General features: G+C 35.0%; 3 protein-coding genes across 4 annotated transcripts in view; 1 reads left to right on the top strand and 2 right to left on the bottom strand.

The window, feature by feature from the left end:
• LOC123536625 (PIN2/TERF1-interacting telomerase inhibitor 1-like) overlaps positions 1–3,900 on the bottom strand; it is a 13,824-nt gene extending 9,924 nt beyond the window's left edge. For both annotated transcript variants that reach the window (XM_045319947.2, XM_045319948.2), the window contains exon 1: positions 3,754–3,900. In XM_045319947.2, the coding sequence (XP_045175882.2) occupies positions 3,754–3,826 (73 nt within the window). In that variant the 5' untranslated portion in view covers positions 3,827–3,900. The remainder of the gene's footprint in view (positions 1–3,753) is intronic.
• Positions 3,901–11,978: 8,078 nt separating this feature from the next.
• Positions 11,979–37,591, top strand: LOC123536396 (serine/threonine-protein kinase PLK1-like). The gene is made up of 13 exons (XM_045319558.2): positions 11,979–12,230; positions 22,272–22,379; positions 22,945–23,061; positions 23,354–23,571; positions 23,939–24,034; positions 24,357–24,556; positions 25,360–25,476; positions 26,290–26,397; positions 26,810–26,908; positions 28,308–28,461; positions 32,913–33,042; positions 34,924–35,040; positions 35,509–37,591. The coding sequence occupies exons 1-13, from the start codon at positions 12,120–12,122 to the stop codon at positions 35,737–35,739; spliced, it is 1,806 nt and encodes a 601-aa protein (XP_045175493.2). The 5' UTR covers positions 11,979–12,119; the 3' UTR covers positions 35,740–37,591.
• A 5,352-nt stretch (positions 37,592–42,943) lies between these two features.
• LOC128549982 (uncharacterized) lies at positions 42,944–43,447 on the bottom strand. The gene has a single exon (XM_053527796.1). It carries the CDS (start codon positions 43,445–43,447, stop codon positions 42,944–42,946), a length of 504 nt encoding a protein of 167 aa, XP_053383771.1.
• Positions 43,448–72,089: the final 28,642 nt, after the last annotated feature.

The following is a 72,089-nucleotide window of genomic DNA, read 5'->3' on the forward strand; positions in this document are numbered from 1 at the left end:
GTGTTCCTATGATTTTGTCAACTTACTTATGGTAAAAAGTAAACTTTTAACAAGCCAATAATAAAATGAAATACCAGTAAGTAATAGTGCAGATAATACACTTTTGCTTGTATCAAAATGTCACAATAGAAGCATTTCTGTAATACAGAACACCAGGTAGGATTAGTAAAGGTGCAATTATATTGATCTCTATTTCCTATGCCTAAGTTATGAGCATCACAAACAAAAAATCAACTATTTTGGCTATTTCAAAGGCCATAACTCTGTAATAAGCACAAGATTCTCAAGAAGAATGCCAAGTGTGAAAGGTCACATCATAATAAAGACTCTAGCAAGGTTTCATGAATTTACATTAAATACTTTTTGAGCTAGGCACATAAATAGGTGAAAATGTGCATTTTTTTACTATTTCAGTGGCCGAACTTTAAAAATAGGGGGTGGACTCAGCCAAAAAATAGAAGGTGTGCAAGTTTATATCATGATAAAGACTTATGCAAGTTTTCAACCATTTATATTATATACTTTTTGAGCTAGGTGCGCCAAAAGGTGAAAACGTGCATTTTTGACTATTTCAGGGGCCATAACTCTGAAAATAGGGGGTGGAGCCAGACAAAAAATAGGAGGTGTGCAGGTTCATATCATGACAAAGACATGTACAAGGTTTAATCAATTTATATAAAATACTTTTTGAGCTAGGTACGTCACAAGGTGAAAATGTGCATTTTTGACTATTTAAGGGGCCATAACTCTGAAAATAGGTGGCAGAGCCAGACAAAAAATAGGAGGTGCACAAGTTCATATCATGATAAAGACTCATACAAGATTAAATCAATTTATATGAAATACTTTTTGAGCTAGGCGCGTCACAAGGTGAAAATTGGCATTTTTGCCTATTTCAGGGGCCATAACTCTAAAAATAGGGGGCAGACCAAAATGAAAAAGAGGAGGTGCACAAGTTCATATCATGATTGAGACTCATGCAAGGTTTCATGAATCTTTATCAAATACTTTTTGAGCTAGGCATGTCACAAGGTGAAAATGTGCATTTTTGACTATTTCAGGGGCCATAACTCTAAAAAAAGGGGCGGAGCCAGACGAAAAATAGGAGGTGCGCAAGTTCATATTATGATAAAGACTCATGCAAGGTTTCATCAATTTATAGGGGATGAAAATCCCCGAGACGGTAACGTCTGTATATAGTTATTCGTCTTTGTTGTCTGCATATACTGAGACAATTTTTTCGATGTTTTCCGGTTCCGGTTTATGTACAAAATGCAGACTGGTTGTCTACAAGAACATCCGAGCACACCGAATCAGTCACAGAAATTCGTAAACCGCGCCAACATGATTCTTTTTCGTAATGAAAACTGTACATGCAACTTAAAATCACTTTCAAACAGTGAGAAAGTGTAAAGGCCGCCAAGTTTCTGCGTGGAGTGCAAAAAAAATCCAAAAAAAATCCTAAAGCAAGAGCGAGAACGCGGTGAATGACGTCACCGTCACGGCTTCCCATAAATTTTGCAAAGTATGATATTTGCTGTAAAACGTATGATGACACTAACTGTAAACTTCACGGTTTAGAGCGAAGTTTCACTTTCTTTTGAGTGTTGAATATTTCTTCGTAAGTAGATATATAAAAGATAAATCCCCATGCTAGGCAGTGCCTTAAGGCATCGCCTACAGTGGCAGCCATTTGACTCAAAATTTTACATGCAAATTTTCATAAAAATAAAAGATGACTAAGTGGTAACTATAAAGTCAATAAATTTGTCATAATTATGTTTTAAATATCTATGTGAACATATGCAAGTAGAACGATGTGCATTTCACTACCTGTATCATGCCTTTATTCGATATTTTTTATGACAAAATTTTGCAATTTTATCTGCAGTCAAACTCAATATATATTCAATACATTTCAAAGATAATTACAGCCAATTGTAAAGCAGACCGTGAAGAATAAAGTCTTCAGAAATTATTTTGAAATTTTACCTGATTACTGAATTATACACAAAAATCCCAACACCATCAATTTATCCAATTTGTGTTATCTGTTCACACATAATTTACATGTATATAAACAGGTGATATTATAGGATTATGTATAGGTTTACCTGGCTACCTGTGGTCAGTAAATGCATGTACAAACAACATTTTAAATTAGATTTACATGGGGTTGTCTTTTTGTGTCTAATGCAATAACCAGGAACAATTTCGGCAAAAATCCATAAGAGTTTGCAGTATACATATTGTACTATGAAATTAACTAAATTTTGTCCTTGTAATATTTTTTATATTGGAGTTCTACTGCACATAAAATTTCAATATTTTGGGGTAAATTTTCGGTCTAAACGAGACTCAAATATTTTACAAGCGGCATATGTACTATAAATCATCATATGCTTCTTATGTTGATGATAATTTGACCAGCTGTTAAGGCTTTAGTGCAATTTTCAAGAGAAAAATACTCGGCCTGAAAATATGAACTGATACAGCGAACTGGCCTTTTCCGAACCAGTTTTTAATTTTTTATCGTTTTACTTCGTCAAGTTGATATTTTAAATATAAATTTCATTTTAAATGCTGTACAAATATGTCACGATTAAAATAATGTGAAAAGAAATTCGAAACAATACATTGTTTGTAACAGATTTCTGTAATTGATCAGACTGGTACTGTGCGTAATCCGGGTCATACTCGCCTATTCCGAATCACCACAAATGACCTGAAATGGTTTTCTTACTACTAGCCACAACAACATAAAACTACCATCTTGAATCGAAAACTGAAATTATTTTATGTCAGGAATAGAAATAATCGCATTTAAGGCTAATTAAATGACTAAAACGATAGGCATGACATCCTTCTTTGGCATTATTGAAATATTCTGTTTTAAAACAGTCATGTGGGCGGTCTTGTCCTTTATGTGAATTAAATAGTCACATTGTATAATAATACCTCCGCCTTTTTCTTTAACATCTGGCCATGGGTAAAAACAATAACATAAATTAATATTTTGGACACATTGAATCGATATTTTTTCTGCAATCTTTAAACAACGTGCAGCAGAACAGAACTGAAAATGTGTGATTCGGAATAGGCACAATGTATGCCATCAATATTTCCTCTTTAGGCATCTCAATGGTCAAATTGTTTTTAATGTGGGATATATGACTGGAAAGAGCATAAACTTTCCTTCTTTTCAATCTCCCTTCCGTTTCATTTCATTAAAAAGCTAGAACGCAAGCGCTCTTTGAATCTGACATTTTTGTTTACATTCGTCAAATTTCCACATAAGAAAAAATATAGCATTTGGACAATGTTGCAAATATGTATTATGTAAGAATAACTTGAACATTTACCAGCAATTAATTATTAGTTTAATGTATTAGATATAAAACCAAAACATAGCTTACGGTTTTTCTTGACGTATGCGTGACGGCTGCTTAAAAACTTGGAAATGAGTCAATTCACAGACTGGTTCGGAATAGGCAAGTTCACTGTTCTGAGTTGTGACTGTGGCGATGCCTTAATTCATATTATCAAATACTATATCTATATGCCCCCCACCACTCATGGGGGGCACAATAACCATGAATATATCTTTAAACCACCACAAATGGATGAACACGTGTTTTTGTTGCGAAAATATATTACATTGCATTGTTTTCCTTTTCCCTGACCTCTCATAATTTTAGCATAGAAAAGATAGCTCTTGGATAAATATTGCTTTTGAAAGATACTGTTACTTACCATTACTCCAGTTTGTATTTCTTGGATCGAAAGAAAATTTTTGTTTTCTTTTCGGCTCTGCCAGCATCGCCATTTTGTCCGCCACGTGACTTGATAGTGTTTTTCGAACACTTGCATTAGAAACGGAATGTTATTTCTTCTTGTGTACTCTACTGTAGCGCTTTAAGTAGTGACGTCACGCTCTATGTATAGAATGTACAATCTTACACATGTAGTGAATTTTAAAAGTAGCTAGACATCGATGTCAAAATGTTTCTTTTAAAATGTTAAAATGTCGTTTGAAAAAGCGGTTTGTACAAAGTTGAGTGGTAGATCTACAGTTCAAAGCATTTCTAATCTTGATTTTTAGATTAAATTTAAGACTGAAATTAAATATGAAATTTATATAACTTGACACTATTGAGAATAGATAATTGAGAAAACTCTTTACATCATTAGACTATTGCCATGTGTCATTGTAGTTGAATCTGGGAGATATGTAGGAATATACTGAGTATAGAAGAAATAGAATGTGTTATAGCGTTGTCGAGTCTGAACATCACTTTTTAACTTATACAAAGTATTCCCATATTTGCACTAAATTGACACCGTGTATCTTGTGGCCAAATTTTTTATTTTAAAGGTGATTAATCAGATTACTGCTTACCCATATGGGTGACTCCAACAGAGGATTATTAGTATTTTTTAAGGATAGTGCAAGAAGTAAAAGACACTCCAGGTCCGATTCCAGAAGGTCGGGCCCGTGCACACCAAACCCTCCCCCTTCCACCTGACCACATTAATCGACCGAGAAATTACCTGTACTAATTACGTTCAGACCAAAATATGCACGAAAGACAACCATTTCATACCTATACTTCACAAATTTCCTGAACCTCTCACCCTTTACAGGATGGGATGTAGTGGATGGCACACTCTCCAGACGTTGAACTAAAGTGACGTCTTCAGTGAGGTCGTTTTATGCCTCGGTCTACTCTAGCGTTCATATTTATGATATTTATTTGGGTTCTCAGAATTTAAACTCAGATGACACTATTTTACACCTATATTTCTATAATTTCTATGGGACCCCTGATCCTTCCCCTCTCTCAACTTATGGAGTGTGAGTACCCTCTCTTATACCTATGCCCAGGGGTTGAACAGCATAGAGGGTTCTACCAAAATAATGTCTGCAGTGAGGTCGTTGTATGCCTCAGTCTCTTTCTTGTTTTCGAATTAATGTTACTTTGATACTCAGAATTCAGACTCAGAAATGCACTAGAAGAAATTATTTTATTCCTATATTTCTTATTATTCCAGGGGAGAACTCCAACGACCTTCCACGGTGCCCCACAGAGTTTTAATGTGGCAATTTTAAAGCACCCATAGCATACACAGGACTCTTCTCGAAATGTAGTTATTTTAGTTGAGTGGGCAAGGTTGGACATTTCAGCTCGTGGCATTTCGGTCCCAAAATTCAAAATCGTGTCCTGTAGCATTAAGCAAAGGTGAATTTGAAATAATCCATGACAAACATGAACCTGGCGGAAACAATAAGGACGCATAAGACATGTAATCCTAACAAGGGTATGGAGATATATTACGGAAGTTGTGCAGAGACCAAAATATTGTAAGCAGGATCGGGTATGTTCACTTCAGTGACACGTTTCTGCTTATGAACCCCGTTGTTCTATTAATATTGAAGATAGATCTTTAAAATTGTTCCTTCCTAGATATTTTGCATTTGGGCTAAAGGGATCCTCCATGAAGAGTCTTTTGGGTCACACCAACGACAAAATTATAGGTCATACGTCGACTTTTCAGCTATTCGTGGTGCATGGAGATCCCATATGCCCATCCGGGAATTTTTTCATCACGGGTGAGCACCTTAGCAGAACCACTTACCTTCCGTAAGCCACCTGGATGGTTTTCTCATGTGAAAAAATCTGCACCCCGTGAGAAGTTTCGAACCTACAGCGATGAGAGACAATTGATTTGAAATAAGTGACCTTAACCACCTCCTTTTATGAAGTGTAAGTTTAAAAGTTAAGGAAGGTCACCGATGTAGTGCAGACAATAAGGCCAAGTACTGAGCTTTGTGGTACCCCAGATGTTATCAGAACTTCATCAGAGAAAACCATCGATGGCAACAGTTTGAGAACGATCGATAGGTATTTATTTAACCCAGTTATCTATTTGGGGAGAGTCTTAAAGTATGTATAGAGCGTACAGATTATTGTCGTCTAGTAACTTCAGTCAATAGGGCATCCGAATCAGTACATTTTGTTTATGCACGCGCTTTGTTTGCACTGGCAGAAGTATGCATTGGTTCGGTTAGCTTATAAACTACATCAAGGTTTTCAGACTTTGTAAATTGTGTCTTGTGACAAAGTAGCGATGACTTTAAATACCCATTTGTTAATTTTAATAAACTTATAACATTTCAATAATGTCATAAACTTCCCTCCAGTTTCTCCATTTTTCAACCAACCGAAATAATTATTTATAGGACATAGTTTCATCTTCTGCTGGATAAATAATTATACATTCAAATGATCTGGATTACACAGCATTAATGTAGAGAGTTTTCCGAAAGATGTATCTTCTTATACATCTCTCTTGTAAAATATTATGAGGTTATTTAACGAGGCGAATGCCGAGTCCAAATGTGGATTTTTACTGAAGTGTAAGTCCAGTTGAATTTAGTAGTGCAAACAACACTGTTTAATTACTTCTTTATTTCATACCATAATAAAAAAAAATGACGGGGAAAAAACTTACTTTTTAATTGACGACTGGAAACAGAACGTTGTATTTATATTCATGTTATTCTGTGATAATAACTACTTTTCATAAAACTTTGACCCAAAACCATGATCATCAAATAGGAATCTGCTAACTACGAATTTGAGTGCTCACATTAACATGTTTCGTTCGGAAGTAAAAAAGTTATCGCATTTTTTCTAATTTACCTGCTGCCAGGAGACGAAACGCCAAATACAAGGAAAGTAATTTCAAATGACTCTTTTTAAGGAATCGAAACAATTGTCCCGTCCAGTAGGAAAAATATGAATTCTAATACGAAAAAAAATATGGAGATTTTTGGACTGTAGCTTTCGGGTGTTGCTTTATAATTAAGAAACTCTGAGTGCATTTTACATCGCACAGTACAAAAATACTACAATACTGGTTTCTATTGTTTCATCACGTGATAGAAAGAAAAGCTTTTAATTGGTTAAAACTTTATAGACGTGAAATAAAATAGGGTTATTATAATGGTAGCTAGATCTGGGATGTTGTATTCTACTTGAATAGATTTCTAGACTCTTTCACGCGTTTATACTATATATTAACGACTCTGTATTGCTAGACAGATCAGTGGAACAGACTAGTGGATTTCGAGGTGCGCAAAATCTACCAGAGCCGATACAACATTCCAGATTTAGCTACTGTTATAAAGACTCTTCTGTTACATACCTCCATCTTTTTGTTTGTTGTTAAAATAGAACTTAGAGGGTTGTGTGTGTATGTGGGTGCGTGCGTGTGTGTGTTCTATTTATAGAGCTGTATAAGGTCATGAATATTTATAAATGAAAGTAGTCCAGCAACATGCACAATACAGGATTTACAGAACAATACGGATTTGTTTTCTGCTTGTTCTTATTTATTTTGAAATACAAGCCATAACTTGATATAATTTGAATAAAGATACGTAACAGCGCGATTTACCTTCATTTAATATATGGATGTAAAATATTCTTGTCTCCATGGTAGAACTGAGATGATTTTACCATCACATTCATCTCCACAGCATCTCGCACAAGATTTCAGTAACTTCTTTATTGGAAACCACCAGAAACAATATAACATCGCAAACACAATCTTTATCTGATTTAGATGACATAGAAACTGAATACACCAGTGTCAATTAAGTTGAGTTTACTCAAACCTCAGAAGACGAAGTGAAATCAATTATTAAACAAGAGGGCCAAGATGGCCCTAGGCCGCTCACCTGAGAAACATACCATAACAGTGTAAACATGTTTGACCTAGTGATTTCATAGAAACAAATATTTTGACCAATTTTCATTAAGATTGGACCAAAAATGTGGTCTCTTATGTGTAAACAAGTATTTTCTTCCATTTGACCTAGTGACCTAGTTTTTGAGCAAAGATGACCTACATTCAAACCTGACCTAGATTTGATCAAGGCAATCCTTCTGACCAAATCTCATGAACCTCAATTGAAAAATACAGCCTCTATCACATACAAAACATTTTTCTTTGCTTTGTCCTAGCGGCCTAGTTTTTGACCCCAGATGACCAATATTCGAATTTGACCTTAATCTTACCAGGGCTATCATTCTGACCAAATTTCATGAAATTCAATTGAAAAATACAGTCTCTATCGCATACACAAGGTGTTTCTTTGATTTGACCGAGTGACCTACTTTTTGTTTTTGACCACAGATAACCCATATTACAACTTGACCTAGAATTCATCAAGGCAATCATTCTGACTAAATTTTATGAATATCCAGTGTAAAATACAGCCCCTATTGCGCACACAAGGTTGTTCTTTAATTTGACCTGGTGACCTTGTTTTTTACCCCAGATGACCAATATTCAAATTCAACCTAGCTTTCATTAAGACAAACATTCTGATTTGATCTAGTGACCTACTTTTTAACCACAAATAACCCATATTATAACTTGACCTAGAATTCATCAAGGCAATCATTCTTACCAAATTTCATGAAGATCAGTTGAAAAATATAGCCTCTATCGCATACACAAGGTTTTTCTTTGATTTGACCTAGTGACCTAGTTTTTTACCCCAGATGACCCATATTCAAACTTGACCTAGATTTAATCAAGGCAATCATTCTGACCTAAATTCATGAAGATCAATTGAAAAATACAGCCTCTATCGCATACACAAGGTTTTTCTTGGATTTGACCTTGTGACCTAGCTGTTGAACCCAGATGACCCATTTTCATTCTTTGCTTAGATTTCATCAAGATTATCATTCTGACCAAATTTCATGAAGTTCAATTGAAAAATACAGACTCTATCGCATACACATGGGTTTTCTTTGATTTGACCTAGTGACCTAGTTTTTGACCACAGATAATCTATTTTCAAACTTATCCTAGATTTCATCAAGATAATCATTCTGACTAAAATCCATGAAGATCAAATGGAAAAAAACAGCCTCTATCGCATACACACGGTTTTTCTTTGATTTGACCTAGTGACCTAGTTTTTGATCCCAGATGACCCATTTTCGAACTTGGCCTAGAATTCATCAAGGTCATTATTCTGATCAAAATTTCATGAAGATCAGTTGAAAAATGCAGCCTCTATTGCATACACAAGCTAAATGTTGACAGACTACAGACAACAGACAGACGACGGACGCCGAACATCGAGCGATCACAAAAAATCAGCGAACAAATCTTGTGAACTAGATCCTATCCCACCATGGTTATTAAAAAAATGTCTTGACGAACTAACACCAGTGATAACAAAAATTATAAATGCATCTCTAGATGCTGCGTATGTGCCCAAAGCATTCAAACATTCACGTATAAGACCTCTTCTAAAAAAAGCCAAGCCTAGATTCTAACGTCATAAAAAACTATAGACCTGTGTCAAACCTGTCCTTTCTGTCTAAAATCTTAGAAGAAGTCGTAGAAGTTCGAATTGAAAATGATCTAAGGAACAATGAAGTCCATGAAGTCAACCAATCGGCTTATAAGAAATTCCACTCAACCGAAACCGCCCTATTAAAAGTCCAAAATGGCATTCTTCAATCGTTGGATAAGAACAATGTGACTATTCTTGTGATGCTCGATCTCTCTGCAGCATTTGACACTATCGACCACGGAACTTTGATTCATCGCCTTGAGCGTCACTTTGGTATTACAGGCAAGCCACTCGCATGGATGATGTCATACCTTAGTGACCGCTACCAGTCCGTATGCATAGATGGTGAGCTATCACAACCAGTGCTCATGAAGTACAGTGTACCCCAAGGGTCTGTCCTGGGGCCAAAGAACTACACAATGTACACAGTCGGAGCTATCTGCAGAAAGCACGGACTGAACAATCATTTCTATGCGGACGATTCGCAGTTATATCAGTCCTTCAAACCAATAAACAAAATGTCTATTGAAGAGACCATTCATCGCGTTGAAAGTTGTTTAAAGGATACAATAAGTTGGATGAATACCAACATGTTGAAACTCAATGCTGAAAAAAACAGCAGTAATCATATTTTTATCTGAACACAAAACACTATCTGTTTCAAACATATCTGTGAAAATGCACGGCTCTGAAATCAAACAATCAGGCAGTGTCAGGAACCTCGGTGCTTTCCTGTACTCGAACATGAGGATAGAGCAACATGTGAATAGTGTGTGTAGGAATTCCTATGCACAGTTGCAGCAAATTAGTCGCATCAGACAATATAGCCGCAAACGCAACCAAATCTCTAATCAACTCTCTTCTTACATCACGTTTGGATTATTGCAACTCTCTTCTATATGGGATTCCAAAACAGGCAATGAACAAACTGCAATATGTCCAAAATACGGCAGCTAGAATCGTAACCAGAACATCAAGATACGACCATTTAACACCTGTGCTGCGTGAACTCCATTGGCTTCCTGTGCAGTGTAGGGTAGAATACAAAATTCTAACACATACATATAAGGCACTCGAAGTTCAATCACCAGCTTATGTAGTGAACATGTTAGAAATATATACACCATCAAGAATCTGAGATCGCAGAGTAATGCATTAAAACTAGTGGTGCCCAAATGTCGAACAGTGCGATTTGGTGACAGGAGCTTTCAGACAGCAGCTGCGAGGCTATTGAATGCCCTCCCATCTGGCATAAGAGAGTGCAAGACCTTGCAAAGTTTCAAAAAAGCACTAAAGACGCATTATTTCATACAATTCTTTAGAAACTAATCTCACTAATTTCCTGGTTAATAATGTAGGTACTTTGCCGGCCAATCAATTACTTTAATTAAGAACTCTAGTGTGAGAGAATAATGTAGCCAGTGTTTTTTCTGTGGGATGTATCATGGATGTTCTTCGGACCGTTTAGGTGGGGACTGACCCAATCATCCGGGACGGTTTGCGTGCTGTGATGCATTTCACAAGCATCATACTGGTTAATTCTGTCTGTTCAAAATGTAAGATACCTTCTGTTCTATTCTGCTCTAACCTGTGTCTTTGATAGGTCAGTTAATGTTTTACGATATTGTATTTTGTTTCATGTTTTGATAGATCTGCTTACCTCTGCTAAGCTAAAGTCCGAGTAAAGCGTAACCATTACGGAAGTGAAATTAGTAGTATTTCGCAATGTTCTGGACATGTTAAAATTATGAATGAATAATTCCATCAAATATGATTTCAGTCAATTGACCCAATGTAGTTAACTGCCAATACCTTATACTGCTAAGTATAAAGGGCGGTCAGACTCCTTGGTGGATTTACTGCCTGTGTCATAATTAACCTCATAACATATACTATTCATGACCTTGCCTCATTTCACAAAAAAATATCAGAGAAAAAAAAACTGTTTATATATTAATTGAATCGCATTAAATTTATTTCGTGTTCCATTTATGGGCATAATTCTACATTTGAGTATCATTTAATAAATTTTTCGAACACTGTTTCTGGTATACTGCTCACGGGTTCTTGTTGTTAAAGGTTCTGACCAAAGAAGTATAAAATATCTATTTTTATAGTTCTTTGCTCTGACGTAAAAATGAAAGCAGAATTTAAGTAATTTGGATCTCTTAAGAATGGATCCAAATGTGATTACTGTAATAAGTTCACTTGCTTACATTCACCCGAGTTTGGATAAATGTACAAAAGATGAAGCTAAAAGGATTAATTAAGATCAGTTCGTTTGCCTCCCGTAGACTCCTATTTCAGCTGTCTGTAAGACAAGGGAAGTTAAACAGTCTAGTTTTTCCGCAGCAATGAACTTCTCGTGCTTAAATTATTTTTCGCTTCTTCGACTGATATGACCGTGTGGAGTAAAATTGATACGAAATATTGCATTGGCTATGATTTTTTCGAATATCCAATGACAAGTTATTACACATCCCAGTGTTATACGTCATACTACGGTAACAAACTTGCACGCTAGGTGGCGGCATGTTTAACCAATCAAAATGTTTTGTGGTTTGAATGCACCAATCGAATTATTGTTTACATGCAGCTTCAGAGATTTCCAAAATTTGAAATATCGCGACATTGAAGATGGCCGATCAATGACGAGAGAATAATATTTGTTTTGAAAAATAGTTTGATACTTTTAAATACATAATTTCGATATATAAAGTAAAAATAAAGGAACAAGATGACCTCAAGTGCAAGCCGAAGAGATGAAGTGAAAAAGGAACATATTCCTGACATGATTACTGACCCGACAACGAGAAAACGATATTTGAAAGGTCGATTTTTAGGAAAGGTATAGGATCTGCGGCTGAATAGATTCTATTTTATTTGCGTAGGAATTTATTCAGGCTCTATAAAACTGTTATATACATTTGGATTTCTGTGTATTGTACCGTGTTAATGCAGAATATTTTGAATTATATTTCTTGCGGCGTGTTCGGACACGTTTTTCAAACATGGCGACAAATAATGATTGTAAATATCAACTAAAGAATTTCTGTACAGGGAGGACAGTCAGGGGTGTAAAAAAAATTTTCATACCACTCGCCCTGCAGGACTAGTAGCCAGTAATATCTACTCGCCCTTAGTGAACAGCCACTCGCCCTAATAATTGACACTTTTAATACTGTCACTTTTATGAAAGGAGTATTATGTGCAATAGTATTATTTTCCGAAAAATATTTATTTTGAAAAGTGTCTAAAAAATTTGGACACAATAATCATCGTCCATCCACCCGTGTTGAAAGAGAGGGGAAAAAACGTTAAAAGATTAATCGGTAATTATTCAATTAATAAACTAAGTAATTGACCTTGTTTTCATGATCAATTTACACCCCCTCAAAGAGCTAAAAGATGAGTCAGTATCTTGACATCTGAAGTGGAGATCAAAGCGGTATTTTTGCTCGGGATTGTCATGACATTACGTCATGTTTTCGCGCCATGTAACACATCACTGTCTGATCGTACCGCATCGGTTCTTAAAATTGCTGAGAAATAGAAATCAATAAAAAGTTTCTTCTTTAATTTGTTATCAAAAGCGAATGTGCTATATCCCGTATAAAACGTAAATGTCTCAAACGATAGTTACTATAGTGGATATCCTACCTCTGTGACCTGTTTGCCATCAAGGAATTTACATTATTGTTTGACAAAAAAAAACTTAAATTGTTGTCAAAAAATACATGTACAAAGATTCATTTAAAACTTATTAAAAACCGCAATGACATCACATTGCTTGATTTTAAAATCGCGTTTCTATTTACGTTCACGAGGTCACGTAACCTATTCTGCCGCACTAACAGAAATCTGTTTACGAAAAATCGTTTTACTCCATGTATTGTAATTACTGCCGCTTTTTCATTATTTAAGATTTTTTTATTCTGTTTTTTGTTCTTTATGGTCAAAAGTCTGAATTTTACGCCCAGAGTATTCATCATTTATTTACTTTTAGAAAGAAATAAGTAACTGAGATCGCGCTGTTTGAATTTTTACAAATGATTATATGAAAATTCGACCGTTTTTATAGAATTTTGCCTACATTTCTGTCGATATCTTATTAAAATCATTATAGAATTCAAATAGTATTATTTCTCAAGAGGTGTTGAAAACTTGAAGCGAAAATGTTAAAAAATGAATGCACTACGCACGGTTTTTGTGTACCTGTCGACGTAAATTAGATATTTAATACGATAGGTCGCACGTGCTTGTGGAATGGAAAATTACCGGCATGACGTTTTGATATCTTTACGATTCGCGGGTAAATTCCAGTCAATCCAGGTAGCGGCTGAACCATCTCAAGTTTGTTGACGTTTTGGAGTTGTAATTTCTGAATTTTGGTAATGTAAGGACGTAAAAAACCACTCGCCCGATCGGTCGAGTATACAGCGAGGTCCACTCGTCCTACTCAGACTTTAACTCGCCAATGCGGGCGGGCGAGTGGAATTTTACACCCCTGACAGTAGCAAATAGATTTGCTATATGTTCTGAAAAAAAATAAACATGAAAACTGTCACACATAGCCTTACCCATTTAAAAAGGTTATTATCAATGACTTAACAAAAAATCCCTTTTTTCACACAAATGTAATTTGTTATAATTTTGTCAAATGAAAAAGGAAGACCAAGTGTCTAGACATCCGGTAATCGGATGCCTAGCCTGTGTTCTAGCCATCCGGTAATCAATTTCTTATTGAATAAGTACTGATTTAATTTAATTTTACCTGTTTTTACTTAAGATATCAATACTTACCTGCAAGCAAAATTTTATGTGCATACACTGTACCAATGTATATAATTTTAATCGTCTCTAATAGATGGATGTTAGTCAAAACGTCCCCTAGTCAAAACGTCCCCAAGTCAAAACACCCCCCATTTTGGTCAAAACGTCCCCCTTTTCTGGTCAAAACACCCCCCTTCCAAAAATTACCAGGTCAAAACACCCCCCTTAAAAATTACATATGTAAATACATATTAATTAAGTTAATTTGGTAAATATTAAATGTTCATTATACTGTTTTACATGCATAGTTTTTAATCAGAATGTTGTAAACCATTAGTTTTAGAATGTTATAGCATTGTTGTGAAATTATATCTGATGTTTATATAGTGAAAAAGTGATGTTTCTGTTATTTAATAATAAAATTAAATGAAATTATAATGTTGTTATGTTATAAATGAAATTGTTACAACTGCATGAGGACAAAGGGATAATGGATCATAAAACAAGATGTTTGTAAACAATTATTTTTTAAGTATCTAAAGTTTAATTGCACAATAATTAAATAATGTGGAAAAAGTTATAACTATTATATTCAACCACTAATTTTCTTAGTATCCTAGTGTATGTATACTGTCTGTCTCTGTGAATAGTGTGTTGGATTGTTATTTGTTTAAATATCAGTGCTTTTATAAGATAACGTATTTATGGAGTATCCTTGCATTAAGTGTAGAAACGAAGTCAGACCGCGTCAACATGCCATTGCCTGCGACTCGTATGGCAGCTGGCAACACAGAACCTGTGACACAGGTAAGTTATATTTATGTTATTATTATTATTATTATTGATTTCTTGAATTACTAGACTTCAGTAAACAATATCTTTTGCGGAATACTTATCATATTCCGAATTGTCTAACTACTTTTTTGGCAAATATGTAATTTTCTGGCTGAACTATACATCATATAAAATTATACATTATTTAGATATATACATTATTTAAGGAACAAAAAGGCCCATTACATAGAGTTATACAGTTTGTATGTTTACATTCCATAAGCTGACCAAAATCTGATTAACTACTTTTTACCATTTAATAATATTTTTATTTTATTTAATAAAATATTGTAAAATCTGGTCAGAAAGAAATAAACAATATACAGATCATAATCACATTATGAAAGCAAACAAATTCAAATATACAAGTAATCAATGCATTGTCAAGTTAATCCAATCAGAGGAGATAATGTGTTATCAGTAGGTGTTAATTCAGTCAAGAGATACTGTATATTGAATGGAATGAGAAATAAATAAAAAAATATTTATTTTAAAGTACCAGAATTAAGAAGAAATAATGGGTCGTTCCATGAGGAAACCTGTATTAGTGACCAAAAAAATCAAAATTAAGATAACAAAATATTCATTAAGAACATTTTTTTATCTTTAAAATCTTAAAATTTGAAGTAATTATCTTAAAGTATAGGTCCATGCATTGGCCAGAGTATTCGCAACTTTGGACAGGTGATTATGTTCATGCTATTAGTATTTCACTGCCTTGATAAAAAAAATTTATGAATTTTATAAGACTCTTCTCTTCCAGCAACAGCATGATAAGAGATTTTTTTTCAGAAAATTATTTATAGTTTGTGTAAAAAGGTATTATTATTTATAGTTTGTGTAAAAATGTATTAACATTCTTTTCAGTAATATCATTCTCTTACTATATTTTTTCAGTTACTTATGCATAATTTGTCATTTCTATCTCCTATAAATGTTTCTTATGTCTTTTACAGCTACCGTGCAGGGCCCCGGGGGTATGTCTGCAAGTTCCTTGCTAAAAAAGATGAGCACCATTTACAAACCCAGGCTCACTACAACAGTTCACGAGGAGGAATAATTGTGATAAAAACGTTAACTAGCTTAGGAGTGGATTTGACTTCTTGATATTGTGTAGCTGGAACACTTTGAATTATTATATTGTGAATTTGACTTCTTGGTGTAGAACAGTGAATGAATAGTGCGATATGTGATTTTTATTTAATAACTATGCAGTTGTGACTGTTCTGATGTTTTATTAATGTTTTATAAATAAAGTTATAACTCTGATCAGGATTTTTGTTCATTCTACACAAATTTAGATTGTATAGAAGAAAAAGTGTTCCCTTCATAAATGTTCACACCTTATTACTGGTGATTAATGGGTTTATAACACCTACTAATATTAAGCCCTCAGCACAATTAATGCACAACCATGTATAGTTGATAGGTGTTGATTGCATTAATTTAGGTGCTAATAAATCATAAAATTTTGTGTATTATCAAAACATAATCCATAAGTTTCAAACCCTTTAAAAGATATGAATTAATTAAAAAGAATTAATAGATCTAATACAAAAAAAATTAGGGGGACGTTTTGACCAAATTCTTAACTGAATGGGGGACGTTTTGACCAAAATGGGGGGTGTTTTGACCAGGGGGCGTTTTGACTAGGGGACGTTTTGACTTGATACCCTAATAGATTACTCCATTTTCAGCCGATAAAACAAAAGTTTGCCAAAATCAATAATGGCGAAATGAATAGAAGAGGATAATTGTGTTGTCGTACTGTTTACATAATGTTCTATGAATTTGATGGTTTATCAAGCAGCCCATATCCATTATATTCAAAATAATAACATATATATGTTACTAAAACAGTAGCGGGTTGGTTTTTTTTTCTCAAGAATATGTCACTATGTGTGATTTCTTTAGCAAATAAAACTTTTTTGCAAGAATTTTCTTTCAATAACCAAAAGTTCATTTCATTTGGGAATTTTTTATTTGGACTGGAAATATTTTGCTAGGTAACACAATAAAAGCAGAAAAATTGCCCATTGCTGGATTTTATTAGAAATTAAAGCATTCAGTTGCATTTTTGATAAATATTATTAAAAACTTGATTTATTAAAAAATAGAAAATACTGTGGTATTTTATCACTTTGTTTAGCCCTAATTTAATCAGGCTTTCTATTCTAAACTTGGAATAAAGGTGAGTACAGGTTTGCTATATGCAATGTGTGTACTGCACAGTAGCTATACAGTAGCTTATTATGATAAACAGAAGCTAGTCTATCAATGGTCCAGTCTCATAAAGTGGCCCTTGCCACCAGTATGCAGACTGTATCATTCCCATAGGCAACATACCTTGCATACCAGAATCAGTGTCTTTAACCCTTAGCCTGCTGCAGGCGAATTTAACAGCCTATGCAAACAGCTTGGAACCAGATCAGACGCCGATTAAATCGGCGTCTGATCAGGTTCCAAGCTGTTTGCTACTCTGACAATATTTCTTCCAATTTTGGAGCAAATTGAATGAACTTTACAATTTTAGCAGACGACATTTCCAGCAGACGACAATTTATCTAGCATGCTAAAGGTTAAAGAGCCTAGAACGGCCAGTCATTGCGACAAAAGGAAATATCAGGATTACGAAAAATCCTACTTTTAATGGGCTGTTAACAGACCGTGACTTAGAAACACAGACCGCGGCATGGTTTGTACTTTTTGTACAGACGGCGGCATATATGTACTAATTTCTTGATGGGTTTAATGTGAGTCCTGTAGAAAATACTAGAATTCAGATGTCCATAAACGTGCAGGCTCTATCAAAAATGCCCATAAACAACCCATGTCCTCTAGTGCTGCAAAAATAATTCAAACTGTAGGCCTAAATTAAATGCGTCTGTGTGTCAGATGGCTGATAGGGTCTGAGTGTTAATTGATATCCCCGACATTAGGAAAAATGGAGCCTAGACCGGACTTATGGCCCTTGACTTTGTCCAAAAATAAGTTTGTGCCGCATGTATGTCAAAACATACTTGATCTAGAATCATAAAGCATCAGAGAATTGTTTAATAGCCTATGAAGTTTTGCACCGGGTGTTCTCTTTGGGATTTTACTTAGCTAGACCAAAGTTATGGGCCTTCTCTAAGTGAAAAAAAATGGGGAACAATCAGAATCCCCTTGATCAAAATCGCCTCCACTGAAAAAATGACAGGGTGTTACAAAATCCCCTTCACATTTTTGAAGGGGGTATCAAAATCCCTTCTGTGAAAGTAGCAGGGGTGTCAGAATCCCCTCTTTCAAATTTAATTTGGAGTAATGTCTCGGTTTCTACACATAATAGACAGAGATAATTGAAATGGGCAGTGATAAAATAGTTGTGTTATACTGCTTATATTTAATACAATACTTAAAGTTAGCCCATTGATTATTATCACTTTATGAAAATAGGAACCACACAATTCTTCAAATGTCATCTTGAAAGTTACTATTTTCTTGGAATAGAGGGGATTTCAAACAAGGGGTTTTGATAGCCCATAACTTTCATGAAGGGGATTATGATAGCCCTAACATTTTCACAGAGGGGATTATGATACCCTCTGCAAAGGTATGAAGGGGATTTTGTAACATCCTGTCTTTTTTCAGTGAAGGGGATTTTGATATAATCATATACACTCGAAACAAAAAACACAAAGTTCTTAGAAGTTTGTCTTGCAAACATCTTTGAAATAAGTTTCACCTTGAGTAATATAACAGGAGTGGGGGGCACCTGTGTCCAATGGACACACATCTAGTTTAATTTTGTTGTTATTGTAATACATTAAATGAATGGACTTAAACCGAGACAGGAACTTCTATAAAAAGAGTAACAGGTATTTTAGTTCCTTTATTCAAATTATTGTCTGACTAATTGTAGCATCAAAATCTCTCATCTCCCTACTTCTCCCTAAAATCTAAGTCTAGCTATGTATCACTCATCTTACTGGAAATTTGCTGAACTTGAAATTAAAAGCTGAAATATTTTCTGATTGGTATTTCTCAACACTTTAACCAAAGTTTTACTATCATATAAAATATGTGACCACCATAAGAAATAGGTTTGAATTTTTATCCGCTGTGTCACACTTTTGCCCATTAGTTTGAAAAACACACATATGCTACACTTTTTATAGTATCTGTTCAGATGTTGAAAAAAGCTTTATCTTGGATAGACCGGTTTCGGTGACCTTAACATCTAATCCCTTTACACTGGTTAAATATATTGAAAACAAATTTATACTAATTCCTTACCTTTACCTTTAGTTTTGATCTACACATAATACAGTCTGTGTGCAAAAGTTTCTAAATGTTAAGTAACTAAACAAAATTTAACACCCAACTTAAAGTGAAACTATGAACTGTCAAAGAAATGTATTTTCAATGTTCAGGGGCGTCGGAAGTGGGGCCGCAGGGGCCGCGACCGCGGCCCCAATAATTTTCCCAAAAACGTTTTTTTGTAAATTCATAAGTTGGAGTCGCAGGTCCGCGAACCCAATATTTTGTATAGTATATTAAATTTTGCTTCGCGTTAAACAATACACGCTGTCCAGATTAGTGTGTTACCGTGGTGACGGTGACACGATCGGGGGTGTTAATTGGAGTCATACACACGTGTCCGTGATTGGACTTAATTACACATGAACAAATCAGCATGTTTTTAATTGGCATGTCTTTAGTCAATGGAACGTTTAAGCTATACCCAGCTGCAAAGATCTAAAGTATTAACTTATAAAATTCAGAAAAATAATGATCATGTTTTATTTAATGAAAGAGGTAAGTGTTAAGATTTATCACACCTCTAAGATGTAAGGAATTAATTACATGAATTGTTTTTACTCAAAAAATGGTATTTCAAACCAAAATAAGAAATGAATGTAAGCATGAATGATTATTGTTCAATACATTAAATACAAAAAAAAAAAAAAAACATACATGCATTCTTTGTATTGCGTTATACATTATTAATTCTGATAAGAGTTTATTAAACTTTATTTTGCTTATAGTCATGTAAATAGTAAGAAAATACTGGAGACTTGAGATGCGATTCAGTACCCTTAAAATGCACCAGAACTCGCCATTTATGATCCTGTTTTAAAAAAAATTCAGGGGGAGCTCCCCCTTACCCCCCTTACGGGAGGGGGATGCCCCCTCCCGTACCTACCCCCCCCCCCCCCCTCGCGGCCCCAATATCAAACACCTTCCGACGCCCCTGATGTTACTAATCTTTCTTGGCTGTGTCTGAAAAGAAGTCCAAATTATTGATAAAAGTCAACAGTACTTGTGATGGTCATAAAGAATACCAAGCAAAAATATTAGATGGGTACTAACTTTTGGGCATACCCTGTACATTAAAAAAGTGGGTGGGACTTGTTTAGGACAGGTGACAAGAAATAGCTGTTACCAGTAAAATGTAAATTCTTGCACTTGGGACTCATTTTAGGGCATTTTTATGGGAAGGTATAAAAAGTAATAAGAAAATGTGCAAAAATACTATAGGATAATTAAATTAAAGTGGTAATGACGTCTTTGAAGCGCATTTTTTCTTTTTTATGACAGCATTGAGTTGACAGCTATTTGTTTACATTAGAGATTGCGTTCACCTGTAACGTCATAGAGCTCTTAAAAAAGAGAACGGCACACAGATGAACATGTCACCGAAACAGGGCAGTCACCGAAATGGCCATCTACGATAATAGCAAAAATGTGAAATGTCAGAATATTGAATGTTTAATCTGTCTCACTTCTAATTATTTGGACAAGTAAAGTCTACAAAGAAATTAAAATTTCTACTTCTGAAAAAAAACTCGTAACATTCAAAGACCTAGGAATTATATGAATATCATAACTATTGGTTTATATTTGTCAAAGATTTACATTTGTTTTTGACTTAATCATTAATGGCAAATATATATTTACTAGTATTTTAGCCTCCCGTTAGTTTACCTATCATGGTTGTGCAACCAGGATAGATTGGAAATAAATGAATTTGGAAGCTATACACTGTCCAAATGCTTGTCGTTTGGTTGCGATTGTTGATATACCCCAATATCTATCAAATGCAAATTATGCAAAACTAGAAGCTACATTGAAATCAAAAGAAATAGTCCAGTTTTTAAATACTTTCATTTTAAAGGGGTATGATTTCAGACTAAATATTTCTTTTTGTTCATGAAATAAATCTCTCTAACAGAATATTTTGATTGATACTATAGCAATCAGTGTCCACTCAATATGCTCAACTTGTTGATTGACAGGTGACACTCGAATAACATGCCTGTTCGTTATTAGCATAAAAAGATATTTTGAAATAATTTGAACTAAAAAATTGAAACTTTAAAGAAATTTACCTACCTAAGTTGAAAGCTAACAAAATTATGGCGATTGTGGTTCATCCAAGAGTGCACAAATTTCCCGTGCGCTCAGCAAATTTTCAACCTCGTATAAAAACGTTTTGCGCGTTTTAATTTGCTTTTGTAAATTAATTATTCATTTTAGATATGATTTAATTCTGTCATAAACCCTAAAAATACGATTGATTTAAGAAATACGGGTGTATATTACAGAATTTTAGGACATGGAAATTCATTCACGAATGCGCAATTTTTCAGTGCGCACGCCGATTTTCAATCGTGTACAAGACGTAATGCGCAAAAGTATTTTAATATCCTTTCGAAAATTAATTATTTATGATAAATATGTTTGAATTCAGCCATAAACCACTTCAAAAATACCATTTGTTGAAGAAATGCGGGTGTATTTCGGTTATGGTAATTTCCCGAGCGGTCGCCAAATTTCAATCTCGTATAAATTGTTTTGTGTTAAGTATTTTATTTTCCTTTTGTAAACTTATTATTTATATTAAACACAAATGATTTCTGAAAAAAAAACTACAAAATACCATTTATTAATAAAATACGGGTGTATTTCGGTTATGGAAATTTCCGGCGCGGTCGCCAGATTTCAATCTCGTATAAAATCATTTTGCGTGAACGTATTTTATTTTCCTTTCGTATGTTAATTATATATGATAAATATGATTGGATTGTATCAAAACACTTCAAAAATACCTTTAAATTAAAAAATACAGGTGTATTCCGGTTATGCAAAGTGTATTCCGGTTTTTAGGTGGATTCCGGTTTAATGTGTGACCCATATACTACAAATGAAAAAAATGTCATAAAATTATGCTTAAATGTGATTGACACCTGTAGATCCTGCAATTCCAGCTTTAACACTTGTAAGTACCTTTTTCTTCCAGGGTGGTTTTGCAAAATGTTACGAGCTACAAGACCTCGATACAAAAGAAATATTTGCTGGAAAGATTGTGTCAAAAACCTTGCTTGTCAAGCAGCACCAGAAAGACAAGGTAGGTAAAAAAGAAATTTTCGCTGGAAAGACAGGGCAGGTAAAATACCCTAACTCTAGGGCACTGTCAGAGTCAGATATTATTAGAATGCAAACAGTTGGGTTTATCAGAAAAAGTTTAGTCAGGACTTTCATTAATTAAAGAAATATGTGGAAGTAGAGCTTATCTTCCCATTTAGAACTTTATTCGCTTCAAGGAATGTGATGGAGGCTTAAGAATACTATATATAGCAGTGAGAAATCCTTTTGCCCTTTATGAATCCCCTGATAGTAAATAGTGCATCTTCATAAAATGCATATTTGCCACTAAATTACTGTGCTTTTCCAACATCTGGTCAGTTATGTTTTTAAGATTATACCAGTCTGTCGGAACATTTTTTTTTTTTCAGGTGTTGCTGTTACTTTAAACATAAAAATATTGTGGACAAGCAAAATGTATCGACTTATCTTCAACTTGTCTTCAAGTTTTTCATAACTTATTTAAAAAAGTAATAACTTAGTTGAATGTGTGAAGTATATGGTAAAGTTTTGCAAGTTTTAACATGGATTATGATTTTTCAATACAGATGACACAAGAGATTTCCATACACAGAGAAATATCATACAAGCATGTGGTGAAGTTTCACAGCTTCTTTGAGGACCCGGATAATGTCTACATTTTACTGGAGCTCTGCAGGAGAAGGGTATAAATGTTCATTCATGTTTACTTGCTTGCAAAGTTAAGGTTTGCTGAAATAATTCAATATTAGTAACTGAATTTTTGAACTATGTCACAAAATTTTCAGCTTTCTTTGTTGAATAAGAAAACAAATAGGTTTATGTTGGAATATTGGATTGTGTATATTGCAATTGTTCATTGAAATTTAGTTGGTTTTGTAGAGCTCAAAGAAGTTTACAAATCTGTTTGGAACTGCTTCCAGTCTGAACCAAAAGTAAGATATAAGATGTTCAAAATGAACAGTTTGATCATTTTAGTCACTGATGGAGTTACACAAGAGAAGGAAAGCTGTGACGGAGCCTGAGGCACGATATTTTGTGCGGCAAGTTGTTCAGGCATGCCAGTATCTTCACGGCCACAACATAATACATAGAGATCTCAAACTGGGTAACCTCTTCATCAATGATGACATGGATATCAAGGTTGGAGACTTTGGTCTGGCTACAAGGGTTGATTACAATGGAGAAAGAAAAAGGTAGGGTGTCAGGTCTTCTGTATAGTTGCAACACTCATTGTTTTCATACTAACAGTTTGCATTTTATTTCCTTGTAAGGTAGCGGACTAGTAATGACAGCAATTTCCATGTGATTATGTATTCTCCTCTTGCAATTTCGGCATTCTCCTGCCGTAACAGAAAATTCTTTTACACAACAAATGGAGAAAGCTGAATTTGCATATGGAGAATGTATAAACTAATGGTAAATTCCGATTCTTTGTAGCTGCTCCCCTAAATCATAATTTGGGAAATACTTTTTTACTTTCAGATAGTTTTGAAATGCTTTTGACGCTAAAATATCTTATATCTGGTTCATTTTATATGAAAGTTCTTTTGTTTCTTTCAGAACACTTTGTGGAACTCCCAACTATATAGCACCAGAAGTTTTAGGGAAAAAAGGACACAGCTTTGAAGTAGATGTTTGGTCACTAGGATGTATCTTGTGAGTGTTGTTTGTCTTTGACAAAAAAAAGGTTGTGAATACTTAGTTTAAAGTCCCATAAGGCTTTGAATATTATATTACAATACAAACAGATGCTACAGCTGTCAGTATAGATGTTTTGCATATTTACATGGTTTGAAAAGCACTATTTAAAATACAGCACATGAACTTCTACAGTTAGACCTGTAAAGGGAGGTAATCAAAACAGTGTTCAATTAAACTTTATATTCTGTTAATCAGTTATCGGACCATCGTCAAATATTGGAGAAAACAGTTAGTTAAAAAATATATCTAGCTTTCATTGTTTTATTCTTTATTACAGATTCACATTACTGGTTGGGAAACCTCCATTTGAAACTTCAAACCTCAAAGATACTTACACAAGAATCAAGAAAAATGAGTATCATATACCATCAAGAGTAAGTCCCTGTGCTCGAAACCTCATACAAAAATTGCTCAAGGCTGACCCAACAGAAAGACCAAATATGGATAATATTATGGAGGATGAGTTTTTCACCTCAGGTAAATATCTTGGAGCTTTGCTGTCTATAGGTTTTAAAGAAAGTGGCTTTGTTAAGGAATTTTAACCAAACTCGTATGTAGATAAAGTCCTGGTTCTAGAGTTGTTTCCATTTATTAGCAAACCTTCCAAAAGTAAGGCTTACTAAGCAAATAGGGGAATAAATACAGATGGACAGGTAGTTTGTCAGTACAATCTCTGGTCTTTTCTTTACATTAAGTATAGCACTAACAATTTTGTTTTTATGAACCACAACATTTTTAACATTTTCAAAAGAGAATTTAGACTAAATCCTTAATTGCATGATATGCATCAAATGCTCCATACTGGATTTGCATTCCCACCAACTTCTTTAATCTTGAGAAATGGGCATATGTACCCACATACTTCATTAAATGTGGGTACAGGATAATTGAGTATAAACCATACAAAATTGTAACAATATTATATAGAAATAAAAGTGACCAGAAGTGACACTTGTATTTGTCAGGGATTCATTTTACATATGCACTGTGTTAGGTTCTATTCTAACAATGCTTTTGATTTTACTGATATTGACATTGTTTCAGCATTGTTTGACATCTCTCCTCCACTTTGAAGAGTACTAAAAACCTGGCTAAAGTTGGTATTTAGGCATTGTTATCAGCGTCTCTCAGAAATAAAATGAAATTCAAAGCACTTTAATTTAAAACCACTTTAGTTTTAACCTGCAGCAAGCTTTCAGTGATCTCTGGTAGGTCTTCAGCTAATGTTTTACTGAGAGTTTAAATTGGATGAAATATAAGACTAAGTTCACATATTTCAGGATACCTACCTTCAAGATTGCCCACCAGTTGTCTCACAATGGCTCCAAGATTTGATACTCTTGCTAAATCCGAGTCCATGCACAGAAAACCTCTACTTGAACTGAATGGAACTGAAAGTAAGTTTACATAATGCATGTAGCTAAAGCTGTTTAAGCCGGCCAGATTGTAGGTCCGTTCATTATTTGACAATACTGTAAATTTATGCGTTATTGGGCGAAAAGTAAGCTGAAAGGACATAGCAACAGTTTCACAGAGCAAATTTTGGTCCTTCCGTTCTCTCTACCCAGTTCTGATATAATGTTTTGAATTATAAAGTTGCAATATGACCGAAATCCCTCTGTTAGGCGTAAAAAAAAAAATTGTTTGTTTCCGGTATCCCGACATACCCTAAATTTTTGGTCTTTGAGAAATTTTTTTTCAACTTATTAACAAAAAGTTGCAAAACTGCACTTTTTATGCTTTAAACATGGCCAGTGATGTTAGAAATCAACTTACTGATGCTCTAAAGGCATAACCCCCTTATTTGTATTCATTTTTTGACACAAAAATAATTTCCGAAAAGTCTCCCTTAATAAAAAAAAATTCCAAAATAAAAAAAAAATTCCGACCTACCTATCCTAATTTTTTTGAGCATGTTACTGGAAACAAAGAATTTTTTTTTAGGCCTTATGATTTTTAAATCAGCAAAAGCAAAAGGGAACTTTCGGATTATATTATTATAAATATAACATTTTGCAGTAAATGATGGAATAAAATTAGATTGAAATAGTTGATAAAATTGTTCTAAGATTTCAAGATGTTTCAAGAAATATAGCCACTTAAAAGTTAGACTTTGTTTTATTCAGAATGCAAGACTTCCTATTGAAGGTAGATTATAACAACACTTGCTGTGATGCAAGTTTACAAATACTTCTTCTCATTTTGTTCAGAGACTACAGCCCAGACCATTGAGTCTAGAGCGAAGGATCAGAAGAGACCAATGACACAAGATGGTCTCCTTGCAGAAAGAGGTGGGGGAGATGAGGGACAGAAAAGAGGTAAATAACTTTTATTAACTTAAATGATAGTACCTTGTTAACAGTTTGTATACATATATGGCATGAATTATGATTGTTTTGTTTTCACTGGTGTATAAAAATGGCATGTTGAAAATAAATGAGGTCAGAATTGACAAGGCAATGTCCAAGGTTCTGCAAAATTCTTAGGAATCAAACCATGATTATTGTTAATTCATCAAAAGATAGATTCTATTATTTAGAGAATTGACTTTCTGAATAACTTGTTTGCAAATGTAGTGGCAAGCTGGTTACCCGATTGCCACTGTTCTTGGACACTTGCAGCAACACCAGAACTATGATTTTATCACTGATAAGATTTGTCAAATATTGAATTGTTTTTTGTTGTTGTTTTTTTTGTCTACCGGTACTTGAGACTGCTTCTATGTTATAGGTGAGGGCGAGCCTGTGGATTTCTACCTCGGTGACCTACTAGCTCAACTATCAGCTGTTGTGGCTGCCAAACCATCAGAGCGTATCAATATATGTGAAGGTAAATCAGAATATTTTTTGGCTGGTGAAAGTAGTGACTTACAGTGAATGGAATGATAATTATAGGTTATAAACTTTGTTGCAAAAAACATGCACCAGTTCTGCAGCGGAAATGTTTCAAAACTTCAGGAGCACACTATTATTCCGCTGAAGAAAAAATGTATATTTCTTGATGCAAAACTAATGTTTTTATTACATACATATCTACATATATTAATATTATATCAGTATTAAGAATTTATTCAGTAGCCTGAATAAAATTGACAACACTGACTCAAACAAATCAACACTAAACCATCAAAATGAAGTCACACACCTGATATATATATAAAATTCAGATTCAGTCATTGCAGAAAAATGTTGATGTTTTCAGTTCCATAGTAACTAAATGTAAAATAAAAAGTATGTCAGAACCAAATGTATAGAATGACTTCTTAGGTCCATGTTTTATGTTGGAATGGGACATTTTTGGCAATTTTCCTTATTGCTCAGATAAGACAATTTAAAATTTCAGTCGAAAACTTTTTTAAGGTTGTTCAGCATGTTTGGATCGAATTTTTTTCTACAATGTTGAATTTGATTAAACACCAGTTTTTCAAAACTTTTTAGCAAATAAAAAGGATAGGAGCGGGTGCTTGATTTTTTGCTAGACTGATTTGAAAAATTTGGACCGTACGCAATTTTTCATAATGGGAGTCTATGGGGAAAATCATAACTTTCATATTTTCGCGAATAGAAATTTTTCTACAATGTAGATTTTGATGAAACTTCTCACAGTTGTAAATAAACGTATGGCCTATAATGTAATGAAATAAAATGTATAGGTCCATGTGCTTATTTTTGAGATACCTGACTGATTAAATAAAGTGAACCGAATATTTCACGCTAATTTTTAGACATAATTTTGAATTATTTAATGTGTCATATGTTTTAATATCATATTTTGACATTAGAAATATAGTGTCATTTTAATAAATTTACCCACAGGTTGTCATTAATTCATAAAATGATTTTCATTTCCGTACGACGAATCCAGGCTTTATTCTACGTTTTCCGGATAAATGATGTTACGCCATCACATCCGGTTTATCAAACGTGCAGAACTACCTTAAAGAATGAGATAAAAATAGGGGCCCAGTTTCAGTTAAGAGTATTCACTTTTCAGGAAGACTATCTCGTCATAGAAATAGTATGTGTTTATGAGAGACCTCGGTAATGTAAAGAAAGCTGTTAGTAATTGGTAGGCCAGTAACCTTCTGCATATGGCAGTATTGTTGTCAGGTTTACAAGCTTGTCTGTACACATACAGTTCCAATTACCATTACTTTCAGTTTTCTTTGTTAAATAGTACTGTCAGCAGTTTCGTTCAACAGAAATTTGTATTATATTTGTTGTTCCAGATGAGGCTGAGGATCCAGCTTCTATTCCGATCTATTGGGTGAGCAAATGGGTTGACTATTCAGACAAGTACGGTCTAGGTTATCAGCTGTGTGATAACAGTGTTGGTGTACTGTTCAATGATTCTACAAGGCTGATATTGCTAGCAAATGGAGAGTAAGTTGCATAAGACGATATATCCATTCTCTGGAACATTGTTTGATAGTAACATTCACATAAGGACTGGATCAATATACCAGTGTATCAATATGCTTTTTTTCAATAGATACAGAAGATTTTGTTTGTTTCAGTGTAAGATCGAAATGTATTTCACCGATTGGGCACTATTATGCAATATTTTCATGAGTGGCGCAGCCATGAGTGAAAATATAAATTATGGTGTTCACAAGTGAAATATGTATCCATCGTACACTGAAACAAACAAATTTTCTTTTTATTTTATTATGTATTTTCAAAGGTTTTAACCAAATTATATCCAGTTTACCCATGCAACATCGTGTGCATCACGTCATGATATCTGTGTAGAAAAACTGTTAAACATGTTTAATGACATTTCATTTATTACGATTTAATAACTGTATATCTTAATGATCCTGTAAGTATTCATTTACAACTGTGTCCTTACTGAAGTAAGTTTTGCAATGAATTTCTGATTATTTATTCTTTCGCAAAGTTGAAGTCAGTTCTATAAGGATAATGTTGAGTCATCTTGCCCTTCATTTAACTTACTATTATGTCGAACAGTTTAAGTAACATAACTGAATAATTGTTGAAGAATTACATTACACCAACTTGAGCAGTTTTGAACTGATGGGGTTATGTGCAAACTTGGTAGGAAGCAGAGTGATCAACATCCTCAAAGCTTTATATGGAATTATGTCGCCCCCCTCCTGGGGGAGACATTGTTTTTGCCCTGTCCGTCACACTTCATTTCCGATCAATAACTGGAGAACCATTTGACCTAGAACCTTCAAACTTCATAGGGAGGCAGGGCTTTTGGAGTAGACCTGAACATTGAAAACCATTTCCTATCAATAAATGAAGAACTACTTGACCCAGAATGTTGAAACTTCAAAGGATGATTGGACATGGTGCAGAGTAGATGACACCTTTTTGGGATCACTATGTTAAAGGTCAAGGTCACAGAGGCCTGAACATGGAAAACCATTTCCGATCAATAACGAGAACCACTTGACCCAGAATGTTGAAAATTCATAGGATGATTGGACATGCCAAGTAGATGACCCCTATTGATTTTGGGGTCACTCTATTAAAGGTCAAGGTCACAGTGGCCAGAACATGGCAAATCCATTTCCGGTCAGTAACTTGAGAATGATTTCACCTAGAACCTTCAAACTTCATAGGATGATTCGACATGCCAAGTAGATGAACCCTGTTGTTTTTGGGGTCACTCCATCAAAGGTCAAGGTCACAGGAGCCATCCGACACTTCATTTTTGATCAATAACAGGAGAATCATTTCACCTAGAGCCTTCAAACTTCATAGGGTGATAGGGCTTATGGAGAAGATGATCGTTAATATTTTTAGGGTTACTAGATCAAAGGTCAAGGTCACAGCGGCCTGAACATGGAAAACCGTTTATGATCAATAACTTGAGAACCACTTTACCCAGAATGTTTAAACTTCATAGGATGATTGGACATGTAGAGTAGATGACCCCTATTAATTTTTGGGTCACTTGATCAAAGGTCAAGGTCACAGGGACCAGAACATGGAAAACAGTTTCCGATCAATAACTTTAGAACCATTTGACCCAGAACCTTCAAACTTCATGGGGTGATAGGACTTGCAGAGTAGATGACCCTTATCTTTTTTGGGGTCACTTGATCAAAGGTCAAAGTCACAGGGACCAGAACATGGAAAACAGTTTCCGATCAATAACTTTAGAACCATTTGACCCAGAACCTTCAAACTTCATGGGGTGATAGGACTTGCAGAGTAGATGACCCTTATCTTTTTTTGGGTCACTTGAGCTAAGGTCAAGGTCACAGGGGCCTGAACATGGAAAACTCTTTCCGATCAATAACTTGAGAACCACTTGACCCAGAATGTCGAAACTTCATAGGATGATTGGACATGCAGAGTAGATGACCCCTATCAATTTTGGGGTCACTCGATAAAAGGTCATGGTCACAGGGGCCTGAACATGGAAAACGGTTTCTGATCAATAACTTGAAAACTACTTGACCCAGAATGTTGAAACTTCATAGGATGATTGCACATGCCAAGTAGATGATCCATATTGCAGCCAATCATCAGTGTCTCTTTGACTTTCGCTCCTGTCCCCTATTGACTTCTTGCCTATTACGACTTTGTATTGGGGGAGACAAGCGCTTTTCTACAAAAGCATCTTCTAGTTAAATAAATATTTTCTCTAAAATCTGACTTCAGCAATATTCAGTGAAATGATTTAAATAAAATAATGATTGTGTTTCAAAAAAAAACATTCTGGTAGCAAACAGTTTGTTACATTTTCAGTTATCACCAATTTGAAAATAAATCATGTAAGCGTAAGTGAACCTTGTCCTTAGTACATTAAGTTTGATTTTTAGCTCGACTATACGAAGTATGGAGAGGTATCCTACTCGACCCGACGTCCTTCCGCGTCCACACTTTGGTTAAAGTTTTGATGTACTTTCTCTTTGTCTTTGTTATTACTTGATGTATTTGCTTCAAACTTAAAATAGATGTTCCTCATCATCACCCACATCATATGGCACTAGGATCATAACTCTGACACCAATATTTCATGAATTATCCCCCCTTTTTACTTAGAATTTCAGGTTAAAGTTTTAGTGCACTTTCACTTTATCTCAGTTATTACTAAATGGATTTAAACCAATTTTTCATGAATTATGCCCCTTTTGACTTAGAATTTTATGTTAATTTTGATGCATTTTCACTATATCTCTGTTATTTCACAAAGGATTTGATTCAAACTTAAAATAAATGTTCATCATCACCACCTACATCATTTGACACAAGGGCCATAACTGTGACACCTGTATTTTATGAGTTATCCCCCTTTTGTACTTAAAATTTCAGGTTAAAGTTTTGATGCACTTTCACTTTATCTCAGTTATTACCAAATGGATTTGATACAAACTTAGAATAGTTGTACTACATCATCATCCACATCATATGATACAAGGGTCATAACTCTTGCACCAATATTTCATGAATTATGCCCCCTTTTTACTTAGAATTTCAGGTTAATTGTGGTGCACTTTCACTATGTCTTTGTCATTACTTAATGAATTTTATTAAAACTTAAATTAGTTTTTCCAGATCATCTCATCATATGGCACAAGGTCAGTCACTCTGGCACAAATGTTTTATGAGTTATATCCCCTTTTTACTGAGAAGTAGTTTAATTTTGATGCCTTTTATATCTCTGCTGTTACTAAATGGATTTAATCAAACTTAAAATGGTTGTTCCACATCATCACGCACATCATACAACACAAGTTCGATAATGCCGGCACCAGTATGTTCGAATTCCGAGTTATGCCCTCTTTTTACTAATAGAATTTCTGGTTCAAGTTGCAATGCACTTTTGCTGTATCTCCAGTATTACTAAATAGATTTGATCAAAACTTAAAATAGCTGTTCCGAATTATTAGCCGCATTGTGCATTACTTTCGCAGAAGTTTTCCATGGATTATGTTCCTTTTATGCTGATTTAATTTTTTGAGACTTAAGCTATTGTCCATATCTTCATCCACATTTGAGTCATTAAACACTCCATTGACAGCTGCAGCTTCCTCAGATATACCCAATTTCACTATCCAGCATCGAAATAGTCGAGCGCGCTGTGTCCTGTGATAGCTCTTGTGTTATGACTTCCTAAAGATGTAAATGGTTTACATGATATGCTGTAAATTTTATTTGACTAGCGCAATGGCGCATAAAATCGGGCATCTTAAAATATTAGGACTGGGACGATTAATCGGATCCGATTCGATTACTATGTGAAACCGGTTTCAATTTTGCAAAACCGCTAATCACTCTAAACCAATTAACATCCTACAATCCCAATAAAATGTATATCATTGCATGTATACATTATATCAGGGCTCTCGCGAGTGGGAGACTTGAGCAAAATAGTCGCTTTGGAACTTCAAACTTCGCTCAAAGCGAAATGCAAGTCGTCCGATTTTCTTTGATCCGCACTTGCTAATTACTGCTATCCGGACTGTTGACAATTTGCACGGTGTCAAAATGAGTGCACACGCCGATAGCATAAATTAAGCTCCGCCTACTTCAGGTACTTGTGAGATTTTCGCGAGAAGTGTGAAAGCGAATCAAATTATCCGATACACCAGAGACGACTTATTATCACACAACATGCAAACGATAAAGTCCATAAGTTCCTAATGAAGTCAGGTGCCGGAAGTACCTTGATACGGTCGTCAGGAAAGAAAACAGCACTTTCAATATGGCAGCAGATTAACCGGTTCGATTCGATTTCTTACAAACGATTAGCTGGTTTCAAAACTTTGAAATCGTCCCAGCCCTATAAAAGATATCAAAACTTACTATTGATTTGATAGAGGTTGTATGGAGAAATTTGCTTTTTATTTCAGCAATGTTCAGTATATAGAAAGAGATAGTACAGAACACTTCCACACCCTCAAAGTCTTTCCAGAATCCCTTACAAAGAAGGTCACACTGTTGAAGTACTTCAGGAACTACATGAGTGAACATTTATTAAAGGTAACAGGCTTGAGACAGTATTCATGTGTGTCATTCAGTACAAAGTGTGTGGGGGCTATATTGGAGTAAAGCATGTCTATCATCATTTCCATCATTGGACTCGCTCGTGTGTCAGCGTCTGCATCCCGATTTGGTTGTTTTTGTATTTAAGCTGGTATCTCAGTAACTACTTGTGGGAATAAATTGAAACTTCACTCACTTATTCACTGTGATAAACTGACTTGCATTGCATAGGTTCCATTACTCTATTTTGCATTTTTAGCTCATCTGATTTTTTGAGAGAAAAAATGAGATTGTCATCACTTGATCGGCGTAGGCGTTGCCTGGTTTAGATTTATGTTTAGGTCAGCTTTTTAGCGGTGAGCTTTTGTGAATGATCAATGTCCGTCGTGTGTCTTCGGTCGTCCGTCTGTCAACATTTTCTAAAAAATCTTCTTGAAAACCACTGGACAGAATTACATCAAACTTCACAGGAATGATCCTTGGGTGGTCCCCTTTCAAAACTGTTCAAAGAATTGAATTCCATGCAGAACTCTGGTTGCCATGGCAACCGAAAGAAAAAACTTTAAAAATCTTCTTGTCCAAAACCGCAAGCCGTAGAGCCTTGATATTTGGCATGTGACATCATCTAATGGTCCTCTATGAAGATTGTTCAAATTATGCCCCTAGGGTAAAAAGAGGCCCTGCCCCAGGGGTCCCAAGTTTAGAGTTATATAGGAAAAAACTTTAAAAATCTTCTTGTCTAAAACCACAAGACCTAGGTCATTGATATTTGGTATGTAGCATTGCCTTGAGGTCCTCTACCAAAATTGTTCAAATTATAACCCTGGGGTGAAAAGAGGCCCTGTCCTGAGGGTCCAAAATTTAACATAGACACTAAGACATATATAGGGAAAAAATCTTCTTGTCTGAAAGTTCAAGGCCTAGGCTTTTGATATTTGGTATGTAGCATTGCCTAGTGGATGTCTAACAAGATTGTTCAAATTATTCCCCTGGGGTGAAAAGAGGCCCCGCCCTGGGGGTCACTTGTTATATGAGTTATATAGGAATAAATACTTCAAAAATTATCAGATCATATTTCCTAGACTGTTTAATTATAATTACCTGATGACCCCAAGTGATTAGGGGTCACCTGACTGACGTTGACCTACCGACCTACTTTCTTGTTTTTTAAGATACAGCCTTGAAATTTGGATGACATGTACAGTTTTGCACAGCGATCTTAAAACTGACTCCTAAACTATCAAAGTTATTGCTTTAAAACTTGCAACACTTGTTCACCATCAATAGCTGACTCTGTACAGCAAGAAACGTAACTCCATCCTGCTTTTTGCAAGAATTATGGCCCCTTTTGGACTTAGAAAATATCAGAATTTTTGGTTAAGTTTTGCGTTTAGGTCAACTTTTCTCCTTAACGGTCAAAGCTATTGCTTTTAAATTTGGATATAGGGCCATCATGGCCCTCTTGTTACAAAATTGTGCCTCTTTTTCGACATATATGCATTCAGTTGACAAGGCTGCAGAATAGTCGAGCGATGCTGTCCGAGGACAGCTCTTGTTCTTTTGGAGCTTCTGTGACCAAAAGGTTATGAAAACCTACTAAATTACTCATTGCTAAAGGTTGAAAGCCCAGTGTGAAAAATAGAAATCCTTCATTTAATAAAGTTTTCCAGCTGGCATGAAGAAAGTTTAGGGTTCTATCAAAGTACTGCTAGTTCTTGTTATCTTGTTCAGAAGGGCATCCAGAGTCTTCCAACCCTATAAAATCTGCAGTAGTTGCGAATGGCTATTGTGATTTGAAATGTGCTAATGTTACACTGAATACAAAAGAAATGCACTAGTTGTTTAAGTATATTTAGTAAGAGTACTAATATTTTTCAGGCTGGTGCAAATATTACTCCCAGGGAAACTGATGACATGGTCAGATTGCCTTTCTTGAGAACATGGTTCCGGACACGCAGTGCAATAGTACTTCACCTCAGCAATGGAACATTACAGGTAGTATCAGTTAACGTTTATTTACTTTTGGTCATACTATAGACGTGAAGAATGGTACTGGTTGTTCCCTAGCTTGGTGCTCAGAATTAAGAGGCTAGTTCTAGGACTGGTCAGCCCTGTGTCAGTATAATGTGATTGGATGGGGTATCATATCACTGTCTAGACTATAGTGTGATACTCCACAGAAGCTGCACTATAAAATTGGGCATTGTTTTCACTGTTACAAGTAGACACATTTAAATGACAAAAATTGTTGAAAGATGCTGAACCGGAACACGCACAGTGTACTTTTGAAGAACTAGTTTAAATAGAATGATTAAGACCATGTGTTTGTCTACTGATCATTGTTATTTTTAACTGAAGTTCTCTCAGATGGTGGGAAAAAATGGTTTAAATCTCAGTAGAATATCTTTATTACATTTTTGAAATTTTGTTTATTTTGTAACATGATTATTATCCTGTTTTCAGATAAACTTCTTTCAGGATCATACTAAGATCATTCTGTGCCCACTGATGCAAGCAGTGACATATATTGACGAGAAACGTGAATCACGTGTATTTAAGTACTCATTGATAGAGAAATTTGGATGTAGTAAAGAACTTTCAAGTCGAATAAGATATGCTAAAACAATGGTAGAGCGCCTGATTACCTCAAAATCAGGATCAGGACGTGTAAGATCTAGCGCACCTTCTCAATGATGAAAGACTAGTGTGAAGAGTAATTGTGTATAGACATTTTCAGTAATTGCGACCAGAGTGCTTTTCAGGGCAGCATTAAAGTGTTGAAGGACTTACTTGCCGTGTCTAGAATAAATGTTGCCTGCGAGAATAAATGATTAGAAAAATCATTCATTGTTAATATCATTGCCAAAAGTGTGAATAAAGTCAATCATTCATTGAATTGATAATTGTTTGATGTACATCAGTCAGAGTTGCAATTGAGCTGATCTCCGTTTGAAAGAGAGAAATGTATTTGCATTGGTACAAGTGTGAGTTTGACGTACAGTCCAGTAATTAGAATTGTCTTTCATATAGAATATTCAAGGAATTTCATGTATAAATGAACATTAAATGGATGAATTCTGCAAGGATGGGATGTATGGTCCCCCATATTGTTGTAGTAGAAATCATGTTCCAAATTGTTTTTCTATCAAATGAGTGCGAGTTGTATAATATAATAAATCAGGATTGTATATATGTAAATTGAATACTTTTATTCCTCATTATGCATAAACTTACAAAATATCTGTCCCTCCAATGCTCTTGTTATCTTTCTGCATTTTGATTAGCATTATGTTAGTTTTGGAATTAAGACAAATAGATCCATCTCTGCCTTGAATTGATAATAGTGGTTCTGAAATATTGTCAGTAGGGTTGTTTTCCATGAATCTCACCAGCTAAACGAACGATTTCTGAAAAAAATTACTTGCAGTGAAAAATTTCTTTGATCTCTGTTGTTGTAGTGGTGAATTACATACATATTGGACTGAAATCTAGTATTTTTTCCACACTATTAAGTCTTTCTTGATGTGACAGCCTTCTTATATAACCTTTGTTTATACTATGTCTTATTTATTGTTTTATATGGGACTTGTGACACTAGAATCTTGTTTATAGAATTTGTGTAAATCAAATAACTATGTCAGTATATTAGAAAACTATTTGCAATATTGAGAAACACAATTTTTTTCTCTTTTTGTTGTACAGACGGACTTCTTTATGGATACAGCAGGTTTCAACTGTAGCCTGATTTGTATGGATCAGTACGTTTCAAGGGTATGATATATACCTGGGGAATTATACTTTTGGGGGGAAAAGAACTGTTTTCTAAGGGGAAATCCAAAATCTAACATTGGAGCAGCTTACATTCTTGTTCTCCATTCTACCTCTAACTTTACTGTGATAGTTTAAAGTGAACTGAAATAAGAGGTAGAATATGGACTAGTATATTTTAAAGAATGTTTTAACAAACAAACTCGTCATTTGGAGGGGTATGATGTCAGTTCTTTGTATTTAAAATTGGAAATAAGTTGAAAGCTGTATATGTAATATGCATTTCCAAATATGCAGTATATTTACATAGACATTACACAGATTGACTTTTTTCAGAATTCTCTATTTTTGATTTTGAGTAAATTTGTGAACTCTGAAAATTACAGAGAAGTGGGTAGTTTAAATATTATTTCTATCTTTATGTTGATTTATAAACTCAATAGAGTAGACAAATGTGATGGAACAAGAGGTAGTTATGAAGTTACCAAGACAGTTGGCGAGATTATAATATGTAATACAGGTATAAGCTCGGTCCTTGCCTGACACAAAGTGCATATTGTACAGTACAGTGCTATCTAGCTGTTAGTCCATGTATTACTAGTCCTTACATTTGTTGATTAAATGTGCCGAGTTGAAACCTTGTTATATCATTTCAACTGTGTATTATAACATCGTTGAGTTATTTCAGCTGTGTATGATAATTGCATCATTGAACAAGTTCATATTTTGTGATATTGTCGATAAAAATATGAGTTCTTGTAATAAAATTATAAAAACAGATTTTGTTGCTTCTAAGTGATAGTGACTTGGTTCTAATTCTAGCGTAAAACTGTTTTTGTCACTTTTTGGGTGTATTGTAACAGAAAAGAAAACATAAGTTAGCAGAGATTCTTAAGCTCACATGCTTGTAAAACACCTTTAAAAATATATATATATTTATATGCTTGTTCCATGGCAAAGCGTAAACTTATTAGGACCCAAAAACGGATAATTCCATTAAGAAATGAGGGCTTTTAGGGACTGCCAGAGCTAAAAATAGAGTAACCGCTTGGAACTTAACGCCAAACTTGGTCTGTAGCACCATTATTAGGTCTTCTTCTAATTTTGTTCAAATGGGGGCACTTGCAGGCTTTCAAGTGGCCCTAAAATTCCTAAAAAAAATTTAGGTCTCCCTAAAATTCCTAAAAAAAATGCTCAAAAAGGGCCAAATTCCTAAAAAAAGCCCTAATTTTTTTAGATTGTCCCTAATTTTTTGTAATATCTGTCTGAACTTAAATTTGTTTTTTGTGCACAAAGTCATGCATATAATGATCCAATTAATTTATTGAAGTTTATATTCTTTAAGATTCATTTTCAGAGGTTGCTTCTATCAGTTTCCATGAGTTCCTAGGCTACAGCTTCATGAAACATAGATTTACTTTATTGAGTGATCAGGCCTTGATTCATGGCTGGGCCCAGGAGGCCTGTGCCCCCAGTTGGCTCATCAAAGTTGCTCAACTATTTTGGCAAAGAATAAATATTTTCTCAAAATTAGGCCCCAGAGGCCACCATTCTATTCCTGTATTTCAAAATTTTCCAGGGGGAGGACGCCCTGACCCACCCACCAATGAGGGGATTACCTCCTCAGTACCTCAAAATTTATATAAGAAATTCACCAGAGGCCACCATTTCATATCTACATTTCAAAACATTCCCAGAGGAAAGTCCCCTTACCCTCCTAACACTACAGGGATACCCTCTACCACACACCAAAATTTAGACCAAAACATGCACTACAATCCAGCATTTTATACCTGTATTTTAAATTTTTGCAGTGGGGTGGCAGCCTCCTTACCTCCCTTAAATTAGGGGGCTTCACCCTCCTATGCCTCAAAATTTAGAACAAAAAATACACCAGCACCCACTATTTCATACCTGTATTTCAAAATTTTCCAGGAGAGAGCCCCCTGACCCCCCCCCCCCCCCCCCCCCCCCCAATTGAGAGAAGTACATATTTAAACAAATAAAGGCACCAGCGTCCAACATTTCATACCTGTATATCAAAATTTTATGTTGGAGACACATTTGTTCTAGAATGGTGCCCCACGAAAAGAAACAATGTATAAAAGGGCTGGCTTGACATGTTTCCCTGTGGGCATTTAGTCCTAATTTAGCCCTTATTTTTAGCAAAAACGGCCCTAATTTTTTGCCAAATAGTGCTTGAAAGCCTGCACTTGCCCCCTCTAGGGGTCGTAAGAGCTAAAACTAGAATTGTCACAGGAGTGATGAATAATACCCCACAATACGGTCTTGTCATAGAAGTATGGCAAATTTTAAGTTGGAAAGGGGCCATAACTATGTCAAAAAATTGGTGGTTTGTAGCCAAGGCCACATTTAAAAAAGTCTTTGCTGTCTCCCGACCCTCCTTTTTGAAGTTGGGTAGGTAGGTAGGCAATTTTTTTATTTTTTTTGGTGGGGTGAATTCTTTTACCAGTAGATATATGATCATTTCTTACAGAATATTTCTTCTGTATATGTTGTATAAAAGGATGAAATTAAATAATACAATTTAAACTTTCTTACTTATTAGTTTGCTTACTTGAAATATATGCAGCACTTGTCATATCGCAACTTAAAAAAAAACTTGACCAGCATTGTCCAATAAAAACTTAAGGGGCGCAGCATAATAAGTGGGTAGGTAGGGAGACAGCAAACAAACATATTTTTAATTTTGGCCCAAAGTCTAACTTGACCTGTATTTTATGATGTTTCATCTGTGTACCAAAAATTAAATAAATCTGTCGCGCCTTTTATGAGTCATTATAAGTTCCTCTTTAATTTATTCAAATGGAGGCAGTCGGCCCCTTTTAGGGCCCACTAGGGCTAAAAATATAAATTTAAATGACATCTCATGAACCGCTTGAGGGGTCTTCATCAAACTTGATTTGTAGCATCCTCCTCTCAGTTTTATTCAAATGGGGCAGTCGGCCCCTTGTAGGGGCTGCTAGAGCTAAAATAGAAATACCTTAAAACAGCTTCTTCCCTTGAACCACAAGGAACATCAAACTTGGTCTATAGCATCATTATAAAGGCCTTTCCTAATTTTGTTCAAATGGAGATGCCTGGCCCCTGTTTAATAAAGGGTCGCTAAAGTTAGAAAATAGAATACCTTTAAATAACTTCTCATGAACTGCTGGATGGATCTGCATCAAACTTTGTCTGTGGCATCATTATAATGTCCCTTCTCATATTTGGGCAGTCAGCCCCTTTAAGGGGCCACAAGTGCTAAAAATAAAAATACCTTTTAACAATTGCTCAATGGATCTTCATCAAACTTGGGGTCTGTATCAATTTTATAAGGGATTCTCCCAAAATTGTTCAAATAGGTACGCTTGGCCTTGTAGGGCCAAAGCTGATAAAAGAAAAACCTTTAAACGACTTCTTCTCATGAACCGCTTGATGGATCTTCATCAAACTTGGTCTGTAGTACCATTGTAATGATGCTGCTTGGTCTCTCTTTGGGGACATTACACAAGTAAAATTAGAAAAAAACAATTAAACAATTTTGTATCATGAAGTTTGTTCTAAGGGTTCTTCGTTTTTGAGGTGTCACTGCAAAATATAGAATAAACCTTTTAGATATTTTAGGTGAGTTATTGGGATTGCTCGATGTCTGTCGTCTGTCTGTCAACTTTTAACTTGTGTATGCGATAGAGGTTGTATTATTCAATTGATCTTCATGAAATTTGGTCAGTTTCGAATATGGGTCATCTGGGGTCAAAAACTAAGTCACTAGGTCAAATCAAAGAAAAATCTTGTGTATGCAATAGGGACTGCATTTTACACCGGATCTTCATAAAATTTGATCAGAATATTTGTCTGGATGAAACCTAGGTAAAGTTCAAATATGGCTCATCTGGGGTCAAAAACTAGGTTGCTAGGTCAAATCGAAGAAAAACCTCTTGTACGCAATAGGGGCTGCATTTTACACTGGATATTCATAAGATTTAGTCAGAATAGTTGCCTTGATGAAATCTAGGTCAAATTGGAGTAAGGGTAATCTGGGGTCAAAAACTAGGTCGCTAGGTCAAATCAAAGAAAAACCTTGTGTATGCGATAGAGATAGAGACTGTATTTTTCAAGTCTATGTAAAACTTGGGACTTCTGGGGTGGGGCCTCTTTTCATCCCAGTGTAATAATTTGGACAATCTTGGTTAAGGACCACAAGGCAATGCTACATAACAAATATCAAAGGCCTAGGTCTTGTGGTTTCAGACAAAAAGATTTTTAAATTTTTTTTCCTATATAAGTCTATGTAAAACTTGGGACCCCAGGGGCATAATTTGAATCCTTCATAGAGGATCATTAGATGATGTCACATGCCAAATATTGAAGCTTTGCGGTTTTGGACAAAAAGATTTTTGAAGTTTTTCCTTTCGGTTGCCATGGCAATCGTATTCTGCATGGAATTGAATTTTTGGGGCAATTTTGAAAGGGGGCCACCCAAGGATCATTCCTGTGAAGTTTGATGTAAATATGTCCAGTGGTTTTGAAGATTTATTTTAGAAATTGACACATGATGCACAACGGACATCGAGCGGTCTCAAAAATGAGCTTAAAAAAAACAAAACTTCTTCTCATGAACCGCTTGATGGATCTTCATCAAACTTTGTATGTAGAATCATTTTAAGGGCTTAAAATTTGTTCAGATGAGGGTACTTGACCTGTTTCATGCTTTTGTATGCTTAGCACAGATGTTACCATCCATGATTCAGTGTGTCATACATGTATTCAAGGTCAGGTGAGCGACTAATGGTCACTATGGCCCTCTTGCTTTTCTGTATTGGGTTAATTGGATCCATTTTTTTCTGCTTGCATGATGTTAGTTCTCGTGTTCGTGATATCACACAGCATGCCTCACATCATCATCTGTCATCTGCACATGATGCGGCAAAAACTTTAGGATAAAGTTTTTCTTATTGTCGAGCCCGCTTGCGGAAGCGAAGACATAGTTGTCCAAATGGCTGTTCGGTGTATGTGCGTGCGTGCGTGCGTGCGTCCGGATTTGTTTGTCCGGACCATAACTTTGACATGCATGGAGCAATCTTGTTTATATTTGGCATGAATGTTAATCTCAGTGAGACAGAGTGTCATGCGCAAACCCCAGGTTCCTATCTCAAAGGTCAAGGTCACACTTAGAGGTCAAAGGTCAAAATCAATAATGACTTTGTCCGGAGCATTTCTTCTTCATGCATGGAGGGATTTTGATGTAACTTGGCACAATTGTTCACCATCATGAGACGGAGTGTCATGCGCAAGAATCAGGTCCCTAGGTCTAAGGTCAAGGTCAAACTTAGAGGTCAAAGGATACAAGAATGACAACTTTGTCCGGAGCATTTCTTCTTCATGCATGGAGGGACTTTGATTTAACTTGGCACAAATGTTCACCACCATGAGACGGAGTGTCATGCGCAAAAAACAGGTCCTTAGGTCTAAGGTCAAGGTCACATTTAGAGGTCAAATGTCAGATACAAGAATGACTGTCCAGAGCATTTCTTCTTCATGCATAGAGGGATTTTGATGTAACTTGGCACAATTATTCACCATCATGAGACGGAGTGTCATGCGCAAGAACCTAGAATTACTTCCCTTTGTTGTTACTATAAATAGCTTATATTGTAACTTTTTTTATTACTGGTCGTAGGGAAAAATCAAGACCACTTTTCTGTAGTACAACATACATGTTACATCCAATTTTGAGGTGTATTTTGACCTGTCTCTACTGGTAAGGATTTTTGTGCATTGACTTCAAACTTTTTTTCTTTTTTTTTAACATTTACTTCCCTTTTTTGTTACTACAAATAACTTATATTGTAACTTTTTGCAATCATTTTTTTATTTGGCATAAATGTTTGCCTCAGTGAGACAGAGTGTCGTGTGCAACTCCCAGTCCTTTTGACAGCTGATGGGCTCGACATGTTGCCCGTGGGCATCTAGTTTATATAACCAGTTTCTTTGTTAAAACTTCTCTGTTTGATCATGACCCATCCTTTCCTTCATTTCAACCAACACGTTCTTTAGTATATCCATTAAGTTTCATCATTATATATCTTGCTTGCTCCTTCATTATACCTACTCTATACCTAGACCATTACTTGTTTGTTCCATCAGTGTATCCAGTCTGCTCCTTCATTATACCTACTCTATGCCTAGACCATAACTTGTTTGTTCCATCAGTGTATCCAGTCTGCTCCTTCGTTATACCTACTCTATGCCTAGACCATAACTTGTTTGTTCCATCAGTGTATCCAGTCTGCTCCTTCATTATACCTACTCTATGCCTAGACCATAACTTGTTTGTTCCATCAGTGTATCCAGCCTGCTCCTTCATTATACCTACTCTATGCCTAGACCATAATGTGTTTGTTCCATCAGTGTATCCAGCCTGCTCCTTCATTATACCTACTCTATGCCTAGACCATAACTTGTTTGTTCCATCAGTGTATCCAGTCTGCTCCTTCATTATACCTACTCTATGCCTTGACCATAACTTGTTTGTTCCATCAGTGTATCCAGCCTGCTCCTTCATTATACCTACTCTATGCCTAGACCATAACTTGTTTGTTCCATCAGTGTATCCAGCCTGCTCCTTCATTATACCTACCCTGTGCCTTGACCATAACTTGTTTGTTCCATCAGTATATCCTGTCTGTTCCTTCAATATACCTACTCTATACCTTGACCATAACCTGTTTGTTCCTTCAGTGTATCCAGTCTGTTCCTTCAATATACCTATTCTATGCCTTGATTATAACCTGTTTGTTCCATCAGTGTATCCAGTCTGTTCTATCATATTCTTTGCTATATTTTGTTGTCATTTGTCTGTGTAATCCCTCGAATCAGTTTCTGTCTGTTCTTTCATTTTATTTTATCTGTTCAATCATGTCCTATCTGTCCCCTCAGTACACTTCATCTACCGGTATTACTTCTTTATTGTCAAAAGTCTGCTTTTTATGTCCCTGGCATCTACTGATGCGGGAGGCATATAGTGATTGTCCTGTCAGTTCGTTCGTCCGTACCAGGTTAACCAAATAGGACCGTTTCGTCTAGCATCAATACCCCTTACTAGAATGACTTGATACTAATGCAGATGTAACCTGTGACCATTCCTCATCTTCAGACATCACCTGACCTCATTTTGACCTTGACCTTGAACTTGACCTCGTTTTGGACTTAGGTTGCTTTGTATCAACAAGGATGCCACCGGGGGCATCAAGCGTTTATTGAACGCAGCTTCTTGTTTCATTATCCAATTTGTTCTAATTGTATTCCATGTCTCTTCATCATATCCCATTGGTTATTTCATTATACCCCACATATTCCTTCATTATATTCCATTTGTTTTCTTAATTGCACCCGGTCTATTTCTTCGTTGCCATACTTCTTTATAATCTTGCTCTCAACAATATGATTAATTGAATTTATGGGTAGAAACCTAAAACAAGAGCTGTCCGTAAGACAGCCAAGCTTGACTATTCGAAATATTGTCCCAGAAGCAGGAAAATATTACCCAAAAAGGTTAAATATCAAAAGAGTTTTAAGTTCAAAAGGGGACATAATTTGACCAAAATGAAGGTCAGAGTTATGGGACTTGCTGCTATCAACTAGTTTTATAACCCCAAAGACACATGTGAAGTTTCAATTCAATATCTGCATTAGTTTTGGAGATAGTAACTTGCATGTAAAACTTTAACCAGAATTTTCCAAGTCCAAAAGGGGGCATAATTTCCTCAAAATACATGTCAGAGTTATGGGACTTGACCCAGTGAGGTTGGTAATTGATACAGAAAAAGAAAAAATAAGTTTCAAATCTATATGCCTTTTAGTAACAGCTGTATGTACTTGCATGCAAAACTTTAACCAGGATTTTCTAAGTCCAAAAGGGGGCAAAATGTGGCCAAAATGAAGGTCAGAGTTATGGGACTTGGTGCTATCAACTAGTTTCATAACCCCGAAGACACATGTGAAGTTTCAATTCAATATCTGCATTAGTTTTGGAGATAGTAATTTGCATGTAAAACTTTAACCAGAATTTTCTAAGTCCAAAAGGGGGCATAATTTGCCCAAAATACATGTCAGAGTTATGGGACTTGACCCAGTGAGGTTGGTAATTGATCTAGAAAAAGAAAAAAATAAGTTTCAAATCTATAAGCCTTTTAGTAATAGCTGTATGTACTTGCACGCAAAACTTTATAACCAGAATTTTCTAAGTCCAAAAGGGGGCATAATTTGGCCAAAATGAAAGCCAGAGTTATGGGACTTGCTGCTATCAACTAGTTTTATAAACCCAAAGACACATGTGAAGTTTCAATTCAATATCTGCATTAGTTTTGGAGATAGTAACTTGCATGTTAAACTTTAACCAGAATTTTCTAAGTCCAAAAGGGGGCATAATTTGCTCAAAATACATGCCAGAGTTATGGAACTTGACCCAGTGAAGTTGGTAACTGACCTAGAAAAAGAAAAAATAAGTTTCAAAGCTATATGCCTTTAAATGATAGCTCTATGTACTTGCATGCAAAAACTTAACCGAAGTGCCGACGCCAGGGTGAGTAGAATAGCTAGACTATTTGAATAGTCGAACTAATAAGTTTCAAATCTATATGCCTTTTAGTAATAGCTGTATGAACTTGCACGCAAAACTTTAACCAGGATTTTCTAAGTCCAAAAGGTTGCATATTTTGGCCAAAATAAAGGTCAGAGTTATGGCACTTGCTGCTATCAACTAGTTTTATAACCCTGAAGACACATGTGAAGTTTCAATTCAATATCTGCATTAGTTTTGGAGATAGTAACTTGCATGTAAAACTTTAACCAGAATTTTCTAAGTCCAAAAGGGGGCATTATTTGCTCAAAATACATGTCAGAGTTATGGGACTTGACCCAGTGTTTTTTGTTTGTTTGTTTTGGGTTTAACGCCGTTTTTCAACAGTATTTCAGTTATGTAATGGCGGGCAGTTAACCTAACCAGTGTTCCTGGATTCCTTGACCCAATGAGGTTGGTAATTGACCTAGAAAAAGAAAAAATAAGTTTCAAAGCTATATGCCTTTAAATGATAGCTGTATGTACTTGCATGCAAAAACTTAACCAATGTGTGACGCCGATGCTGATGCCGATGCCGACGCCAGGATGAGTAGAATAGAGCTAACAATTACACGAGTGTCCTTAGAACACTGGTACCCCCACTTCCTGTCACTGTACCACCATTCATCACTAGCTGTCAATGCAAGATTAAGCTTTCATATTACCATGGGTTGGGGTGGGGGGGGGGGGGGGGGGGGGGGGGGGGTGAGAGTCATCAGGGGGATAAAATTATGGAACAAACAATTACAATGTATTTAATTTGGCACACACAGGGGTAGTGATGAGGTCAATCCCAAATAGATCCCAAGGTGCATAATTTCACATGCTAACAACAACATTCTTTTACAGTACTGTTTCACAACTCCACAGCAAATACTTTTTGGGATACACAAACTTTTTGACCCTTAAGGCATATTTTTGACTAAGTACTTTTTAAGATGTATGCTTAACAAATTTGGACATCCAGACAGATGGAAAGACTTTGGACAAGGATAAGCACCCCCCTCTTCCACCACCACCCCATTATTTTGCAAAACTATTTACCTTAAAGGAGGTCTCTATACACCTTTTTTGGACCTGAATATTTACTTGCTTAACAACAATTCTTCGATTAAGTTTCTTTGATTATTGTTTTTTATACCAGAACAATTAAGGGGACGCATACTTTGAAATTAGAAAAAAGTGGGTGGGGTATTAAAAAATTTACCTGCAAAAAAGTACAAGGTTTTGGTAAATGAAATGAATACTGTTTCAACTGTTATAAGTACACAAAGGATTGCTCACTAAAATAAAAATGAGAAAAACTGAAGCAAGAAAGTTATTGTTGAATTACATAATACTTCTTGTGTACATTCAAAGTCAACAATTAAGACTTTTTGTTGCGAAAATAATAGTGCTTCACTTTGTCCAAACATTTATCAATGTCCTACAGATTCTAATTTAAAGAAAGAATGTGAAATAAGTTCACTGTCTTGCTTTTCATTTCGCATATGTGAGCTAAAACACATTATTTAGTTTGTTTACAAAGTAGTGCATAAGAAAAGATACGGTGGTCAAGGAATGCCACATTACAAAACTAAAAGAGTATATTCCCCTTAATACATTAAACATTTATTGTTACAGAAGTCTAGTGGCTTACAATAAAGGCCTAGAAATGTTGGCATTATTAATTTTTAACTTGTTATTCATGAACTACGATGCACTTAAATATCAAAACACATTCAACAAACTTTTGAATTGTATTGTCTTAAAAATCCCTAAAATAAGGTATGAAATTTGGTTGAGAGGTCCAATCAATGTGTATATGTGCAAAAGCAACATTCTAATCTTGTTAACAAAAGTTACTAATAAACAGCAGGAATGTCAATGATCAAAACTGGACGAATATACAGTTATCCTCACTTTAATGTCATTTATTATTTGTCCTTGAATTCTCCACCATACTTTTCATAATTCTGTTTGCACGAGTTGCACGAGAATGCTGTCATTCACGTAAAAAACGGGGTCAAATAAGTTGTAAATGCAATATCATCTAAACGTAATTAATGGATTATGCAGTTGAAGATAAACTTTATCTCATAACGTAACGAACATGTATAATGTTGTAACAACAACTTTACTTACACTGATTTAAGTAGCAGTCGGTTTATAAGTGACTTTATTGATTCATTTTGTGTTTTGTTATTGTTGTCAAAAAGTATAACGGAAGTGCCTCACAACTGAAGCGGAAACCAGTTTGATGCGCAAAGTAGTCCACTGTAAGTAATATTATTTGACAAATGTCCACAGAAATTAATAATTTTCTAATATTAAAGACGAATATCTGAATAGGATTCATTATTTGATAAGAAATTATAATCATCGACATGTTTTTTTTAAAAATCGTACACGTGCTGACACCTAAGTTGTCTCCCGTTGTTTATTAGAGTTACCTTTCGTCCGGCGCAGTAATACATTTGCAGTGAATCGCGGAGAAGTCGTGGGAAAATTAAAAACCATGTAAACAAACTAAAATTAACCACCTTTTCAAGATGAATTTCAAGTGATCGACATTATGCATTTAACCCGCCTGACCTGTGTAGCATCTTAGATATCTGTTCTAAGGTATTCATTGTGTTAGAATGTCATGTTATGCCCTTGCAATGCTAATCCCACTCTGATTTTTTTGTTTACATTTTTTATCAATGAGAAATATGGCGTCCATCCCGAGATGAACAGACGTGGCGTTAAATTTTTACATGTTTAAGCAAACCTGGTGTGTTAGAAAGAAAATCTCATCCCTTCAACATTATTTGGAACACTGTTATTGTAAAAAACCTGTTTTTTCCTTATACAAAAGCTTAATATTTTGTGTTGAATGTACTTTCACAAAGACCTTTGTTTTCCTATTACATTCATAGTACCACATCCTTATCCACAAAATACTGAATATTACAGGTGTCCATCAGTATTATATCAGTTTAGGAATATGTTTTTTATTTTCCCACCATCGATTTCTTGAATATGCACCCCTTCCGCATTGCTGTATGAACTGTGAATGTAGCAATATGCGTCCCCTTAACACAAAAATACATTTGTCTCCAATTTTATTCTTCTCAGTAAACACTGAGTAAAAGTAACAGAAAACATTCTTTTTTTGGTAACATTTTCTCTAAAACTTGCCTATCCTGTGTTGAAAGCTGTGTAAAAATCAAACAATGGTAAAATAAAGCCATACACATGCCAAATAATAAGATTTTACTACTATTTTTTTTACAAACTTAAAAACATCGCTAATACTATCAAAAGACATATTATGCTCTCGTTCATATTTGAAAATCTGAACAATAATCTACTACACAGTGTGTATATAAACCTAAAACAAATATTTATGTACAAACAGTATTGTGTGCCACTTTCAGATACAATAAGTCAATAAATGTATAATTAATCACAATATGAGCCGTGCCATGAGAAAATCAACATAGTGGGTTTGCGACCAGCATGGATCCAGACCAGCCTGCGCATCCGCGCAGTCTGGTCAGGATCCATGCTGTTCGCTAACGGTTTCTCTAATTGCAGTAGGCTTTAAAAGCGAACAGCATGGATCCTGACCAGACTGCACGGATGCGCAGGCTGGTCTGGATCCATGCTGGTCGCACACCCACTTTGTTGGTTTTCTCATGGCACGGCTCAATTATAAATATGTAATGATGCTAAAATAACTTCAAGTTTTATTTGTGCAATGACTGCACTAGATTCACAGTTGATATTTTTGTTTGCAGATCAAATGCAATACTATTGTAAGTCCTTCTTTATTTAACTTTTATCATGCTGAACACGATTGATTCTGCCTTGTGATAGATGTAAAACATAGTACATTTTAAAGCATGACATATTTTATTAGTGGACAAAAATTTTACACATACATGTACATATATATATTAGCAAATATACAAAGTTTAAATTCAACAAGCATAACATATTGCAAAACAATTTGATAGTTTGTTTCATCTCTATTTTGATATGCAGCAAATGCTAGCTCATGTACATTTCTGTAATGAAATATCCAACTCTTTAAACTGATTAAAAATGTCAACAGATAGCAGCTTTTCTTATCAGCAGATATTGACGGAGACTTTAAAAAAGGGTGATACAGGGAGATTCATTTGATATTTTCAACATACGAATGAAGCTGTAAGATCATTTTAGATGCACGGAAAATCATGATATGGTATTAAAGTCATTATAGTGAATCATGTATAGTATGTCATTGGATATAGCAATGTTGAAATTGTAACAATTTTAGGATTTCATCATAGTATACTGTGACATCATTCAATTTTGTGGGTATAAAATTTAGTAATTTTGCCAAAAACTGCTGTCTCATTGGGATATGAATTCACCGATTTTCACTTTTAAAGATAGAAGAATGGGAGCTTTGTATCTTGAGATTCAATTTCGTGCACTGATGCAACCCCGAAATCCATGAAAGTAGTTCCTCCAGGAATATTAATGATTTCACCGTATACAACAAAAATATAAACTGAAATATTTTCATTTTTTGATTTATAGTGCTCAACTAATACAGCAAAAGGTTCCTAAAAGTTATGATATTTTGATATCAGTCTTTTGGTAAGTCCCTTTAAACACTTTTTTTTTATGAAAAAAGAACAATTTCATGTTACATTTATAAAAATATAAAACTGAACAGAACAAAGCAATCAATTCAACTAAATTGTGAAATTATCAAATCTTGATTCATATAATTTGACTATACAAAGAGATTCATTATCATGCAGTTAAAAGAAGTGTAAATTTCAGATACAGTACATTGATAAATACTGTACCTGCTGAAAGAAACAATTTTTCAGTCCCTGATTTCACATTTCGTGGGCTGAGCGCGAAACTATTGTATCTTGTTCTTTATTCTTATACAGTTACAATAGTTTCGCGCTCAGCCCTCGATTTGTGTGTAACATGGATATATAGCTTTGCAACAATTTTTGACAATCCTTACACACTTTCTGAATGGCTTGCTGGACAGTATTCATAACTACTTGCAACCAGTACTAAGACCAAAGCTATTCAGTAAGTTGTTTTATAACATGACATCGGAAATATATTTTTAAAGGTTTACTATCTAATTTTCAGTTTATTCAAGTAGAAGGTGAGCAGCTGAGCTAGTACTGGAGTATTTAGTGACTGAATGGTTGTGACTAAAGTTGGGTTTGAACTGCCCGAAATACAGTGTACCAGAAGTATATAATGATCCTACTCCATACAAAACATTGTGTACACTACGGTAGCGCTTTCATACTGTCGCACTGACCTGTGTACTTTCGCTCGGGGCATTATGGGTAAGAACTATTTTCAACATGGAGTCGTAAACAAGGAAGGGAAAGTGTGCTTTGCATTTTTAGTTGAATATTCACCATTGTTGTTTCCAGAGTATGATTAATTCTAGTGTATCCATTTTAGTATCATTTGAAATGATGAATTTAAGTTATCTGCAGTTGTGCAAATCGATTCATACATGAAAACGGCATCGTTTAGCTTGTTTACCTGCAAAATTGTACATGCATATTTCTGTACAGCTTTTTGATTGTTTGTTTTGGGTTTAAAGCCGTTTTTCAACAGTATTTCAGTCATGTTACGTCGGGGAGTTAACCTAACCAGTGTTCCTGATTTCTGTACCAGTACAAACCTGTTCTCTACAAGTAACTGCAAACTTCTCCACATGAATCGGAGGTGGAGGACAAATTTTTTCAAACACAAATATAGTTTATCAAATAGCCGCAAAGAACATTAGCCCCGCCCGAGGATCGAACTCACTTTCAAATTGAGTATAACTATAAATTGAAATAATGTCAATCATACATTTGTTTTATTTTTTGCAGGACTAATTTCCAAAGTATCAGTTCGATGTAGTCCAGTAAGGCTAAATGTACAGTCTAGTCAGAAATGGTCCAGACTTAAAACAAAAGGCTAATTACCAGATGCACACTTTGTTTTCTTGTATTGTATTCTTGTTTTGTTAATTGATATTTTTTCTATACAAATTTGAATAAACAGTTGATAATTAGTATGAGTTTATATGATATCGGAATAGTAAAAATCTTATTCAATAAAGATTTCTCAGCTTGCTTCAAAATTGTAAAAAATCTCAGAATTTATTTCCCGGTGAGGACAGTCAGTGACAGGTAGCTCAGTTGGTTAGAGCACCCCAGACATAGAAGTACAATGTCATGGGGAGGTCTCAGGTTCGAATCCTGACCTGGCACTTGTCCACCTTATTACCTCCAATTGTGTCAATTTACACTTCCAAATTTTAACACATAAATCTTCAATTCTTCATGTATGTACATTTGATCTTATGATATTTTTCATAACACAGCACATTTAGAAAGTGTTTCAAGCATTTTGCCATGGAAAACTTATGAGACTGATGCTTTAATTTATTGTTTTAAATTTTGTTGTTGAATACAATATCCTATTAACTTTGATATAATGTTACAGTTTAGATACATGAAATGGTAGGTATATACTAATGTAACATTTACATTTTTTCAACTGAGAAACAGGCATGTCCCATGTTTTATAACTGCAGGTCAATAGGTAATACAAACTAGGACATTTTTGTTTTATTTAGTAAAAATTGACTAGATGAATACTGACCAAGATACTAGTAACAGTATATTACATTACATATTTGTAAAGGTCACTATAAAAAATCCTTGCATATTTCTTAATCTGCTGCATGAACTGTCAGAAAGGTGTAGTGATAGAAATAATGGAATCTTTTGAAACTAAGTGACATTCTTATTTTTGTATCTGAATAAATTATGAATAAAATCCATTTCAGAAGAATGGGACTTGATTTAAACATATTGCTTTGTGTTTTAAATGGTATGGTTGACATAATATTTACTAAAAGTTTTGGTTGGAAGATGTAAAAAAGATGGAGAGAATCTTTGGTCAAATATTGGAAATTAAACCTACTGTGACAAGGTTTTTTGTCACAAAATATTTCTTTTAAATTGTATTTGTTAATTTTCATTTATCATGATCATGATGATTACTATATCTATAATTTACCTATTTACCTGTACATACATGTTAAAAATATATCAGTAATTGATTTTACTGAACAACAAATATAATCTGGTATTAATCAACACCATTTGTTATATATTTGCTTCTAAACTTTTTAAGTATTTTTGATTACCTATAAAATCTTATTTAGGACCATCTAAAAGAATTAGTGTATAAAATCCCTAAAAATCCCTAGTTAGTAAATCTTACATTAAAGAAAAACTTAAATTTTCAATAAAAATAATCTGTGAGATGATCCGGTTGTTTGGCTGCTATGGACACTGTTGATGGCAACCAAGCAGTATATAAGGGGACAAGGTTCCAGTGCCCTTATCATACTGCATCATTTAGAAAATAAAAATATAACAACTGGACATCTCTCTTCAATATTTTCAGAAAACTCCAAAATCTTTGGTGTAACATTTGTTACAAAACAACAACAACAACAAATAAATCAATTTAACAAAAACATCGCCTACAAACCCCGGCGACACTACTTTCTGAGAGAAGAATGAACCAAATATTTTACAACTAGCCTGGGAAATAGAATTTTTGTGTGAAATACTATCAAATTAAAACATTGAACAGAATCTAGAAACATTTTAAACATCTTTTATTGACTGTATATATATACACATTGTTAACATTTTAGTTAATATTTTCATTTAAGTTATGAGTGTATTACCCTTTTACCTCTTACTGATTTGATAAAATGTTTTAATGTGTGTACCAGTAATAATATTAATAATCATTAGTAATATTGCATGACTTCTTACATAAATATCTGGTCCATAGTTTGTGTTTTATGACATGTCTAATATTTGAGAATAATAGTTAATATTAATGTCTAAAGTCATGTTATATCCCACTTATTGAATGGCTTGCCAGTCAGTATTCATGACTTAGCCCTTTTTTACTATTGATCAGCAAATACTTCCATTAATAATTATATTGTATTTAAGTTGTCTGTGCTTAGGATTTTATATGTTTACCTTAAGTGTATTTGTTTGATATGTTCCCCATGTTTAAAAGGCCTGTTAATTAATAAAAAAAATAGACTGCAAAATAATGTGTATGAACTTTAATATATGTACAAATAAAACTGGAATTTACAAAGGTGGTTGTTTTTCACTCATGATAGTGATGTTGAAAACTGAAATTCTGTCAGTATTACATTGTCCATGATTCATACGTTAACAACAAGTACTTTTTAGCATTTCCAGTTAGTAATAGCAGAGAAATTATTCTCTCTTTTGTCTGTCAGTGGTGCACCAAGGGAAGGACTAGACTATCAGAATTGCAATATGTAAACTTTGAGTAAGTGTTTGGTTATTAACACTTTGAACAGAATATGAATTATGATATACATGTACATTGACATGGGGTGCCAGCTGGTATATCAGGCCACACAGTATTCCTTCTAGATGACATGCACTCTATTTGTGCATCATTTAGACGTTTAGGACATTGATCTTATGGTATCTAAGTCTCCAGATCAAAATTGAATATACCATAATTGCGTTGCAATACTATAGTTATATAGTATAGGAAAGTGAAAGTAGATTTTCCTTTTCGTCAAAAATTAATTCTATGACACGAGTCAGAGAACGATAACGGTTTAAAAAGTTTGAGTAATCACAATTACGCATATTTCTTGTAATAACATGCAAAAAATAAGTAGATTCTGAACATTTACCGTCCTCCGCAGGACTATGTTTTAGTGTATGTACAATTATCCAAAATCGGCTAGTTATCAGTCCCTAGTATAGAGGTTAGACGGAATGTGTGACGTCACGCTCTATGTATAGAATGCCATACAAAAAGGTAATATCTTTTACAGTCCATACAAAATGTTATAAATTTGAAATTGAGGTAAAATGGCAAGGTGATACAAATGTATATTATGAACAATTATGTTCAGTAAAATGATACCAGTACTTTAAGGGATTTAAAAAAAAAACAAAAAAAAAAAAAACCAACATCTAAATAAAAGCCATGATTTGATTATATTGTAGTCTTATGCAGAGCCCAGAATTTGGCTACCCATATCTGGCCTCAATATCTGACTGTCCAATGGTATTAGCCAGTATGATGCACACCTGATAATGGTATTCTCTTGTAACTTACAGGTCAGTAAAAGTAAACAAGAGGGCCATGATGGCCCTATATCGCTCACCTGTTATCATTTCACTTCAGGACAAGAAGGTCCTCAGTAAAATATCAAAGTCCAAAGGACAGGAACAACAAAGGGAAGAAATTTAACCAAAAAGAAAAAAAATTCTTACAAGGTATAGATATGTCAAAATACACCTAAAAATTGGAGGTACCATCCATGTTGTACCTCAGAAAAGTGGTCTCGGTTTTTCCCTACGGCCAATAATAAAAAAGTTACTGAAAATAAGCTATTTATAGTAACGTAAAAGGGAAGTAATTAAAAAATAAATATTGTAAGTGAACAAAAGAAGGATCTGCCAAATAAATCTGTTGACATAAATGAAATTTCAGATCAGTATCTTCATTAGTTATGGAGATACATGGTTTTCTTCGTATTTGTCTGATAGACGCCAATTGGTTGAAATATCATGTACTTTGTCTTCTTCTGCCAATATAACATGTGGTGTGCCCCAGGGATCTATATTAGGGCCTCTGCTTTTTCTTATTTATGTGAATGACATGTCAGCTGTTGTAAAAAACAAGCTGCTTCTCTATGCTGATGACTCAGCAATTCTTGTGTCTGCCAAAAACAAGTGTGATATTGAAAATCTCTTAAGTCAGGATCTGAATATTGTCAGTCAATGGCTTGTATGTAATAAACTATCTCTTCACCTTGGTAAGACAGAATCTATTTTATTTGGGTCAGTACAAAGGTTAAAAAAACATGGTAATCTTGATATAAACTGCAATGGTCAAACTATTGAATCCAAATCTTCAGTTAAATATCTTGGTGCAACCATTGATCAAAGTTTGTCATTTGAGTCAGTGGCTAGGTCTGTTATTAAGAAATCCAATGCTCGGTTAAAATTCCTCTACCGTAAAAGTGAATTCCTCACTTTGCACACAAAAAAGCTCTTAGTTACATCACTTGTACAATGTCATTTCGACTATGCCTCTTCTACTTGGTTTAATAGTTTAACACAGGAATTAAAACACAAGTTACAGGTCACACAAAATAAACTTATACGTTTTGTGTTGAATTTAAATCCCATGTCACACATTGGAATTGAGCATTTTTCACGTCTTAACTGGTTACCAGTTTCAAGTAGAGTTAATCTAATAACTCTCTGTCATGTCTATAAAATAAATTCTAATATTGCTCCTTCATATTTAAGTGAACACTTTACCCCTATCAATACTGTTCATGATTATCCCACAAGGTTCAGAGCAAAGGCAAATGCCTCCCTTGATGGTACAGGTTTTTCAATGTCAGATAGTAAGAGATATGCTCTCCCAGTGGTCAAAGGTTTTGGGAAAAAAACATTTGCTTATAATGGTTGTTGTTTATGGAACAGTCTGCCACAAAATGTTAGGGATGCCACAACCATGTATTCATTTAAACGTAAGGTTAAGGAACATTTTTTAAGCTTAATATGACTTTTAGTTAGATTGCATTATAGATAGATTTTTGCATTGTGTTTTTTTACTAGTCAATCATTTTTTATACTAGTCAATCATTTTTAAGCATAGGATTTTTATACAAACTTATCTTCGGGCATTTTTCTGTGATTATTTTTTTACTGTGATAAATTATTCTTCCTATGTCATACAATACTATATCTTAAGGACCACAATGGAAATAAGAGTTTATTTTAACTCTTTTTTGTGTAATCCTTAACATATAATGTTGATTGACATGGCTATATTAATTCATACATGTTTGTTTATTGTTTGATTGTATGTTTTAATTATAAATCGCCATGTAAATTGTACATTTTATGTTGAAATAAATCTATCTATAAATCTATACCCATTTTAATTTGAAATAAAGGGAGGTAATTTGACATAAAACCAGTCCATAGTTATCTACCCTGATTGTCTCTGTCCAACTAATAACAATAATGAAATTTCAAATAAGTCCTATAAGTACTTACTGATATAAATCCATTTTGATTACAATCAGGGGAGGTAATCAGATATAAAATAACTCTGGAACTGATTTGTCATGGAATCCAAGATTTATTGTTGCTGAAGATATTTTGGAAGTTTGTATCAAACAAAACCATAAACGAAGTCTCTAGGCCAGCATTTTTTAATTTTCTGGTTTACGGGAGCGCCGACCCTACTTTTTGACAAAACAAAAAAATAAAAGTCATTTTCAGTATTTTTATTTTCATTTTACCCGCCGACCGTCCGTAATTGCTGCTGCCAAAAATAAAAGTTTAACTGTATGGTAGAGTTTTTAATCTAGATCAGTAGACGCATGAAAAATGGCGGCCTATATGAATGCACATTGTGTGAAATTAAATAGGAAAAATATACAAGTTTACAGACAATAATCTTTGGAATAAGTTGGCAGAGATAACAAGTATTGTAAACAAATTGGATCTGAGTAGAAAATACAACATTTAAAGCCCGACATTAGGAGAAATCATGTACGAAAAAAGACCTTCACCTGTCAACGCTGTCCAGATGTTGAAAAATCTGGCGTATCACATGTACGAGATTTGTTGTCTGTATATTATAATTGGACAACGATCAAATTCATGTGGGACTGTCAGAAAAATACCACAATTGATAAAAAAGGAAAGAAACCAAAGAAATGGCAAGATGGAAGAGCAAAAGTGAGTCAACCTGCTAAACACTTTTTTTTTTACTTTGAAGTCTTGAGGGATAGAGAAGAAAAAAAATAACTAATGCCACAATTTTCAGTAGGTCTGTTCTATATAAAGTGCAATTTCAATGTAAAATGACACATGTACCTGCAATTGCTTGACAATGATAAATGTGATAAAAGATTCAAACTAGTCAAAATAATTGGACAGTCAGACTAACGGTTGTTTAATATTTGTGATGGGCAATCTAATCCGAGTGGAACTAATGGCCATATGAAAAAGATTCTCTCAATATTTCCTAGAACTGCGTAAAATTAGTTTGACTAAAGTTCTAGCCAGCTACTGTAACTCAAAAGATAATTATCAAACATGAAACTCCTAGCAATATTCTCATGTTCACTTAAGTATATCAATAAAATCTGTAAGAAGACCCTTTGAAAGTAAGTATGGGATGAACATTCAGACACTATATGCAACAATCATGTGCTTTTGACACTGAGGAACACATAATGACATATCCAGTAATAAATGTTTTTTCGGACTCATAACTTAACAATTCCAAGTCCCATCTCAGTGAAGAGTCTTATAAATCTCAGATAATGTTGTTTGAACATCAGTCCAGTGGTTGTTATTTTGTACACATTTTAACTGAATCAAAATTCAGATTGTTTTGGCTTGTCGTACAATATAGGTGGCACTGACAGTCGGTAAAATATAAAACAATATTCAAGCCACTGAAACTTGACCAAAGCATTTTAATTTTAAAGTCAGTGTGCATAATATTTATCAATTCGTAACTTTTCATTTCTAGTATGACAGTGCCTGTCTTTTAAGATTGCATCTCCATCGAAGTAATATGCATGTATGCAGAATGCAGACCTAAAGTAGTCATTGTATATCCCCATTTTAATAGCAGTTTTTATTCATGTTTATATAATAAACATTATGCAGTGTTCTTATGATATGACAATGTCAACTGTGGTATATGTATATTTTATTATGAAAAATGTTTCCATATGTCTATTTTACTACAAAATAGATACATACAAAAACACAAATAGTGGTATCCTTGATGACTTTGAAAATGGCATTATTCATACAAGCTACACAAAAAGAAAACAACAATATACTGAGATGATGAGATATAAACCAGTTCAGAATAGTTCATTTGTGAGTGTGTATGCAATTTAAGCTTGCAAGCATGTTTTCTGTGGTTTACAAAAAATAAAAAAATTGTATCCTTTTGGACGTTTTATTTTTATTTATTTGGTCGACTGCTCAAAATTGGGACTTTTATTTTTATTTTTATTTGTCCCCCCCCCCCCGACCCAATTTTTTTGAAAAATCTCCCGTAAACCAGAAAATAAAAAAATGTTGGCCCTATATGACTGCAAAAGCCAAAATAGCCAATTTTGGACCTTTAATGGGCCATAACTCTGGAACCCATGATGGAATCTGGCCACTTGAAGAAAGAAAGCAAGATCTCGTGGTGATACAAGTTTTGTGCAAGTTTGGTTAAAATCAAATCATAAATGAAGCTGTAGCTAAAAATATTTAGCGCAGCGATATTGTTATACTGTTATGCATCCCTTTAAAGAGCGTCAATCATTAAAAAAAAAAAAGCGACATTTAAAGTTATGGTAGCCAGAACTAGTTATTTGGTAAATATTTGAAGAAAATGGCGTAACTGCATAAAGGGGAAATAACTTTAATGCAATTAAATATAAGTGTTATGATTTATTATAGACGATGTATGCATTTATTTTGATTAAAATCCATTTGAGAACAATCTGGGACTGGAATTATAAGCATTTATACACTTTTATGTCCGTAAAAAGTAGAGCACCAAAACATTTTGGATTGATTTTTAGCTCGACTATTCATAGAGTAGTAGAGCTATTGGACTCGCCCATGCGTCGGCATCCGCGTCCCGATTTGGTTAAGTTTTTGTATGTAAGCTGGTATCTCAGCAACCGCTTGTGGGAATGGATTGAAACTTCATACACTTATTCACTGTGATACACCGACTTACATTGCACAGGTTCCATAACTCTATTTTGCTTTTTTTTACAAAATTATGCCCCTTTTTCGACTTAGAATTTTTTGATTAACGTTTTGTATGTAAGCTGGTATCGCAGTACTCACTAATTGGAATGGATTGAAACTTCACACACTTGTTCACTGTCATGATCTGACATGCACAAAGCAGGTCCCATAACTTTATTTTGCTTTTTTACAAAATTATGCCCCTTTTTCAACAAAGAAATTTTTGGTTAAGTTTTTGTATGTAAGCTGGTATCTCAGTATCCACTAATCGGAAAGGATTGAAACTTCACACACTTGTTCACTGTCATGATATGACATGCAGTGCAAAGGGTCAATAACTCAACTTTGCATTTTACAAAATTATGCCCCTTTTTCAACTTAGGAGTTTAGGGTTAAATTCTTATATGTAAGCTGGTATCTTAGTACCCACTAATGGGAATGGATTGAAACTTCACACACTTGTCCACTGTCATGAACTGATAAGCACTATGCAGGTTCCATAACCCTATTTTGCTTTTTTACTAAATTATGCCCCTTTTTCGACTTTCGTATTCATTAAATCGACAAGGCTGTTGAATAGTCGAGCGTTGCTGTCCTCCGACAGCTTTTGTTTTCAATGGGGCGATCGCAATCCAAAAACCAGAAAAAACAAAAACAATTTGTGTGTTTCTGAAAATATACGAGCTGCTACAGCACATAACATAGTAACCACTTTCTTAAAGGACAGTCTATAGAAAGAGGTAGATACATCTCAGACCACCCTAAACCCTTTATGTGATGTACCAGTTCCATGAGGACTACCTTGTCTTTTTCATTTATTGAATATTTAAATGAATCATTTAATTTGAAAGCTGACCGTATCATTAAGAATTTCAAATAGGAGAAATAGATCTACTGATCAAATCATGGCAGGTAGTCAACATGTTGGCTAGAATTGTCCAGTTGCAGACTAGATCTACCTGTGGTTTGTTTTTAAAAAGATGCAATCTTCCTTTATACAAACTAATGTGCCTTACAACTTAGAGGTGTACACTTTTCAAGATGTACATACAGCACAATATAAACACATTTTTTGCTCCATAAATATCATTTTCTCACATTTGCAAGTCTAGGTTATAGACGCATCAAATGAATATTTTGAAATACTAGATTGGAATAAAACCTTGTTCTTTTGCCTTTAAAGTTTGCAAGTACAAAAGTGAAGGACACTTTCTGGTATTTTCCAGAGCCCTGTTTTTATAGATTTAGAAATTCACATTTTCAGGGTTACTATAAACCGGGACATAAATAAAAAACTAGAATGTGTCTGTAGAACACAGGGTGTGCCCCCCCTCCCCCCACACACACACTGGTACATTTGTCACAAATAAGGGGAAATCATTCAAATGTTTGCAGTCTTAATGGGGTATAGCCTCCAAAAAAATTATGAAATGGATTCATTATTCTATACCATATACTTTTTGAGCTATGAGCATCACAAACAAAAAATCCACTATTTTGGCTATTTAAAGGGCCATAACTCTGTAATAAATGCTAAAATTCTCAAGAAGAATGCCAAGTGTGCAAGGTCACACTATGATAAAGACTCAAGCAAGGTTTCATGAATTTACATTAAATACTTTTTGAGTGAGGCACATAATTAGGTGAAAATATGCATTTTTTTACTATTTCAGGGGCCATAACTCTAAAATAGGGGGTGAAGCCAGATGAAAAATAGGAGGTGCGCAAGTTCATATCATGATAAAGATTCATGCAAGATTTCATCGATTTATATCAAATACTTTTTGAGCTAGGCATGTCGCAAAGTGAAAATGTGCATTTTTGACTATTTCAGGGGCCATAACTCTAGAAATAGGGGGCAGACCCAGATGAAAAATAGGATGTGCACAAGTTCATATCACGATTAAGACTCATGCAAGGTTTTATGAATCTATATCAAATATTTTTTGAGCTAAGTGTGTCACAAGGTGAAAATGTGCATTTTTGACTTTTCAGGGGCCATAACTCTAGAAATAGGGGGCAGACCCAGATGAAAAATAGGAGGTGCGCAAGTTCATATCACGATTAAGACTCATGCAAGGTTTCATGAATCTGTATCAAATACTTTTTGAGCTAGGTGTGTCACAAGGTGAAAATGTGCATTTTTGACTATTTCAGGGGCCATAACTCTAGAAATAGGGGGCGGACCCAGATGAAAAATAGGACATGTGCAAGTCCGTATCATGATTAAGACTCATGCAAGGTTTCATGAATCTATATCAAATACTTTCTGAGCTAGGTGTGTCACAATGTGAAAATGTGCATTTTTGACTATTTCAGGGGCCATAACTCTAAAATTAGTGGGCGGAGCCAGACGAAAAATAGAAGGTGCACAAATTCATATCATGATAAAGACTCGTGCAAGGTTTCATTAATTTATATCAAATATTTTTTGAGCTAGGCATGTCACGAACTTCAGACGGACACACGGACGGAAGGACAGATGGATGCATGGACAAGAGCAAATCTATATGCCCCCACCACTCATGGGGTGGGGGTGGGTGGGTGGGGGGGGGGGCACAAAAATAACCTAAGTCAGGGCTGGATCCAGAAGTTTTTGACTGCGGGGGAGGGAGGGGGTCACCAGTCTTGAATGAAGACATCAACGCCGAGGCGCAAGGTTTTGGAGGGGGCGCCTTTGCCCATATGTTAGGTAGGGAGTCAGGTGTGGATCAGGTTGACTCCCCCCTGGAAATTTTTTAAATACATGCATAAAATGGCGGCCTCTGGTGCATTTTAGGTATAAATTTTGAGGTATTGGGAGATATGATACTCCCCTCTTGATTCGGGGGTCAGGGGATCTCCCCCAGGAAAATTTTGAAATACAGGTATGAAATGGTGGCCTCTGGTGCATTTCTGGGTCTAAATTTTGCGGGGCATCTATGAGGAGTACAAGTCACTTCTCGGCCAACTGGGGGGGCACGGGCCCCTTCAGCCGGGCCCCTTCAGCCGGGCCTGTAAGTATAACATCTTGATGACCTTGACCTTCGGTTTAATGGGCCCAGGCCCTGCACATACTTTATTTGTATGCTGGACAATGTTATGTGAACTTACAGTAAGATATAAGCAATAGTAAAGATATGACACAAGAACAAAGGTTGCCGAAAAACTAACCTTAAAAATAACCTACATATAACACCTTGGTGACCTTGACCTTGGGTACAATGGGCCAAACCTCTGCACATACTTTGTTTGTATGCTGGAAAATGTTTATATGAAGTTACAGTAAGATATAAGCAACAGATATCACAGAAAACAAAGGTTGCCGATAAACTTTAACCAAGAAAATGCCAGGGTGAGTAGAATAGCCTCCCTATTTTATGAATAGTGAAGTAAGTGAGAACATTAGGAATACTGGGAGTAAATGAATTTAATACTTCAGTCAAGTATATTTTGATATTACAATTATTTACAAGCAAATTTGATGAATTGGTATCCCCTGCCAAAAGAGTTTGTGGTGAGGAATGGCAAAAAAATATATCCAGAAAAAATTTCATCAGTCAAAATCAATTGACAGAAAACATATGTTTAAAGTGTACATAATAAATGTATGATATGTTTATCCTGACTAAAATATTCTATATGGAATATATAATGCTTACTGTAATAAGCTTAGCTTTTAAAAAATACTGCTGTTATTTGAAATGTGAGCTTGAAGTTTAACTAGAATAAAATATTGTCTTCGAGAGGTTTGGCACCAAGTGTTTCTGTTTAACATGATCGGTGGCGGGCATGACTCGGTGGAGGAGCGAGGTGGGGGAGTGGTACAACCTTGCATGGTGATAAATATTCATGGGTTAGAACAAGAGCTGTCACTAATGTTGACAAATGCCCCCAGCAGCACCTTGACCTTTGACCTGGTGACCCCAAAGTCAGTAGGGGTGGTGTACTCAGTAAGTACTATCAGCATATGAAGTTTGAAGGTCCTGGATGCAGTGGTTCGCGAGTAAAGTGCCTTCATGCAAAAAGTTAACGTTGGCCCCTGTGACCTTGACCTTTGACCCCAAAGTCATTAGGGGTGGTGTACGCAATAAGTACTATCAGCACGTGAAGTTTGAAGGTCCTGGGTGAAGTGGTTCGCGAGTAAAGTGCCTTCATGCAAAAAGTTAATGTTAGCCCCTGTGACCTTGACCTTTGACCTGGTGACCCCAAAGTCAGTAGGAGTGATGTACTCAGTAAGTACTATAGCATGTGAAGTTTGAAGGTCCTGGGTGCAGTGGTTCGCGAGTAAAGTGCCTTCATGCAAAAAGTTATCGTTGGCCCCTGTGACCTTGACCTTTGACCTGGTGACCCCAAAGTTAGTAGGGATGGTGTACTCAATAAGTACTATCAGCACGTGAAGTTTGAAGGTCCTGGGTGCAGTGGTTCACGAGTAAAGTGCCTTCATGCAAAAAGTTAACGTTGGCCCCTGTGACCTTGACCTTTGACCTGGTGACCCCAAAATCAGTAGGGGTGGTGTACTCAATAAGTACTATCAGCACGTGAAGTTTGAAGGTCCTGGATGCAGTGGTTCGCGAGTAAAGTGCCTTCATGCAAAAAGTTAACGTTGGCCCCTGTGACCTTGACCTTTGACCCCAAAGTCATTAGGGGTGGTGTACGCAATAAGTACTATCAGCACGTAAAGTTTGAAGGTCCTGGGTGCAGTGGTTCGCGAGTAAAGTGCCTTCATACAAAAAGTTAACGTTGGCCCCTGTGACCTTGACCTTTGACCTGGTGACCCAAAGTCAGTAGGGGTGGTATACTCAATAAGTACTATCAGCATGTGAAGTTTGAAGGTCCTGGGTGCAGTAGTTCGCGAGTAAAGTGCCTTCATGCAAAAAGTTAACGTTGTGACTAACGAACTAACGGACGGACAGTTGATAACTAATATGCCTCCCTTCGGGGGCATAAAAAAGAATAAGGAATGAAAATAAAAATTTAATAAAATTAAATTCTACCAAAAGGTAAGTTTGCTATGTACAAATATGTGGATTTTTATAAAATTAAAGGGCACTAACTCACTAAAGAAATCCGAACAAAATTGTGTGTGCACAGCCACATTATGGTGATCTAAATTCTGTTTGTTTCATAGTTCTACGTCAAATATATCAAAAGTTATGATGTCGAAATTACCATGTTTTTAGTACCCTACACAGCTAACACTAGAAACTTCTAAGGACCATAACTCTGGTGTTACTTGGGCAATCTGACTGAAACTTGACTGGCCGCATCATTGGCACCAGACCAGAAAGAAAATACCTCTGTACACGTTATACCCTACCCCTAAGTATTCCATGGTCATGAACAGGAAAATATACTAACCCATTTCAGTCGCGCAATTTATACCTAAAACATACAGTTTGGTAAATGTGTAATATCAATTAAAATGAACTTATAGTGATATGAGTTATGTCAGGTCTTATATTTAGGGCTTAAGTTTATAGAAACTATTCTTTCAGATCATTTGCTATAGGTACTAAGGGACGTAATCGCTGCGTGATTGCCACAGCAACGTGATAAGAAACAAATGACCACATTATACCTGTTTTTAGGCTATTTTTATACTAAATTCGTTTTAAACATTCTGACGAATACTGAAAGATATAATGTAAAAAGCGCTTTGTCACCCATTTGCTTTAAGGGTTGGGGTGTAGATGTAGCGAGTTTTGTTTAAACTGTTTTCAGGTTATATTAAGATTGTGGACCCGTATTGGTAATGTTTAACAATTGCACTAACTTGATACAGTTCTGAAGTTAACATATTTCGCACTTTCATCTTTAAATGACTTTTACCGTGTCGTTGCTGTTTGTTTGTTTTTTATTTGTTATGTCTTTTTTCCTCCAGCTGAAACAGAGACAAATTTCAAAGTGATAGCCATTGTGCAAAACGATCACAGAGAATTCATTTTACCAAATATTTTTCTAAATGAAACCTCAAAATATAGTGTAACAATTATAAAACACATAAAATTGGCGATAACAATTTTTCTGGGGAGCCTCGAGTAAAAGGATTTAATCGGAAAGAAATTAAGCTCCAACTTTTGAAAATTATGACCTTGTTCTATGCATTCATAAAGAACCATAGGGCAGAAGTAAAACCTACCTATATACATTTATTCAAAACTTTGTAAAAATAAATGCAAAATTAAGAACTTTTACAAATGTAATTAAGTATTTTTCAAAGATGTCTAAACATTCACCCTTCAAGTCAAATTCATTTGAAACAGCAAGAAATGACTAAGAAATGGCTAATCAAATAAAACATTTCCGCTTTTGTACGACAGATCAATGATAATATGTCTTAAAAAAACAACAGTTTATCTTACTCGAAAAAAGAAAAATAATAAACAAAGTCTGGTCCTAGTAGGGTTTGAACCTACGCCCTGCTGAAAAATTAGTAATCTCATGGTAGGAATTGAATACTCTTCAAAAAAATACATTATTATGGGTACGTCAATTTTCCTAACCATCGTATTAAGGAAGCAACATGACTAGACAATAATCATTAACAGTCCGGTTTATAGCGGGGTTCGAGCCCAAAATTTCCCTCATACCGACAAGAAAATCACCCCATCTGATCAATGTTCATACATTCACACATAATGTGTGTGTTGGGTTGGGGATTGCATATCGAATTATAGATGCTGTGTTTGTTACATTTATATTTTATCTGATATTAATTATCGCTTCGTAAGAAACATATATAAACGGTTATGGCACGCCAATTGTCCAATAATAACGTTAACCCAGGTTTACGGTAAAAAAAGTAGAATTAACAATTACAGATAAACAAGGGTTTTCGAACGTAAAACCAGGTTTTTCTAATACTTACCAATATTTTCGGGTGAAAACACGCCTGTGAACACAGGTTTCAACTAGGTTTTTCAATAGAACTTGGCCGAGGTCTCATGGTCAAACACATTTTATTTAAGTTTGGTGAAGATTGGATGGGAAATATTCAAATTAGAGTGCGGACAAGAGCAAAAAGACCGATTTTTGGTAATTCAAGGGCCATAACTCCATGACGCCTGGACCGATTTGGCTAGTTATCGAACTTGGCTGAGGTCTTATGGTCAAACACATTTTGTTCAAGTTTGGTGAAAATCGGATGAGAAATGTTCGACTTAGAGTGCGGACAAGCTTTGTGACAGACACACACACAGACTGGAGTAAATCAATATGTCTCCCACACCACTGTGTGGTGGGAGACACAATAACTCACTAAAGAAATCCGAACGAAACTGTGTGCACAACCACATTATGGTGATCTAAATTCTGTTCAAGTTTCATAGTTCTAGGTTAAATATATCAAAAGATATGATACAGAAATTGCCATATTTATAGTACCCTTTATAGTTAACACTGGAAACTTCTATGGGCCGTAACTGGTGTTTCTTGGGCAATCTGTCTGAAACTTGATGGGCTGCATAACCTCATAGTGGTGAACATGTATATGAAGTTTTATATAAATATTCACAACTAATTCCTAGATATGGCTCTGGATGGGCGGACGAATGCTAGAACTATCTCTCCGACTTTTGTCGGGGGATAAAAAGTAGCAAAGGACCAATGTTAAGGCTAGTTTTCAAGTTTTGATTTGGGGAAAATAATACTGATACTGTGTTGGACAGCTGGGGGGTTTGAGTGGATTCATAGTTGTAACACAGATGGACTGGTACGCATGAAGCTCACATCTGAAGACTTTGTTACTTTAATATGATATACAAATACAGCAATTAATACAGTAATAAATAAGACAAACTATCAAATAATGTTTAAAGTTTACTTACTGCAATCATAATAGACAAAACACACAAGAACAATGCAATATTTTCATCACAACGGCATAAAGTATTTATATAACCAGGATACTACTTTATTAATGGATTTATTATTATTTATAATTATTCAAAGTCGAACTTGATTCAGTTTTCTATATATTTTATTCATCATCTTAAAATATTAAGTCCACATTGCTAATATTAATAATTCCAAAGATATATTTTCTAGGTTATAACACACTAAATAGTTGTTGTTCTTTATTCTATATGAAATTGACCCATTTCCAATGATCGCAGCACACATCAGGACCCATTTTAAATTTCTGTAACTTACATTTTCTTGAAGAATATTGTCAGTGCTAACTAAAAATCAAAAGAAAAGTGGGGGTCATGTTTGATGCAAGAAAAATAATTTCAGTCAAACACACAAACTGCAAAATCAGCTAAAAAATGAGACCCCAAATTATACTGGTGGTGTATGATCTAAGTTTTCATGAAAAATTTTGTCATGTTGTTATTTCATTATGAAAATGCTACCTACATGTCAAGCATAGATCTGTCATGTGATTTTAGCAAAAGAATTGCAAAGAAAATAAGGAAAATAGCTCTACAGAGCCAAAAAACTGAGGACTATTTGTGTTCGCCATTATGCGACTACCATTTTTTTTTCGAGCCATTTTTAGTGTCTGTGTGCCTTCTAAGTCTGACCTAACCTGCCACTGAACTTATATTAACTAATAATTTGTTTCTCTCAGCTCCCTTTCTCTCAAATCAAGACACACCCTTTATTCCTCTCTTGCAATCAACATTCACTTCCTGCCCTAACTCCCTAATTACATTAATTAACAATTATCATTCATTGGTCACTTTACCTAACATACAAACTCACACTAAGTCTTGTCAATCACATGCATATACATCTCATTAACCCCTATCAGGTTCCCACATTGATAAGTCTTTGACTACTAATTTGGCATCACTATACAAGCTAGGGGTCTGTCTGCATCCCTTTTGATATATCAAACTGAAACTGATACAATTATACATCAGTGTACTTAAATAATTAGAGGTTAATACACGACAGAGCCGGGCTGGGAGGTGATAATCGGCCCGGAAAATGAATAATGGCCCAAGGGCTTTAGCCCGAGGGACATTATGAATTCCGGGCCGATTATCACCTCCCGGCCCGGCTCTGTCGTGTATTAATGTCTTTAATACATGTTTGGTTGTACTACACAAGGGAATTACAACTCCTGACGTTAATAGGCCCTCCTTCCTTGACGGTAAGGAGTGAAATGTATATAAATTCGTATTTATGTATCTAACAAGCTCATTAAATGGTTTGCCTCTCTAATAATTCAATAAAATCATGTGTCCTTTTCCAACACGCTTATAACAGCATTCAAGTTTTGTAAACGGTTTGCTAACGACCCCAACATCCGCTTGCCCGCCATGTTGAAAGCGCATAGACCATGATGACGTTATTTATGACCTTTGGTTTCACGCGCATGTGTTCACCGGGCCGATTATGATTATGAGTTTTCGGCCCGGGCCGATAAGTGATAATCAGTGCGTAAAAGAAATAATCTGCTAAAACGAATACATTTTTGTTACTGTATATAGTAACATATGTATTAATACTTATTTACCCTTACAGAAGCAAGCCTCTGTGGCGTACATGCTGCGTATTTGCTGTGTATATGCCGCGAACACAGGAGTACATTTTACATACACCGCATGCCGCGTACTATTTCGATGAGTACACAGCATGTACGCAGGAGGTCACTAGTACACTTCAAGTACACAGCACAGACTCTGAAAATTTAAGGAGTACACTGCATGTACGCAGGAGGGACTTGTACAAGAAAATAGTACACTGCATGTACACCGCAGATACTTTGAAATTTGTGCAGTACACTTCATATATGCGGGAAAGACTTGTACAATTTCTTTTGGCATTTATACTTAGTTTTTTTTTTATAAGTTAAAGTCTGAAGTAAACTTCATATATGCGGGAGGGACTTGTTCATTTTCTTTTGGTGTTTATACTTTGAATTTTTTTTTTTTGGAAGCAAGAACTTGATTTCGGAGTAACTTTTATCTTAATAGCATAGAATAGTTCAGATTACCGGTATTCTGGACAATGAAAAATTGCCAAACTATTTGCAATGTTCATTTGTGAAGCTTACATCTTAGTGATTTCTGAGCTGCACCTTGCATGCAGTGTAAAAATATATTCTTTTTCATTTTGAATTAATCCTGGAGCTTTCTAACTTGGATAATTGAAAAGCCTTATTTGAACTTCGTTGCATTACATTTTGTAATACATGAAATAATTACCAAGATAATGCCTCAACAGTGCCCGAATGAGAAGAATTAATCACTGTTATTTGAATACTCTTAAGCAAAACACCATTCTATCATGTTTTATAAAGGCTTTAATGCTCATTATGATAACTCATTAAGGCCTCACCAAATTAAAAAGTTGTTCATCGGATTTGCCACTCGTATATTTTCAAAACATTTTTGGCTAATTGCGCTTGCCCCATTGGAAAAAATCAATCCAAAATTTTTTGGTGCGCTACTTTTTACGGACGTAAAAGTGTATAAATGCTTATATAATTCCAGTCCTAGATTGTTCTCAGATGGATTTTAATCAAAATAAATACATACTACGCACACATCATCTATAATAAATCATAACACTTATATTTAGTTGCATTAAAGTTGTTTCCCCTTGATGCAGTTACGCCATTTTCTTCAAATGTTTACCAAATTACATGCTACAAAAATTGATTTATTTCATTGAAAAGTGGATGAAGAAAAGCATACTAATTTATTTGATAACATCAATCTACATTATTTTGGTAAGGGTAAATACTTATTGATGCATGTCTCTTATCTTTTTTCATTTTTTTTTTCTGTTCAAATGATCAGCATTTGCATATGAAAGTTGGTGGGGTAAGGAATTTACATTATCACAGCAGTTTCGCCACAAGAGTACACAGCATGTATGCAGCAAGAGTACAGAGCATGTACGCCACAGGAGTACACAGAATGTACGCCGCAGGAGTGCACAGCATGTACGCCGCAGGAGTACACAGCATGTATGCCGCAGGGGTAGTACACCGCAGGCTCATTTGCATGTGAAAAGTGTATGTGCCGCGTACATGCTGCGTACTATTTCCCGCATACTAAATTCCTCCAGCATACATCCTGTGTACTATGTAGTCCACAGCATGTACGCAGCAAGAAGTACGCGGCAGAGCTCATTTGCATGTCAAAAGTGTACTACAAACGTACTATCGGTGTATGTGCGGTGTATATCCTGCGTACTATTTAAAGCCCTTGATTTCAGTACACATCATGTACGCATCATATACGCTGTATGTACACAGCAAGAGTACGCAGCAGGCCTTTTTCTTCTGTAAGGGTACTAACACATGGTGAGGAGACCTGTACATAACTAATTTGCAGACTTTATACGATTATGAAATATTTCTATATGATACGAAATATGAATTATTATGAAATATAATTTCATAATTTTCTCTCTGTTATATATATAACAAGTACGAAGTACATTTGATTTGACATGTTAGAAGTTTCAACCTGCAAAACAACAAAGTAGTGGCATTTCAAATTTACATGGGTGCATAAAGAAGTCCTGGGTAGAACCATCAAACTTTTGTCTTCCTCACATGAAAGAATTCTGCATCCATCTGAAGGAAAGGGTACTCGAGTGTTCCGATGTCATGGATCATTACAACTCAGCCACACATGAACTATAGTAAATGCAGAACATTTTCTTTCTTGCAACTGAACACACACTCACACATCATAAAACTGTATACACTCTCAGAAATAGAACTATGAACGAGATATATTTACAGTCTCTGAAATGTATCTGAACAGAGCTACATTTACACACTTAGAAATAAAACTGAACAGAGCTTTATTTACACTTTTGGAAAAAAAATTGAACAGAGCTATATTTACACACTCAAAAATAAAACTGAACAGAGCTATATGTATACTCTCGGAAATAAAACTGAACAGAGCTATATGTATATTCTCAAAAATAAAACTGAACAGAGCTATGTGTTTACTCTTGGAAATAAAACTGAACAGAGCTATATGTATACTCTCGGAAATAAAACTGAACAGAGCTAACTCATACATGCCATAATTTTTCAGAACGTTTCCGGGATTCTGAGTTAAAATTTCCGGGATTTTTACCTTTTGTCCGGGACATACACCGTGACATTGGTATTCGTCTGTTTCATGCAAAAAAATCGTAATATTACATGTAGTTTTGCGAGATAAACATTGTTCACTCGCTTACAATGTTTTAATTTGCTGCAAATGTCGTCTAGCTTTCTAAGGGAGGTAAATACATCTACGGGTAATACACATCTATAGTTCGGCACGTGAATTTATTGCGTTCCCGAGGTGAACAGAATTAGGAGACTTACTATATACGAAGAATCAACCTGGTCATCGTGATTTAGATTCTAGCTAATTTGGTATCATTCTAAAGCTTAAACATTTATCTAATAATTAAATTGAATCCTTAAAGGAATAAAATATATCTTGTAAATAAAATCGCCAATATAAAATATTTGGAGTCGGGTCAATTTACATGGGTCGGTCGGCAAAGGCATTCAATATTTTAATTTAGAGTATGTGTGACAATCGATCCTGATCTTAAATTATTACAACCTTTTAAAATAATTATCGTTAAATTGACCGTTTTCAATAATCTCTTCCATAAAGGCTACATGTAGCTTTACCGCCAACTTGCTAAAAACAAAGAGATTTACGACTATTGTTCCTAATTTAAGTACCATAAAACAGTTATTGATTGCATAATCCTGTCAGTTCTTAATCAGGGTCATCATAATAACTGACTGTTACTTAATCAGTGTCATCAAAAGATCGTCGCGTGATCAAAGCGGACTTAAT

This window comes from Mercenaria mercenaria, chromosome 17 (assembly GCF_021730395.1).
Source record: "Mercenaria mercenaria strain notata chromosome 17, MADL_Memer_1, whole genome shotgun sequence".
In the NCBI taxonomy this organism is placed as follows: domain Eukaryota; kingdom Metazoa; phylum Mollusca; class Bivalvia; order Venerida; family Veneridae; genus Mercenaria; species Mercenaria mercenaria.

Coding starts and splice junctions, on each gene's coding strand:
- LOC123536396 (XM_045319558.2), top strand. CDS start 12,120: ATGACCTCAAGTGCAAGCCGAAGAGATGAAGTGAAAAAGGAACATATT. Junction 12,231..22,271: donor AAGGTCGATTTTTAGGAAAG/GTATAGGATCTG, acceptor TTTTTCTTCCAG/GGTGGTTTTGCAAAATGTTA. Junction 26,398..26,809: donor AGATGAGGGACAGAAAAGAG/GTAAATAACTTT, acceptor TCTATGTTATAG/GTGAGGGCGAGCCTGTGGAT.
- LOC128549982 (XM_053527796.1), bottom strand. CDS start 43,447: ATGAAGGAGCAGGCTGGATACACTGATGGAACAAACAAGTTATGGTCT.